This window comes from Rana temporaria, chromosome 1, assembly GCF_905171775.1.
Source record: "Rana temporaria chromosome 1, aRanTem1.1, whole genome shotgun sequence".
Lineage (NCBI taxonomy): Eukaryota > Metazoa > Chordata > Amphibia > Anura > Ranidae > Rana > Rana temporaria.
In genome coordinates, this window is record NC_053489.1 from 496,056,572 (window position 1) to 496,128,660 (window position 72,089).

The following is a 72,089-nucleotide window of genomic DNA, read 5'->3' on the forward strand; positions in this document are numbered from 1 at the left end:
CTTTCTCAGAAGGTAGTGGAGAATCCCAATCACATGTGTCTGCAGTAAGCTCTCTAAGCATAATCTTACCTTGGACGGTCACCGGTGCTGCGAACCCGAGTGGATCATACAGGCTGTTGATGGTGGATAGGACACCTCGCCGAGTGAAGGGTTTTGGCTCTTGGTCGACCTGAAAGGTAAGGGTGTCAGTCTTGAGGTCCCAGTTGAGTCCTAGGCTGCGTTGCATAGGAAGGGAGTCTGTAGCTAAGTCCAGATCTTTGAAGTCACTGGCATAATCTTGAGAAGGGAAGGCCTCCATGACGACCTTGCTGTTTGATGCTATCTTATGCAGTCTAAGATTTGAAGAGGCAAGTGTGCTTTGAGTCCTCTTGAGTAGACTTATTGCAGCTTCAGGTGAAGAAAGTGATTTCAGACCATCATCTACATAAAAGTCTCTTTCAATAAACTGTGTAACGTCTTTCTCACCTTCTTGAGCAGATAGCTTAAGTCCGTAGATGGCAACAGCAGGGGATGGACTGTTACCAAAAACGTGCACTTTCATGCGGTATTCTGTAATGTCTTTAGTAGGGTCATTGTCTTTGAACCATAGGAATCTCAAGAAGTTCCTGTGTTCTTCCTTGACTTGGAAGCTGTGAAACATTTGCTGTATGTCTGCAACTATGGCAACTGCTTCCTTGCGGAACCTGATAAGAACACCAAGAAGTGTGTTGTTGAGATCTGGTCCCTTTAGGAGGACATCATTTAGTGAGACCCCTTCGTGCTGAGAGCTGGAGTCAAACACTACCCGGATTTTACCTGGCTTCTTGGGGTGGTAGACACCGAAGATTGGTAGGTACCAGCACTCTTCTTTGTCTTTTAAAGGTGGGGCTATCTCAGCATGGTCATCCTCAAACATCTTACTCATGAATGAGAAGAAATGCCCTTTCATTTCTGGCTTTCTTTGAAGATTGCGTTTAAGGGAAGAAAAGCGCTTTAAAGCTTGTTCTCTGTTGTTAGCAAGGCAGGGTCTCTGTGCTTTGAAAGGCAGGGGTGCAACCCAGCTGTTTTCATTGTTTTTGTGGAATCCCTGTCTCATTATTTCCAAGAAGATATGATCTTCAATTGATGGGGCAAGTTTGTGATCTTCTTTAGTCCCTTGGAAAACTGAGCATCCTAAACGATCTCTGTCTTCATCACAAAGAAGATTAGCGGTGTAAGGGTTGGAATGAATTACACTGGCAGGCTTCTCTCTTACGAGGAATCTGTTGGTGCAAGGCTGAAATAAGGATGGACGCCCACCCTCTAGTGTCTTTGTAAAGAGAGAGTTCACGCTGGTTGGTTTGTGAACACTCCCTAGGCATACGTTGCCTATGATGACCCATCCGAGATCCAGCTTCTGGGCATAGGGGGAGTTGTGGGGACCATTGATTTGTTTTCTTACCTTGTGAACTCTGATGATGTCCCTCCCAAGGAGAAGTGCTATCTCAGCCTGGGGATCCAGTTCAGGGATGAGGTGTGCTATGCCCTTCAGATGTCTGTGATGAAGTGCCACCTCTGGTGTAGGGATCTCCTCTCTTTCAGTTGGGAACTGATTGCACTCGATTAGAGTTGGCAGAGGCAGGGTTGTCTGACCATCAAAGGATTCGATTTGGTAACCGATGGCTCTTCTCCCAGTTTCTTCACTTACCCCTGTACAAGTCTTGAGTAAGTATGAAGAGTTTGCTTCCTTGATTTTAAAGGTGTCAAAGAAGGTTGAGCTGGCGAGTGATCTGTTGCTTTGATCGTCCAGGATCACGTATAGCTTCACTGCTTTTTCTCTGTGGCCTGTGGGGTAAACTGTAACAAGACAAATCTTGGAGCAGGATTTGTTAGACGAACCTTCTCCACATACTTGGGTGCACTGGGGTGTAACTACAGGAGGTACTGTGTCTTGTTGCTCCCCGCCGTGCTCTTCCACCTGGAGTGAGGGGGTAAGAGTCCATGGCGCTGGCCCTGGATGTAGAGCTGTGTTGTGTTCTGTGCTGTTACACTCGGAGCAGTTGATGCTCACCTTACAGTCTTTACCGATGTGAGAAGTTGATGCGCAGCACCTGTAACAAATTCTGTTTTCTTTGAGGAAGGTTCTGCGATCTTGGAGAGTCTTTTCTCTAAAACCTCTGCACTTTGACAATGAATGAGGCTTCTTGTGAAGAGGGCACTCTCTGCTTGGATTCTCAGCTGGAGATACACTTGTTTTGCGTACTGCAACAGGTGTGACTTTGAAGTTGCGGGTTAGAGCAGGCTTACTGGGCCTAGGGAGAGCAGAGTCAGATGATGAGATGTCAAAACTAGGATCATTTTTAACCTTTGCTTGATGGCGAATAAAGTCCACAAAATAAGAGAATGGTGGGAAGGGAACGTTGTGCCTTTGCTTGTAGTTGGAGCCGCGTGTAATCCAGGCTTCTTGAAGGCTGTAAGGTAGCTTCTGCACTATAGGGTTAACACCACGGGCTGTGTCCAGAAAGGCAAGGCCTGGCAAGTCTCCTTCTGATTTGGCTATTTGGAGTTCTGTCACTAGGTCACTCAATTCTCTCAGCTTCTGGTAGCCTTTGTTAGAAATCTTGGGAAAGTCCTCTATTCTTTTAAAAAGAGAGTTTTCTAGAACTTCTGGGGAACCGTAACATTCATCAATCCTCTCCCATATCATGCTCAGCCCTTTGGTTGGGTAATTCATGTTAATGTCTCTGATTCTCCTTGCATGCTCTGATGACTCATTCCCCAGTGATTGGACTAAGAGATCGGCTTCCTCACTTGCTTTAAAACCAAGATCCTTAATTGCATTTCTGAAGGACGAACGCCATGCTCTATAACTTTCAGGGCGATCGTTAAACTTTGCAAGTCCTTTTGCTAACAGTTCACGTCGTGCTAAGAGCTTGAAGAAATCTGACATACCTTGATCGTTGTGTGAGTAGCCAGGGGGCGCTTTGTTGTGCCAGGAACTTGTGGAGTAGATGCGGTCATCAGAGATGCTGTCGCTGGGTCTTTTAACTTGTTGTTCTTCATTTTCGACTTGGTCAACTGTGGCGTAGTGCTTTGATAGCCTGGATGCAGAATGTTCTGAAAACTGACTAAGTGCAGGTTTACTTTCTTGCTTGATATAAGGCGTGTGAATGGCGGGAGTTGATTCCGCTCTTGGCGCTGTAAGTGGGCAGTTGTCTGGTTTGGCGTGTCGCCGCACATATTCTGAGGTACGCTCTGTACTGTCATGAGGAACAGATTCTTCCCCTAGCACGTTGCTGTGCCGCTCACTGGTGGGCTTTGCAAGTTCTTCTAGGATGTCTGCCTCGGCTGCAGCAGCCGCTGACTCCTTTTCTGCAGCTAGTTTCTCTAATTCAGTTTCCATGCGTAACTTCTCTAATTTGATTTGCATCTCTTTTTCAGCAAACCTAGCCTTTACTTCGGCCTCTTTTGCTACAAAGTCAGCTTTCACCTTTGCAGATTCTGCCTTTGCGCGGGCAATGGCGATTGTTTCGCTTTTCACTGACCTCCTTGAGCTCGTGGAGTAAACTTCTGACCTTGTCACGAGGTGCTCTGACTTTGTCTGCGACATGGTGTCTAGCTGTATATGGAAGCTGATAACTTTGATGTCTCTTTGGCGTTCTATGTGGTAGCTGTGCGTAGAAGCCTTGGTTTCTATGGCGTTCTGTATGCTGGCCGTGCTTAGAAACCTTCGTGTTGCTGGAAGTTCTGTATGCTAGCCATGTTTAGAAGCCTACGTTTTACTATGGCGTTCTGTATGCTGGCCGTGCTTAGAAACCTTCGTGTTGCTGGAAGTTCTGTATGCTAGCCATGTTTAGAAGCCTACGTTTTACTGTTATGCCCCTCACTACACGTGACTGATGTGTATTCGGGCACACTGATAACTCTTCTCATACTAATGCATTCCAGTAGGCGCAGAATCCTTATGAACTTTTATTAGCACAAGACAGAGTAAAACTGTAATAGATACAAACAGATTACAATTAATAAACAATAATAAAATTAGAGCCTCCCTATCTATCTATCTAGAGAGACAAAGTTGCACGTACCGTAGATGCATCGATATGGCTGACGTGAGAAAGAACTCAGCAGACATGTGCTTGCTTGGAAGGAAAAATGGAAAAGAAGGCTGTGGAGGTGCTGCAAAGCCTCATGGGATAGAAATACGGAAGCTTGCATGGACCAAATTAATGAACTATTCTAGCTGACTATATTAACATAGAACAGGTGCAATTAAACAGAAAGTCCACTAGATGGCAGCATTGATTTAATTCAAACTAAAGTCAAAACTATGAAGACGATGAGCCTTATGAATGAAGGCATGACAAATACTTTTGGCAATATAGTTTATATTTCATGTACATTTGTAAAGCTCAGTTGAAGTCACAGAAACAGATATGAAGTCAGACATTGTAATGCTAACCTTTATTTTCACAATTTTACCTTCTCTGTCCTGATGCAACAGCTATGCTTGCTGTGTAATTGCATATATCTGTGCAGTCCAATAGGCACCAAAGTTAGACCCATATCATTCAGTAATTAGCACTCAGTACCAGACTTGGTTCTACACGCTCCTGTTTTCCTCTGCAAATCAAGTCTGTATGAGAATGCTTGGGAGGAGAGGTGTGACTGGGGTTGAATGCAAAAAATGTGCTATTGTATTCTGCAGGTGGTCAGTGTTGCTGGCTGTACCCGGCGGCACTGATTGTTCAGGAAAAACCAAACAAGCAGATTGACTTGTGTACAACCAGCTAGCCCATACATGGATCAAAATTTGTCTGGTTCCTGCTGAACTAGAGGACTTTCGTTTCACGTACGGCCAGCTTGAGTTGTAGCCCATGTTGTTATATACACTGCATGTATCATAATTAATTTGTTAATATGGAAAAAATAATTACATTTGTGATATGGCAGAAAAGGGTTACATCCTCTGTTTTTTTTTAACTGCCATCTGTGTCACTTTAGAGGAGATTACCCCTCTGAAGTAATCATATGTAACATAGAATAATGAAGTGTTAGAACTTCTGATAATGTTGTTATTGCTGATTGTTCCTTCCTGTCCTGGTGACAGCCGAACCCCACATTTCTTGTATGGTTGCCGCAGAGAAATTAAGCAAGGGGAAATCTCTCTAATGATACCACAGGTACAAATACAAACTGGACAGATGGTTAACTCTCTCTCACTGTTTCCAAAACAAAATAAATGTCTTTGATTACATAGAAAAAGAAGATACTGTACAGCGCTAGTTTGAAAATCAAACGTTGGTTTGTCAAAGAGAAACTATAAGAAAAGATCAAAATCAAAACCAGTTAGGCTTCATTTCCATGGACGTTTTTACAGCCACTTTTCTGAGCGTTTTTTGCAGCTTAAAAACAGCTCTCCATGTTAGTCTATGGCCTCATGCCCACCATGACGTTTTTGAGCTGTAGATGGCTGAGCCGTTTTTATGTTGCAAAAAAAAAACCAGGACCAGTGCGTTCTGAAGCTCCAGAGTAGAGCTGTAAAAACGCCAGACATGAAAAAATGCTCAAAAACGTGCAAAAACGCTACCGCGGCGTTTTTGAGCTCCAGCTCAAAATAAATAAATAAATAACATGGACAGGCGTTTTTAAGCTGTAAAAAAAGGCTAAAGAAAGTGGCTGTAAAAACGTCCATGGAAATGAAGCCTTATAGTAAACTTTTCATGACTTTAGTACAACAGATGTCCTTACTCCACTTAACTTACCACCTTCCCAAAAAACCTTAGTATCCCCCCAACCTCTGCCCATTAAATTGAGACCACACCATTGCTTGTTGGGGAAAAATAGGCCGTAGCAGCCTGATTTATTAAACATAATAGATTTTAACACAAACTGAGCAAGAACCTCTGCTAACTTGAACTACCTGAAGTTGGTCCCCGCAGGCAAAGCCTCTATCCTTCCGTAAACTATATATATATATATAAACATATATATATATGCCCTTCTTGTTGCACTCCGGTCTTTGGATTCCTCTGCAGGCCTCAAGCCGAACAGGCTCAAAGGCGTCTCACGACCGTAGTGCTCCATACTCCATTCCTCAGCTAACCTCCGTTAACTGGCATCACCCTCATCATCGCCTGTCACCGACAGGTCATAAATTCCACTTTCAAAGTCTATTCCTTACCCGCAGGGACCAACCAACGCTGCCACGACAATCCCATTTCTGAACCTGTATATGAAAAAAAAAACAGAAAAAACACAACCACACAAACCACGTATACTACGACACACCATGATGCTCTAACCAATACCATAAGGGGTGGGTGGGCGGGAACTTTCCTCCGCGCTGTGTTGCCGGGAGGGCGGGAGCCAAACCTTAAGTAAACTCCTCTCTCCGCCCCCCCGGTTGCTAACAGCCAATAATTGTTCTGCTGTCCCCTGTGACGTCAGTCATGCCAGCCCTCCACCGAGTCCACTGCGTTCCCCTGCTCTGGGCTTTTCTTGACTTTAGTACAACAGATGTCCTTACTCCACTTAACTTACCACCTTCCCAAAAAACCTTAGTATCCCCCCAACCTCTGCCCATTAAATTGAGACCACACCATTGCTTGTTGGGGAAAAATAGGCCGTAGCAGCCTGATTTATTAAACATAATAGATTTTAACACAAACTGAGCAAGAACCTCTGCTAACTTGAACTACCTGAAGTTGGTCCCCGCAGGCAAAGCCTCTATCCTTCCGTAAACTATATATATATATATAAACATATATATATATGCCCTTCTTGTTGCACTCCGGTCTTTGGATTCCTCTGCAGGCCTCAAGCCGAACAGGCTCAAAGGCGTCTCACGACCGTAGTGCTCCATACTCCATTCCTCAGCTAACCTCCGTTAACTGGCATCACCCTCATCATCGCCTGTCACCGACAGGTCATAAATTCCACTTTCAAAGTCTATTCCTTACCCGCAGGGACCAACCAACGCCACCAGCACCCAAAGGTAAAACCTTACCCTTGGGTGCCCCTCCACACCCTAATAGCCCTCTGAATCCCATCCTGTAACCCCAACACCCACATGTCAATCCCAACTGGGCTAAGGTGGACCCCGTCTCCTCGCAGATACCTCCAGGTCTCTTCCTCTAATTCCATATGTCGTACCACCAACCCCCCGTTCCTCACTACAAACTTGGCCACGTCCCTGTTGATTTTCCTCCGGGCCCTGTTGATTCCCGCTACAGATCTCGCCATACGCCATGCAGTCCGAGCCACAATGTCGGACCACACCACGATCATATCTGGAAAGGCCATCCGAAGTCTCAAGATATCAAACTTGATATCCCGAGTGATGTCCATCATTGCTCTGACCCCTAGGTCGTTGCCCCCCACGTGCAAGAGTAAGACGTCGGGGGGCCTGTCCAGCCGCGCAAAGCGATGCACTTCCGGGACCACCCTGCCCCAGAGCATTCCCGGAATCCCTAACCAGTGCACGCTTGCCTCTTCCCTCGGGAAACCCAACTGCCGACCGCTATGTCTAAGCTCAGCCCGTTTTGCCCCCCAAAAGACATAAGAATGTCCCATTATCCATACTAGTGCCGGGGTCCCACCTGAAAGAAAAAAGACAATTGCACCGGGTAATCCACCGCATAACCCAGCAACACTCAAACAAATAACACCACACCCCAGACTCCCTTCCCACCCCCACTTGACGTGACCGTCCTATACATCCAATAGGTGGGGACGGACATAACTTTGAAACCTCCTCGATTCCCATCTGCCTATACGCTGTATGGCTTCCGTACCCAATCCCCAACGGGCCGCCTCTGAGGCCGCCCCTATCCTAAAGGAGTGGGAAGAAAAACCCTTGCCATCCAACCCCATGGCCAACACACACTTCCTAAAAACAGCCCCGAATTGATATTTTGACAATGGCAACCCATCCCTATGTACCAGAAACGACCCCGTCGCCTCAGGACGTTCGGCCCCGAAGGCCCGTACCGCCTGAACCGGACATAAAGGAGACCCCGGCATCGAAAAGACATGTATGGACTTGCCCCGTCCCCCCTGGTCCGTCTTCGACTTCCGCAGCCAAATCGATACCCTGTCCTGCCCCCAAACCACATCCTGAAAGCCCAAGCCCCCTTGACATTTGGTAGACGGGCTGACCAGCTCACTGATCCTGAAAGCCCCGAAGAAAGCTAACGTGAAAGCCGCCCTGAACAGCAAAAACTCATATTCCGAAGAACAAATGGCCGGCAATTTTTTCAGCATTCCTTCCAGCAGTGCAAACGACACCGGGCGCCTGGAGTCCCTGGTCGTTCCTGCCTTTCTATAACCTCTCAGCGCCTGCCGCACCCAGAAGTCCTTCGTAAAGTCCTGACAACCCCGCAATTTAAAAAGGAAAGTAAGACCTGCCATCTTCTTGTTCAGCGTGGCCACCGACGTGCCGTCCTCCATGTTCCTAGCCACGAAGTACAACACTAGCCATCGTGTCTCTGACCCGAACGGGTCCACAGCCACCATTCTCGCCAAAGCCTCCCATTCCAACCACACCTTGCTATACGCCCCCCAAGTGGCCTCACTCACCGACCTCCTGAGCCATTTTGATATCACGCCAACGCAACCCTCCACAGCCAATCCGGACAAGGCTCTCCGTGTCGTTCCGCCTCCGGGGCCAACTCTCGGAACCTGTCCCACTGAAATCGAGACAGCGCGTCAGCAATGACATTTTCAACCCCGGGCAGATGAACTGCATGGACAAAAATATTCAACTGTAGGCACCGTAGGACCAGGTGCTGCAACACCCGAACCACCGGCGGTGACGAAGCCGATACCCTGTTTATGACCTGAACCACTCCCAGGTTGTCCCCATGGAACCTGACCTTCCGATCCCTGAACTCCGAACCCCACAACTCAACCGCCAGTACCACTGGGAACAATTCCAGGAGCACCAAATTCTTAGTGAAACCCGCGTTCACCCATTCTTGCGGCCAAGGACCCGCACACCACCTGCCTTGGAAAAATGCCCCAAAGCCTGTGGCGCCCGCAGCGTCCGTGTACAGCTCCAAGTCAAAGTTACTGACCGGGCCCGCCATCCACAGTGCCCGGCCGTTGAATGACTCCAAGAAGGAGTGCCACACCCTCAGATCCTCCCTAAGAACCCTGCCTAGCGTAACAAAGTGGTTAGGGGAACTCACGCCCGCGGTCGCCGCCGACAGCCGTCGGCTAAACACCCGCCCCATGGGCAAAATCCGGCACGCGAAATTAAGCTTACCGAGCAACGACTGTAGCGCTCTCAGTTTCACTTTCCTGACCCCCAGCATGCCCCTGATTTCCGCTTTCATCGCCTCAAGTTTGTCCTCCGGCAGGCGGCATTCCATCGCCATGGAATCCAATGTTATCCCCAGGAAAGTCATCTCCGTGCTTGGGCCTTCCGTCTTTTCGGGTGACAGAGGGACCCCGAAGCGCTCCGCCATGTGTTCCAGCGTTGCCAGCAGAATTGCCGCGATCCGTGACGCCGCCGGTCCAACGCACAGGAAGTCATCCAGATAGTGGATGATGGAACTCACCCCGGACACGTCCCTAACCACCCATTCCAAGAATGAGCTGAACATCTCAAACAGTGCGCAAGAAATGGAACACCCCATGGGCAAGCACTTGTCCACATAAAACTGCCCCTCCCAATGACACCCCAACAGCCGGAAGCTGTCCGGGTGCACTGGCAATAAGCGGAACGCCGCTTCAATGTCCGATTTCGCCATTAAGGACCCCCGCCCATAATGCCGCACCCAATGGACAGCCGCATCGAATGAAGTGTAGCTCACCGTACACGCCTCCTGGTCTATAGCGTCATTAACCGACCCCCCCTTTGGGAAGGAGAGGTGGTGTATCAGCCTAAACTTGTTGTGTTCTTTTTTGGGCACTACCCCCAGCGGCGAAACCACCAGATCCCCCCAGGGTGCCACCGAAAAAGGACCTCCCATGCGCCCCAGAGCTACCTCCTTCCGCAGCTTCTCCGAAACCACTTCTGGATGTAGGAGCGCAGACCGCAAGTTGCGCGGGACCGGGGGTACCACCCCCAGCGCGCACGGTATTTGAAAACCCTCTGAGAACCCCCTTTCCAGCGTCCGAGCTGCCCCCCTGTCCGGATACCTACCGAGAAACGGCCGCATCCTTTCCACCATCACCGGCGTCGTCCCTCTTGTTCGCAAAATCTCCGGAACGACCCTTACCCTGTTTAAAGCACTTGGACAACGGGTGGGAGCCTCCGCAACCAGAGCACTCGTGTTTGTATCTGCAGGTGCCTCCGAATTTGCAAGTGCCGGAGCTAAACTGCCAACACACCCCTTTTGCCCGACCGGCCGGTTGTCCAAGGGAAGATGGACCCCCGGCCCCCCCTTGAAAGGACTGACCCGGAACCCTGGCCGCCGTCATCAAACACAGCCAGAGATTCATGTCCTTTTGATTCCAGCGCAGGTCCTGCCGCACCGCCATCCGCTGCCGAAATTGTTCATCGTATCGCAGCCAAGCGGATCCTCCGTAGATCCTGTGTGCCTCCCCTATCGCATTCTGATATATGAAGAGCCCCGAGCAGCACTCAGGCTTTTTCTCCCCTACCACACACGCTAGTATGCTGAACGCCTGTAGCCAATTGGTAAATGTCCGTGGAATCAAGCGATACCTGCGCCGTTCCTCCTCCTCCTTCTTGGATTCGTCCGGCTTCCCCCTGTCCAGGTTGAACTTCTCTAACGGGAGTAACGCGAAAATCTCCACGTACTCACCCTTCCATATCTTCTCCCGGACCTCTGCCTTCAAATGCGTCCCTAACGACGCCTCATAGCATAGGTACACCTCACACTTAGCCGCGTCCGCGAGGCGGATTATTTCCTGTCGCGCCGCCTCACTTGCTACCGCCCCTTTTTCCCCAGTCGTTGCCGCCGGAGCCGCAGCTGCTCCCGAACCCCCGCTTACCGCGGGGGCGGATGCCACCACCGGCCCAGCCGTCACAACCGCCGGCAGAGTGTTAGGCGTAGCGACCGCCCCTCCCCCCACCGGAACCGCAGGGGGGACCCAAGCCGCAACCGGGCCCGCAATCGCCCCATCTGAGCCTTCAAACCTGCCCACCAACTCTTTTATTCCTGCCAAAAAACCTGCAAAACCACCCCCCACAGGGACACCCCCCCCCTCCCGGTGACACCGTCTGAGATCCCCCTGCCCGAGCCTCCGCCCCCACAGAGCTGACACCCCCCCCCCCGCTGCCCACAGAAGACAACATACCCCTCCCCACAGTAGAATGTAAAGACAAAATTGACTTACCGGGCTGCCTAGGTGATGACCCACCAGCCGATCGTCCTGTCTCCACCGCCGCTGCAACCGTCATGGATGGTTGGTCGTCCTCCGAATCCGTCAGCTCCCCTTCCGACCGTAACGTGGCTGGGTCCTCTTCCTCCGCTGATTGCACCCCAGGGGAAGGATCCCTGGCTGCCGTGGGCCTGGCGTCAGCCTGGTCACTCCTCCGCGCGCCAGACCCGTTCGCCGATTTCTGCGCCGCTTTTCGTGGGCCTGGGGGGGTCTCCCCAGCCCTGCTGCCCCCAACTAGGTCGCCGGTAGTCCCCTCCCCCTCCGTCCGCACCGCGGCAAGGCTGTGGGCCGCGGAAATGGAAGGCCCAGCAGCCGGGCCTCTAGGTCTCCCCCGCTGAGGCGCCGCACCCCCCACGGTGGAGCGGGGGGCGGGGCCCGCCGAATCCTGCTCCGCACGCCGCGCGGGCCCAGGTGCTGCTCCAGGGCTGGCCGAACGGCTGGCTGCCACGCCATGGCCCCGGTTGGGATTCCTCCCGTTCCCCCCCCTTGTGGTCAATGCTGCGCGCTTGGCGGGGGGGCCCGGAGGGGCCCGCGAACGGGGGCTCCCTTGCTTTCTCAGAGCCCTGGGGGATGTGTCCGGGGAAAAACGTTCCGGCGGGCGAGAACGCCGGGCGCGCCCTGTGTCCCTCCCCCCCGCGTCCTCAATAGCTGCCGACCTACCGAATATAGGCCGCAGCTGGTCCCGAAGCCACTCCGGGCCGTGCGCCGCCGCCTCCGCCTGTAATTGGGCCAGCATGAGCTCCACCTCTGACATCCTGGGAACTTTCCTCCGCGCTGTGTTGCCGGGAGGGCGAGAGGGCGGGAGCCAAACCTTAAGTAAACTCCTCTCTCCGCCCCCCCGGTTGCTAACAGCCAATAATTGTTCTGCTGTCCCCTGTGACGTCAGTCATGCCAGCCCTCCACCGAGTCCACTGCGTTCCCCTGCTCTGGGCTTTTCTGGAATTAAGACTTCCATAGATAGGGTTGCCACCTCATCCCTTTAAAAATGAACACATATTAATTACACAGGTTCTGTGGCTGATTAAGGTGGTAATTAAACTCACTTGGTGCCTTATCTGCATTAAATTAGCCCCAGAACCTGTGTAATTCGTATGTGTTTGGGTTTAAAGGGATGAGGTGGCAACCCTATCCATAGACCTATTTGGTGCCCTTGTTCTGCTGTGTGCCAAGACTGATAACTAATCGAATGTCCAATAACTTTCACGCCAAACAGGTATTCTTTACATGAAATAATTTTTCACATGATATCCTTTTGCATATTCTACCTAAACATTTTGAATATACACATATATTGTAATATGAACATTTAATTGTTATGTTCTTTACAAATTGACTTGATTGCACACAAATTAGTAGATTTGTATATTGGATTTGAGTTTCCATGGAAGAAAAGTAAAATTTTACGATGCATGTAATTTTTTGTTGTCAATTCCCTACAAAATGTAAGTATGATAAAAGACTACTAGCTGGTCCAGGTTGTTTAAGCTCACTTTAATAAACAGTAAGCTGTATGGTATCTATATTTAAGGTACATTTCTAATTGTTTTTAAGATGCATGTTTGTGTGACAAATATATTCAAATGTTATATCTTTAGAGATTTCAGACAGCAACTTAAAGCGGAGGTTCACCCTAAAATTAACTTTTTGCCTAACCTATCTCTAGCCTTAATAAAGGCTTGTAGCGTTGTCATTTTTTTTTATGTGTACACTTACCTGTCTTCAGCCGCACTTCCGGGTCTTCTTCCTTGCGGGGAGTGGGCACGTCGCTCCTTTTTCCCGACGGGGAGCTCTGCATAGATGATTGACGTGCGCGTCGGGGACTCGGCTCTTTACGGCGCTATACGGCACCTGCGCCTGCCGTGTACAGCTGACTGCGCAGGCGCAGGCGCGGTAAAGTGCAGAGTCCCACTCAGATATTTTAGGAAGGCGATGACGCACGTCAATCATCTATGCAGAGCTTAGGAACACCTACTCCCGGGGGAGCTAGAACCCGGAAGCCGGGTGAAAACGACGAAAAAAGGTAAGTACAGACCGAAAAAAAAAATCCAGCATACTGTTGATGTCAGCAGTATGCTGGATATAACAGTCTAATTTTTTTTTAGGGTGAACCCCCGCTTTAATACCTTCCTACTCTATTTGCAAACTAATTCTAATATCTACCTTTAATTTTCTACCTCTAATTGGATGATTGTTCTATCTTTAACTTAAAGTGGATGTAAACCCAATGTAGAGAATAAGATTTTCTATCATCTGTGCCCAGTCTTGCCACACAGAGTTAATCCAGCTCTGAGCAATCCTCTTTTTATTGTTCAGGGAAATTAAACAGACTTCCAGATAAAAACCAAAGTCCTTGCTTGAGTGACAGGTTATTTACATATCTTGTGCACTGCTTGCAGACATACACAGCTTCTGTAAAAAGTGCTCAATTCCCCCCCCCCCCCCCCTCCCCTCTTCCCTCTAGCTCTATGTATATTCTGATGGCTGTTGCATTTTCTCATGGCACTGAACTGTGACTCACCCCATATTTTGAAAACATTTAATCAAAACACAGGGGAGGGGATGTGAATTGTTTACTTTTTTTTTAGAAGCAAGGACTTTGGTTTTTATCTGGAAGTCTGTTGTATTTCACTGAACAATAAAAGATGATTGTTCAGAGCTGGATTAACTCTGTGTGGCAAGACTGGGCACAGATGATGGGAAATCTTATACTGTACATTGTGACATCAAAACACAGGGGAGGGGATGTGAATTGTGCACTTTTTTTCAGAAGCAAGGACTTTGGTTTTTATCTGGAAGTCTGTTGTATTTCACTGAACAATAAAAGAGGATGGCTCAGAGCTGGATTAACTCTGTGTGGCAAGACTGGGCACAGATGATAGGAAATCTTATACTGTACATTGTGACATCAAAATTTAATTTATAATTAGAATATTTAGCAACCACCTTTTTACTTGCACAACATTTTGCGCTGAATAAAATATGAAAATGTATTTCACTGATGCTCACTTACTAAACTTACTTACTAAAATACACACAAAAATCGGAAATTCAAATGACCACAGTTCAGGTAGATCCAAGTTGTTGCCCTGTTTTGTAACCACCTTCCAGAGTGATTAATATGGAACTACTCTCATGGGACCCTAGGAAAATGGTTTCCAAACTGTACCATCTGAACGTGAAATAGAGTGACTTACTAGTCAGAACTCCCCGAATTTTCATCCCGTATTACAAAGTAACTGTACAGAGAATGTATTACAATCTTACCTTACGTCCATAGGTCTATTATTTATAGAAGACCACAATATTCCTGTATGATAAAGGACAAAACAATCATAATCTTATTTAAATGAATCATTAATAAAAGGTATCAAGCAAGGTTCAAGAGAGAACAGTGAAATTCACATAAGTGGTAGAACAAGTGGTAATTTTTTGAGGATATAGCTGATGTCAGACATTCTAGATGATGGTAGTCATCAAATTCTAATACAAAGAGAGGAAAATATTGCTTAATTAGCATTATATACCTACACAGCAATGTAGATGCAGTGTACAATACAGTCTAAGCACTTCTGCTATAGATTCATTATTGGACACCAATTTTAAAACAAAACTGAGAACTACTGACAACACATTTACTCTATATCATAATTCAAAATTATCTGGTAAGTACTACTAACCTTGTACATTTGTTTTTTTTTCAGGATGGAATTTGTTTTATAGGTATAGAAGGTACTTCATATTTGAAAGGGTTACTATAAATTGAGTATGGTCCCCTTGTTCGAGTCAAAGTTGTTCATAGAACAAAGAGCATATGGGGCGTTCGCTGCAAATTTGAGCGCCGCAGAGCACCCCATAATGCACTGTGAGATCACAGTGCATTGACAGCTGCTGATTGTCCAAAGCATGCACCTGACCTTCATGCTTTGGCCAATCACAGTGCGATCTGCTGGGAGAGCCATGACTGGCAAAGGGCATGGTGCCTTTGGCCAATCATGGCTCAGGGGGCTAAGTCTATGCCCCACACTATATAAGGCTGCTTACACGACAGGTTAGTTAGTGGCGTGCAGGCAGTTTAGTATAGATATAGATAGACTATAGTATAGATAGACTGAGCAAAATTATAAACCCAACACTTTTGTTTGACCCTATTTATCATTAGCTGAAATTAAAGATCTACAACTTTTTCCACAAAAGGCCTATTTCTCTCAAATATTGTTCACAAATCTGAGCAATCTGTCTAAATAGTCAGCACTTCTCCTTTGCTGAGATAATCCATCCACCTCACAGGTGTGGCATATCATGATGCTGATTAGACAGCATGATTATTGCACAGGTGTGCCTTAGGCCGGGTACACACGGACAAACATGTATGGTGAAAGCGGTCCGTCGGACCGTTTTCACCATACATGTCTGCCAGAGGGCTTCTGTACGATGGTTGTACACACCATCGTACAGAAGTCCGCGCGTAAACAATACGCGGGGCGTGTCCGCGGTGTCGCCGCGTCGATGACGCGGTGTCGCCGCGACAATGACGCGGCGACGTGCGCGGCCCGCCTTTAAAATGCTTCCACGCATGCGTCGAAGTCATTCGACGCATGCGAGGGACGGCGGGCGCCTGGACATGTACGGTAGGTCTGTACTGACGACCGTACATGTCCGAGCGGGCTGAATTCCAGCGGGCTGTTTTAAAACAAGTCCAGGAATATTTGTCTGCTGGGAAAAGGCCCGGCGGGCAAATGTTTGCTGGAATTCGGCCCGCTCGCGCCCACACACGACCAAACATGTCTGCTGAAACTGGCCTGCGGGCCAGTTTCAGCAGACATGTTTGCTCGTGAGTATGGGGCCTTAGGCTGGCCACAATAAAAGGCCACTCTAAGGCTCCATCCACACTGAAGCTAAAAATAGCTATAACAAAAACGCCAGTTGCTTTGCAGGGAGCCTTTCAACGATTCTTAGCATTTTTGCAATAGCTTTAATCAGCGTTTTTCAGTGTAGCTTTTTTTTTAATAGATAAAGCGTTTTTTCCTGCCGAAAAACGGCACTTTGAACGCAAATTTCGGGCTTTCAGAAAAAAGCCAATAAACTCCAAAGCTCATTAACACTAAAAAACGCCCAGGTGTGCATGGGCACATAGGCTAACATAAAGCCAAAACGCCAATAAACTACAGTTTATCAGCTTCAGTGTGCATGGAGCCTAAATGTGCAGTTTTATCACACAGCACAATGCCACAGATATTGCAAGTTTTGAGGGAGCGTGCAATAAGCATGCTGAGTGCAGAAATGTCCCCCAGAGCTGTTCCCCCTGAATTGAATGTTCATTTCTCTGCCATAAGCTGTCTCCAATAGGGATGAGCCGAACACCCCCCCCGTTCGGTTCGCACCAGAACCTTCGAACGGACCGACCGTTCACGCGAACATTTAGAACCCCATTGACGTCTATGGGACTCGAACGTTCGAATTCAAAAGTGCTAATTTTAAAGCCTAATATGCAAGTTATTGCCGTAAAAAAACATCTTTGAGAACCCGGGTCTTGCCCCAGGGAACATGTATCAATGGAAAAAAAGTTTTAAAAACGGTCGTTTTTTCTGGAGCAGTGATTTTATAGATGCTTAAAGTGAAAAAAAAAAAAAAATTCCTTTAAATATCATACCTGCTGGGTGTCTATAGTATGTCTGTGAAGTGGCACATGTTTAGAACTGTCCCTGCACAAAATGAGATTACTATAAGAAAAAAGTAATTTAAAACTGCTTGCGGCTTTAATGTAATGTCTGGTTCCTGCAATATGGATGAAAATCATTGAGAAAAATAGCACAGACAGTACACACACCACGTAGCTTTAGGTGCACACTGCAGAGGACACAGGCAGTACACACCACGTAGCTTTAGGTGCACACTGCAGAGGACACAGGCAGTACACACCACGTAGCTTTAGGTGCACACTGCAGAGGACACGGGCAGTACACACACCATGTAACTTTAGGTGCACACTGCAGAGGACACAGGCAGTACACACCACATAGCTTTAGGTGCACACTGCAGAGGACACAGGCAGTACACACCATGTAGCTTTAGGTGCACACTGCAGAGGACACGGGCAGTACACACCATGTAGCTTTAGGTGCACACTGCAAAGGACACAGGCAGTACACATCACGTAGCTTTAGGTGCACACTGCAGAGGACACAGGCAGTACACACCACGTAGCTTTAGGTGCACACTGCAGAGGACACAGGCAGTACACCACGTGAGAATACTGCAGCTAGCACAATCACCTGCCTGCCAGTAAATTAGGAAGTGCAGATCTAGCTAAACTATACAGTGTATAAATATATATATACAACACCTGCGATGCATATATATCCTCTACACACTGTAACTTTAACTGACTAGCCTGCCTGCCTGCCTGCTCTACCTACCTACTAAAAATGACACTCTCTCTCTCTCTCTCTCTCTGTCTTCTCTCTTTTAACCACCGCAACACACTACACAAGGCCGACCTGCAGGCGGCCTTTTATAGTGTGGGGCGTGTACTAAACACCCTGAGCCATAATTGGCCAAATCCACCCTGGCTTTGGCCAATTATGGCTCTACATTTTTTGCAAGCTGTAATTGGCCAAGCATGCGTGTCATAGTTCATGCTTGGCCAATCATCAGCCAGCAATGCACTGCGATGCCGCAGTGAATTATGGGTCGTGAAGCGCAACTCGAATTCGGTGCGAACGGCCCAAAACCTTCGGAATTCGACGAACGATCGAACATACGATGTTCGAGTCGTACATGAGTTTGACTCGAATACGAAGCTCATCCCTAGTATCCAATGGCGTTTCAGAGAATTTGGCAGTACATCAAACTGGCCTCACAACCGCAGACCATGTGTAACCACACCAGCCCAGGACCTCCACATCCAGCATCCTTACCTCCAAGATCACCCGAGACCAGCCACCCAGACAACTGCTGCAACAATCGGTTTGCACAAACTGTCAGAAACTGTCTCAGGGAAGCTCATCTGCATGCTCGTTGTCCTCATCGGGGTCTCAATCTGACTGCAGTCTGTCATTGTAACCGACTCGAAGGGGCAAATGCTCACATTCAATGGCGTCTGGCACTTTGGAGAGGTGTTCCCTTCACAGATGAATCTCGGTTTTTACTGTACAGGGCGGATGGCAGACAGCGTGTGTGGCGTCGCAAGGGAGAGCAGTTTGCTGATGTCATTGTTGTGGATCAAGTGGCCCATGGTGGCAATGGGGTTATGGTATGGACAGGCGTATGCTATGTACAAAAAACACAGGTGCATTTTATTGATGGAATTTTGAATGCATAGAGATGCCGTGACGAGATCCTGAGTCCTATTGTTTTGCCATTCATCCACGACCATCACCACATGTTGCAGCATGGTAATGCACGGCCCCCTGTTGCATGGATCTATAAACAATTCATGGAAGCTGAAAACATCCCAGTTCTTGCATGGCCAGCATACTCGCCAGACATGTCACCCATTAAGTATGTTTGGGATGCTCTGGATCAGGGTAAGGATAAGGGTATGGTATGGATTTTGGGGGGGACCCCATGGCAATTTTTTTTTATTTTGGTGTGGTGTTCCACTAAAAATTAATGCCAGACCCAAAGGGCCTGGCATGGATTTTGGGGGGACCCCACACGTTTTTTTTATTTTGGCGTGGAGTTACTCTTAAAATCCATAACAGTATGGCAGGGAGGGGCACTGAAAGGCTACATTTAAGGCCCGTACACACGACCGAACATGTCTGCTGAAACTGGTCCGCGGACCAGTTTCAGCAGACATGTTCGGTCGTGTGTAGGCCCGAGCGGACAGGATTCCAGCGTACATTTGCCCGCCGGGCCTTTTTCCAGCGGGCAAATATTTCTGAACATGTTTTAAAACATGCCCGCTGGAATCCTGCCCGTCGGACATGTTCGGTCGTCTGTACAGACCTACCGTACATGTCCGAGCAGCCGCCATCCCTCGCATGCGTCGAAATGACTTTGACGCATGCGTGGAAGCATTAAACTGGCAGGGCCACGCACATCGCGGCGACGGCGCGGCCTCGTCGCCGCGTATCGAGTATGCGCGGATTTCTGTATGATGGTGTGTACAGCCATCATACAGAAATCCCCAGGCAGACATGTACGCTGAAAACGGTCCGGCGGACCGTTTTCATCGTACATGTTTGCCTATCTGTACAAGGCCTAAGAGATACCTGGAGTTCAGAAGTTGGGATTCCCTCAAATAAAAAATGCGGTCTCTCCGCCCACTGCCGTAAAGATGCTCTACGTCACGGTGCCATGATTGGCTTGTTGTTTCGTCCCTTGAGGCACAGGTCTGTTCTATGATTGCCTGGCAACCCTGAGGCTTGAAGCGCAAGCCAGATTCGCGTTCCCAAAAGTGGAACAGCGTTCAATTATTCAATTACTGCCCATGTATTATTTAAGCGCAGGGGCCACAGGTTAGAACACACCCCAGTTGAAGTCGATTAGGATGAAATGCATAGGGTGTTTCATACTTGTTGCCCACACTGCGCCTACTACCATTTTGTGATCACTACTTTTGTACTCATTGCTAGATGTTTGTACTTTTAATACAATAAATGTATTTGGTCATCGCTGATCTACCCCATGCGGAGGCCTCTTTTTTCTTTCCCGTTTCTTCCTACCTTGTGCATCCATCTGTAACCCATTCCCCTGGAGGGGAGCTGCTGCTCTGTGCTGCCGCCATCAAGCCTTCTGTGACTTGGAAGTGTGCATTACCTGCCCAGTCATCAATGGGAGAAAGAGTGGACACCATTAGCCCTGGTTCACACTGGGCTGCGGGAGTGAAGCCGTGCGAGTTCAGCTGAACTCGCACGATTTCACTCCCGCCGGCAGTCCCGATTTCGGCCGCGATTTAAGAGACATCTGTGCAGGTTTCTGCACAGATGTCTATGTAAATCGCGGCCCGAAATCGCAAAAAGTAGTACAAGAACTACTTTTTGAAATCCGTCGCACCGATTAGGACGGCGCCATTGCCGACAATTGGAGGCATTTGAGATGCGATTTCACATGTGAAATCGCATCTCAAATCGAATGAAATCGCACCCAGTGTGAACCTGGGCTGACAAGATGTTTATTTGAGGAATCTATAACATCGATACTCTTGCTGATGCTGTTTTGACTCACCAACTACCAGTGTGTGGGTCCACACCTTACGGTAAGAGTACCAACCCCTATTCCATGGTGGCGGGATCACAGCCCTCTCATCCGGTGTTTTTGTCTTCGTGCTACTAGGACTGTTATTCACCTACCTTGCGCTTGCACTATTGCACTTTGGAATATTACATTATAATGTTCTGAGATTTTTCTCACTTTTCAGTCATCTTGCATGGGACTTGTGTTTACAAACTTTTTGTTTGCACAGTGGATAACGTATTCAATGTTTATGCATTGTTTCTTTATTTGATGCGATTTCATTATCCTTGATTGGTTATGAGACTAACATCATTTCAGTTTCATTTATGATATTCACATGAACACTACTCACATTTTAATTGATGTTCACATTATTGTTTAAATATATTTATTAATTCATTTACTTAGCGCTGCACATTTTATCCATCCATTAATAAATCATATACTGTAAATATATCCCATAGTTTGTAGATGCCATAAGTTTTGCGCAAACCAATCAATGTTCGCCTATTGCATTTTTTTTTAACCAAAAATACGTAGAAGAATATATATCGGCCTAAACTGATAAATAAACTGATAACTGATAAATAAAAAAGATAAAAAAAATCTTTCTTTCAAACTTGTCACTTTTTGTTTGTTTCAAGCACAAAAAATGAAAAAAAAAAAAAAAAAAACTTAGAGGTAATGAAATACCACCAAAAGAAAGCTCTATTTGTGGGAAAAAAAAGGACATCAATTTTGTTTGGGTACAGCGCAGCACGACCGCGCAGTTGTCAGTTAAAGTGACGCAGTGGCGTGTCGCAATAAAAATGGCCTGTTCATTTAGGGGGGCTAAATCCTTCTGGTTGTAAAGGCTAAAGGTGGTTTATCTCATGCATTCTATGCAAGAAAGTAAAAAACCTTCAGTGTACAGCTCCCCCTCAGCCCCCCTAATACTTACCTAAGCCCAATCTTGGTCCAGCAATGTGCACGAGACCCGAGGCTCTCCCAGGTCTCTCCCTCCTGCTTGCCTGAGATGCAATGGCTCCTGCTTCTGTCAATTACAGCCGGTGAGACGTGAGAGGGGGGGAGAGGCTGAGCCGTGCTCTCTGTGTCTTATGGATGCAGAGAGCTAGCTCGGGAGTGAGAACACACGAGTTCCTCCCACAGCAAGTGACTTGCTATGGGGCCACTTGGCAAGGGGGAGTGCCCCAGAGCGTCAGTGGGGGGGGGACCTAAGAAGAGGAGGCTTGGGGCTGCTTTGTGCAAAGCCACTGCACAGAGAAGGTAAGTATGACATATAAGTCTGTTTTTTAAATAACAAATGTTCATTTACAAGTATAGGCACTCTTTTCTTGTGAGAATATATTTTTCCGCACCAAATTGTCATTGGCCCATAGGGGCTACAGCACTTTGTTACCTTATGGTTGATCTTTTTTTAATAATTGTAATGTCCCAAAGGTATGATAGGAAATGCTGTAGAATGAAATCATAATTTAGATTGTGTCAACAGAGTGAAACATACTGTAACAGAGCTGTAATAATAACATAATGTATACACATTTAACATGAAACACTAGAAAAAATACACCCACATGGTTTTATAAAGTACCTTCATACATATACCACAAAAGAAACAGTTCTCCCATACTAAGTAATAGATATCCTATTTATAAAAATCATATGATCAAAACAGAAAGTCATTCACATGCAAGTAAATGAAAAGGCCTGTGCAAGGGTGTCACTCACTAAATGGAACATGTAATCTCTGCATTGTGCTCCCTACCACAGGTTGTGCTGACAGGACTTTGTGAGAGAATAGGACCATGACCTGATCAAACACTTGTGCTGCTGAATGCACAGCCAGAGAATTAAAATGAAGAATAACAGTGCAAGCAGCTGGAAAAGAGGTGGGGATTTCAGGGGTGAGAAAGGATGTAAAGGGAGTGCTCACTGCTGCTCAGAAACAATACGAATAAGTACTACAAGTTCAAAAAGATAACCAAACCCTACGGCCCCGTACACACGACCAGTTTCCTCGGCAGAATTCAGCTTCCGACCGAGTTTCTGGCTGAATTCTGCCGAGAAACCCGGCCGTGTGTACACTTTCGGCCGAGGAAGCCGACGAGGACCTCGGCGAGGAAATAGAGAACATGTTCTCTATTTCCTCGTTGTTCTATGGGAGCTCTCGTCCCGCCGAGCTCCTCGGCGGCTTCAGGGCTGAACTGGCCGAGGAACTCGATGTGTTTGGCACGTCGAGTTCCTCGGCCGTGTGTACGAGGCCTGACCCTGGAAACAATAAATTGCTATGGCAAATATTGTGCGTGCTTGTTTCAGTTTGGAAACTTAATATGCACCATGTCCAGTATCATTTAATGAATGTTAATTTGAAATGTACTGTACCATGATAAGAAAAGTGACATGTGACCACCAAGGCAGTTTTGGATGTGTGACAGGTTTTTTTTTTTTTTTTTAATAGAGAAAATTTTTATATGGTGGACCAGAGAGTGTGCAAGAATTGCAATTAGCCAATCTAGTACTGTGATTTTTTATTTTTATTTTACTTTCAGAACTTTGAGATCAAAGATGAGGCAATGGTATGGCACAGTAAACAGTTGAAATAAAAACAAAGAAAATTATTCTGCACAGTAACTGAGGCAATGACACCTTGTTCCTGAGGATCCAAAAGGGCTTGATAAAGATCTGGTAATATACTGTATGCAGTGGCATGAGATGTTTAGAAGTGAGATATTGAGAAAGGGGAATGGAGTTCCAATGTTTAGCCCTGGGATACCTCTCCTGCATCAAAGCATCAGAGATGTAAGTTATCAAAATGTCCTCAAAGGTTAACAAAGGTTCTTCAGCTCTGGAAAGTGTTGGTTGGTTCATGCCGAAGAAGGCTTGTCTAAGAACGGGTTCATGCATGTGCGGTGCGATTTTCAGGTCCGTTTCCAGTGCAAATTTCCAAAGTAGCTGTTTATTGGTTCAGCTGCGATTGTTGATGGGGACAAAGGCCTCTTCCCCAAAACGTATGGAAATCTTGAAGCCCTCTTTCACAAGGGGTCCACAGATCCCAGCCTCCCCCCATGTGAATGAGTATGAGGTACATTGTACCCATACACATTCACCAAAAAGTGTCAAAAAGAAATAAAAATAGAGACAGTTTTTGACAAGTCCTTTATTGAAAACAAAACAAAACAAAAACCGTATTCCCTGAAGTAAAAGCAAAGTCAATCACAATGAACACCGCCACCCTGAAAAAAAAGAGATATGTACCTGATGCTGGCTCCCGCTTTCTGACAGCTCTGGTGCCTCACAGCATGCCCTGGTCGATGGTGTCACAAGGGACGGGGCCACGCGGTGATGTCCCTTAGTTTATTTAGTGGCGAGAGATGGTGGAACTGTCAGATGGCGCGAGCCAGCATCAGGTTCTGAGCTGTGTTTTTGTTTTTTGGGTCGGCAGCGGCGTTCATCATGATTGAAGCTGAATTTACTTTGGGGCACATAGTTTTTTTTGTGTTTTTAATAAAGCACTCTGTTTTTATTTATTTGTGATGCTTTTTTTTGTCAAAGAGTAGCGATATAATGCATCCCATACTAATTGAGGCGGCATCCGGGAGACCCCTTGTTAAAGGGGGCTTCCAGATTCCGCTAAGCACCCCCCCGCCTGCAGACCCCCACAACCACCGGACAGTGTTGTGGGGAAGAGGCCCTTGCCCCCATCAGCATGGGACAAGATGTTTTGGGTGCTATGGATTTGAGGGGGGCCCCACTCCATTTATTTTGTTAAATTTGTCGTGGGGTTCCCCCTAAAATCCATACCAAACCTGAAGGGTCTCAATAGTCTCAATTTTAATTGCAGGCAATTGTTTTGTTTACATTCAGCTGTGTTTAAAACGGATGACATGTGCGATTCAGAAGCGTTCCCATACAAGTCAATGAGCTTCAAACTCGCACCTGAACTGCAACACAGTGCTCAGAAAAAGGACTTTGGCAGGCTTTGAATGCTGGAACTTAAGAATGCACTGTAAAAGACTTTAGACTTCAGCTGAGGAAGATTGGTGCTTTTGCCGCATGTAGCATCTTAGAGAAATGGTATCTAGAGAAATGGTATCTAATATAGATCAGAAGAGATGTTGGTCATAAGGACAAATCGAGAGTGAATATTCCCAGCGAGGTCAAAGACAGTGATAAAAAGCTGACAGGTGTTCGACCCCTGCCCCTCCAGTCCACACTAAAACAAACGTTTTAATATTAGGCACACTGAGTTGCTTGGATATTATTAATGATACATTTTTTATGATAGGTCTGGTTTCAGAATATCCTTTAAATTTGACTCTTTAAACCATAACATGCTTAAAAAAATCTAAATTAGGGAAATATATTAACGTGGAAAAGTTAGAGCCTGTTTTCAGTTTAAGCTTAAGTGATGTTAGCCGGAAAATGTTTTTCCAGAAATAAGTTTAAATGCCATGTTCAATTGGCACCTAATAGCCTTGGTAAGGTTTTTGGAGCCCCCACACATGCTTCTGTGTTCAGCACCACTATAACACCTACTCAACAGTATGCACAATAATCATTTGGTATTAAATGTTGGCAGTGGCGGCAGGAGGTTTCAGTCAGGCATCCTCTCACTCTTGCCAAGGACATCAAATTAATTCCGTTAATAGCTTGCCAACGCATCTACCTAGTGCACTAGCCCATCGTAGACATGAAACCTAGACATTTGTATTTAAAAATATTGCTCCTAACTCAGTGTGATTCCTGATGTTTATCCAAGGGAGACGGGCTACTGTCATCATTGAATGTCTCCAATGAGAAGACACTACATAGCAGTAGACGTCAGTGTCTGCAGTGCCAATTCAAATTCTTTTTACAGATGTCTGAAATCAGTGTAATTTTACTGCTGCAACTCAGTGCAGGTCATCTGTATTCTTTCAAAACAGACGTATTCAGATGGTAATCAAGAGAAGTGGGTCAGATGTCTACAGCTCCTCTCAAACCATCCACCGCAAGCTCTAATTGAAGTTTGTGAAATACTTTTCATCCCTAAACACTCACAGGAAGCAATCTGCTGCAAATATTTCCTGTCAGGAAGTTCAGGAAAATTAGGCTTGATTAAATTTCAGCATTCACAGTACTCCCTTAGTCATATTGTTTCTCCTTCCAATGAAGTGGAACCTGTCATAACTTTAGACAGAATACAAAATATGAAAAAACTGAACATCCTAAAAATATATCATGATTCATGAAGTGTAAATTCAAATAAACAGGCTGTAGTAATAATACTTGGTTGCTTTACTTTACCCTGTTATGTATGTTTTGTATATGTAACTCATAGTGGCAAAAATAAAGTGGATATTTGCATGTTAAATCAATATTTATCGTATGACGTACAACTAAAGTGTATATCTACCATCTAAAGTATTTTAATCTAAGAAGGAGAAATTGCTGGTTTAAAATTTAGGGCCTATTATATACAGCAATTATACTATGACATACAGAAAGCTTTTATTTATTATTTTTTTGCATTAAATTGGTCAAAGTAAATATTTTATTGGTCATTGTTTTTAAAAACATAATGTAAGTAAAGAGTATTCTGTCTTTTATTTTTAATTGGTAGAAAAATGTGTTGCCCTTTTATGAAATTCAAAAAAGCTCAGCTCTGGAAACACATTTGGCTCCACCCACTCTGACAATATGACTCCTCTCCTCATAATTGATGGACCTATTTCATGTTTGTTCCTTTTTCTATATTTTAAAAGGCATTCTTAATGGTGCCAATTAAGAAAAAGTGTAAACCGACACAACCTTATATGATAATAATGGCAGGCCTCCATCCCTAATATAAATGCAGAGAAAAAGAGACCCTGGGGCAGGCATCTCATCTGAGTGCCCCCTAATCTCCCATGGAGGAGCAGGTTTGTAAGTAATTGACATGTTGCTATTCCCTCTTTCTGAGGGCATTACATAGTAATTGACATTTATTTATTTATTCCATAGTAACATCTTGCAATAGACTCCTGATGAGTGGCTGAAATGCCACAAAACGCATTGAGTTTCAACAATAGGGGCCAAAACATACCTGGCCTCAATCCTGCATATCTTTATATATCATGTGTACTATCTGATGTATGAGTAATTCATGAATTATTTTTATTAACCATGTTTATATTTTATCAATTATGTCTATATGTAGATTTGCAATATTTAATTTGTTTGTATCCTATATGCCAATCTTGTTCATTGCCTATGAGCACCCCATATTTTATACGTAAGTCTTTTTTACTATAAATATATTGTTATTTTTAATATGGATTAGTATAAAAGTTTTTTCATGATTTGGTATGTTCAATTAGGATTCTGACAATAAAATTATAATATTCCCATAAAAAAAAACTAGTACCCCCATTTATAATGACAGGCTTTTAGTGGCAGAGGGTAAAAGTCAAACTGCGACATCAGTTCCCTTATTTTTTTGGAAATAATTAATACTCTTGACATCTGTCTATCATGGTGTACAATTCTTTGCTTATAAATCTACTGCATTGTTTAGCACCCCCTGTGTACAAGGGGTAGTCATAGGAGCAAGGGTTAATTTGTTGTTATTAGTTAGGTTGGCAGTGCCCCAAGGGCTGCACCTCTGCTGCCTCCCCATGGCTTATAGAGATTAAGAAAGTAACTTAGAGGGCGGAGGGGCAGAGATAAGGCCTTAATATTTATTTATATGTATCCAATCCTTGGGTGAGGACGGCCCAGAAGGTGGAGAGATAGCCCTTAAGTATTCTGGAGCCTAGCCATGTGGGTGCAGAGTCAAGGGTCCAGTGGCCTGGGAGGGGACCCCTCTGCTCCAGGCAGAAGGTTCAAGAGAGGAATAGTGCTGAGAGAGAGAACAGTGGAGGAAGCCTCACCCCCTTCAGTCTCAGCTAGGCTAAGCTGAGTCACCCTGGGAGCCATTGGGACCTGTCCAGCAGAAGGTCTGTTCAGAAGTTACCACATGTCCTACAGGATCTTTACAAGTGACTGAGTGAGTAACCTCAAATTTTTTATAAATTATTATAAAAAACAATGCACTGCACCGCCACACAGTGCATTGGAAGCCCTGATTGGCTGAAGCAATAAAAGCTTTGCCCAATCAGGGCACATAGCACTGGCAGAGCCATGATTGGACACTGTGATGAGGACTCTATCCAATAATGGCTCATTGCTCTTAGTCCCACCCCACACTATTAAAATATTTTTCCATTGCGCCCATTTGCAGTGTGATATCAGTGAGGAGAGAGATAGAACAGGGTTTTGTTCATTGCTACTAGCAGATTAATGTGCTATAGTGTACTATTGTGATTCTATTGTGAGTGTAGAGTGTCAGTTTAGTGTAAATCTAGAGTGCAGTGTGAGTGTAGTGGTACCTTTCTTTTTTTTGTGTCACATTAGTGTGAATCTAGTGATAGTACAGTGTGAGAGTAGTGTGACCATTCATTTGTACTTTAATGTCATTTTATTTTGTCAGGGCATGTTTCCTGCAGTATATTTTAGTGCACTACTGCACGTTTACTGCAGTATAGTGCAGTGCGTTATTGCAGGTTTACCGCAGTATATTTCAGTGCGTTACTGATTTTCCGCAGTATATTGCAGTGCGTTATTGTAGTGCATCAGTGCACGTTTAACACAGTATATTCCAGTGTGTTATTGCAGGTTTACCGCAGTATATTTCAGCGCGTTACTGCACATTTGCCGCAGTATATTGCAGTGCGTTATTGTAGTGCGTCAGTGCACGTTTAAAACAGTATATTTCAGTGTGTTATTGCAGGTTTACCTCAGTAGATTGCAGTGTGTTTATGCACGTTTAATGCAGTATATTTCAGTACATTATTGCAGGTTTACCACTTTACTATCAGATAAAATCTTGCAAGCAACTTTACAAAATGCTGATCTATAATAGACTAAGCTGGCAGCATTAAACACACTCCCAATATAAATGTGTAAAGTTCTATATTAAAGTAAGTTATGCTGCGCTGTGTGTTAACATCTAAAAAACATCAATAATCAAAAAAATGTATTAAATATTTTTCAAATGATATATGTAAATTAATCATTACTATATTATTTAGAAAAAGGAGTACGTTTTCATTGTGTAAGTTATCGCACATCCCTAACATCTGGGAGTTAGCTTCTATTATTTTCACGCATATAGATAGATTCGCAGTTGGTTGATTCGTCTTATCAGTCTCAGGTGCGTCGCTGGCCATTGTGAGCAGTAGAACAAGAAAAATGGGGCATGGACGGGTTTGTAAAATTGTTAAGGATATCAACAGTAAATGATCTATCACAGTCCCATCAAGGTAAATCTTTGTGGTCAAAAGAAATTGCTTAGTGATCAATCCAAAAAAGAAATTTAAAGAGTCAAATGTAAACTTAAGAATGTAATATGTATCATAATATATAATACAGAGATCATGCAAACAGAGGCATAATACATGTAGTCATAATAACATTGATATAAAAAATATTCAAAATCCAGGACATGACCATTAAAAGCAATCACAATAAATTGACATATAGATACAGTAGACATGATTATCCAATAATTGGGCAAGCTTAATTTTGGCATCCCTGAGCATGGACTCGACGCGTTTCTTGGCATTTAAAGCCAGTCATCAGGAGTGGAGTGCATAGCAATTAGCTAGAGAGAAAAAGGAGGGGGGGGAGGATAAACATACAGGTAAGTGCAATCTGTGTGATTGAATCATGGTAGCAGCATATTTTGGAACGCAAGGGCTATTCCGCTTTGGGCCCAACATATAGGTAATATACCATACAACCAAACTCGCTTATGCTGCTACCATGATTCAATCACACAGATTGCACTTACCTGTATGTTTATCCTCCCCCCCTCTATTTTCTCTCTAGCTAATTGCTATGCACCCCACTCCAAGATTAAGCTTGCCCAATTATGTGTTTTATCATCATTTTGTTTTCATCTACCAATTTTATTGGATAATCATGTCTACTGTATCTATATGTCAATTTATTGTGATTGCTTTTAATGGTCATGTCCTGGATTTTGAATATTTTTTATATCAATGTTATTATGACTACATGTATTATGCCTCTGTTTGCATGATCTCTGTATTATATATTATGATACATATTACATTATAAAGTTTACATTTGTTTTCTTAAATTTCTTTTTTGGATTGATCCCTAAGCAATTTCTTTTGACCACAAAGATTTCCCTTGATGGGACTGTGATAGATCATTTACTGTTGATATCCTTAACAATTTTACAAACCCGTCCATGCCCCATTTAAAGTCCCACGATCCAATTTTTCTTGTTCTATATGACTACAGGGATGGGGGCACGGTCAAGGTGGTTTTGGTTTCAAAACAGATCACTTCCTTTCTTTTGCCATTGTGAGCAGTAGTTAATATCATCTGTTTATCGCTACACTATGGATTTAAAGTCAAATTGGTGGAGCAGGAGAAGGATATAAGAACACAACATCTTGTCTACCAATAGGAATCCCCCTGAGGAAGTCATGTGACCCTGTGATGCAACATGCAGGGGAGGGGCAGATGGTTTCACAAGATGCTGGGATTTTCTTTCAAGCAGCACGTGTTGCTGCAGTGTCATGGATTCATATATTATATGCTGTGTATAGTTGGTGCACCGGAGCACCCATCAAATGTGAGTGTGATATATGTATTTTAATAAACGTATGGTTTTAAGAATATAGTTACTATGTGGAGCTCCTTTTTTTCATATATTTACCGAGCAACGGCTGATAGACACTGACAGGACGAGAAGGAGGAAAATGCTGTTTTTGACCAAACTTAAATTTGAGGTCACATTTTTTGAGGTGAGCAAACATGGGGGAGCACTGAGGTGAAACACCAAAAGCACATTTGAGGTTCTGTGAAAAAAAAAAGGAAGTTTCAAGTCATTATTTTTGCACTGAAGCACTTGTTCGTTCAATGGATTTGGACTGTTTATAGAGGAACATCAATCAGTTTGGAATTCAATTATGGGCACTTATATAGCACTATATTTGTCCACTTGAGCACTTATGATATAAATACGGCTGTGAGGAGAATTGTAGCATGTTATATATGTTCACTAGAATGTGTTTATTTTGATTATTGATGTTTTTTAGATGTTATAATTTACTTTACTTTAGGGCAGTGTGTCTATGTGAGTACTCAAGTTAAGGTGCACTAAACACCACTTTCTATTGATTAAAGTGCATCCACGTACACATTTCACCATCTTTATTACATTTTGTTAATAAGCCCCCCCCCCCCCCGCTTAATGTCTGGGAGGCCAACAAGAAGAGGCAGACATACCCATGGCACCGCAAGGGGGCTAGCAGCGTTTGTGTCCACAGGCAAAGGTGGATGTGGTCTGTCCTCAGGCAGAGCATCATTTCCTCTGTTTAGTGATGTTGCCTGTGCTATCCAGCCACAGCATGCAGAGGAGGTGGGGTACTGGCTTACTAGACCATCTTAATCCTACTCATTCTCCATCACCCAAGCAGAGACTAGTGTGCAGTCCACCACGACCACCAGAGTGGCTTATTCTGTCTCCTTGTCCACAGCTACTCCTGCCATAATCCCAGCATCAGGCATTGAGGAGTCAGCTGAGTTATTTAAACACAGCGTCAGCCACTTGTTCCTTGATGATGCACAGCCATTACTTGATTCAGATCCTGGTTTTGATGTTGAGGAAGGTAGGAACATGAGCCTACAGAGCATGGTCAGGGATGCTTTATTTCACTTTATTTCGCTCACAGCACACTGGGTCACTCTGCTTACAATTCGTGATATATGTTGTGCTGTCACGTCTCTATATAGCTACTGGTGATGATGTGAGATTTGCCAGCTCCACACCCTTCTCCTCCTCCTCCATGCCCCCCTCTGCTAAATTGTCCTATGAACCACCAGTACTCCCTAAGCGTTCAAGGGGCTATTCCATGAGTCAGGCTAAAAGGTGCCATGCAGTGCTTCAGCTGGTCTGTCTAGGGGCCATTAGCCAAACCGGGGCAGAGATTCAGAGGTGGTTCGCGCCACACCAACTGGAGGCAAAAATGGTGGTGTGCGATAATGGCACAAACCTCCTGTCCGCCCTTAGACAGGGAAAGTTGCCTGGCACATGTCCTCAGTTTGGTGGTGCAGAATTTCTTAAGCAGGTACCCAGGATTGGAAAATCTGTTAAAGCAGGCCAGAAGAGTGTGAAGCCATTTCAGGCAGTCATACACAGCCAGTGCTCGGTTGGCTGAAATTCAGCAGGTATTCCACCTGCCTGTAAACTGCCTGATTTGTGACATGCCCACAAGGTGGAACTCGACTTTGGCAATGCTGCTGCAGCTGCACATGCAGCAGGGGGCCGCCAATGAGTACCTGTGTGAATATGGCAAAACGACAGACTCAGGCCGGCTTGGCTTTTTTTCCCTAGGCCAATGGCTGCTGATAAAGGATGCATGCACCATTTGGGGAGGCGACAAGGACGGTAAGCTGTGACAATGCATGCATCAGTGACACAATCCCTCTTGTGTTGATATAGAAGCAGACTCTGCATGGCATTATGGACAGGGCACTCAAGGCAGGGCAGCAGGAGGAAGAGGAGGAATTCCTTTCCTCTCAAGGCTTACTTTATGCAGAAACCATTCTTGCAATGCCACAGAACTCACAAGAGGAGAGGGAGGAGGATTATGGCAGGTTTTGAGGAATTGAAACAGATGAAAACATACATCAAACCTTAAGATATGGTTTCCAGTCCCCAGAAAATTGTCCTCAGCACCCAGGGCTGTCAGCTTCCACATCCCATCGGCAATGTCTGCATCATATGGTGGGAGATTATCTAGGTGTGAAAACAGGCATGAAGAGCTTTCCAGTTGACGATCCACTGGGTTACTGGGTCATGAGAATAGACCACTGGCCAGAACTTGCCCAGTATGCAACTGAGCTGCTGGGCTGACCTGCATCCAGCGTGTGTCAGGTCATCTGCGGTCAGGTGACAGATGCACACCGTTGGGGTCAGGAGTGCACCGCTAAGGTAGTGGACCCTAGGGCTGACTGCTGCGGACAGAACACGGGGTGGCTAAGGAAGGCAGGTGCACTGGGGTGCCAACACGGATCCCACAGGGTGCTAGAACATGAGATTTCCCAGGGTGCAGAGTCTAAGAGCCAGCAGGTGTTCATCAGAGCCTCTAGTGGTGAGGATGGACTTCGCTGCAGCTGACTCCAGGTCGCGGCCCCTAGGGTCTCCCAGCTCACGCTCACGGTAGGCTAAAGGAGAATAAGCTAAAGGTCGGGGCAACTAGCAGACAAGGATAAACAAAGGACATGCCAAAGGTCAAGGTCACAAGCAGACATGGATAGTCGAGAACAAGCCAAGATCGGTAAAACAGAGACAGACGTAGCACACGGCAAGCAGGAACTCAAACACACAATAGCTCAACAAACACTGTTGACCAGCATGGCTGGCTTGCAGTGCACAGGTTAATATAGAGTTCCCTGATATGGCCTGGGGTGGAGCCTTGCTAGAGAAGAGATTATTTAAGCAGCCAGGTGAGAGTGACTGGCCTCTAAGGTGAACACATGGAAGAGGTAAGCTGACAGACAAACATTACTGCATATCCATGACAGCATGCTTTCTGAACAGGCATTCAGTGCTACCGGAGGTTTTGTGACAGATAAGAGAGCACATCTGTCCACAGACTCCATGGACCAACTGACATTTATTAAAATGAATCAGTCCTGTATTAGCAGCAGATATCAAGCCCCTGATGCTGATGTCGCTGATTAAGCGCTTTCTGTATCTGGTATTTCTGAAAAACTATCTAGCCACTTAAGGACCTTGCCTGTTTTTCAGACTTGGTGTTTAGAAGATAAAAACAGTTCTTTTTGCTAGAAAATTACTTAGAACCCCCAAACATTATATATTTTTTTTCTAACACCCTAGAGAATAAAATGGCGGTCATTGCAATACTTTTGTCATACCGTATTTGCGCATCAGTCTTACAAGCGCACTTTTTTGGGAAAAATTCACTTTTTTGAATAAAAAAATAAGACAACAGTAAAGTTAGCCCAATTTTTTTTATATTGTGAAATATATTGTTACGCCGAGTAAAATGATACCCAACATCTCACGCTTCAAAATTGCGCCCGCTCGTGAAATGGCGTCAAAATTTTACCCTTAAAAATCTCCATAGGCGATATTAATAAAATTCTATAGGTTGCATCTTTTGACTTACAGAGGAGGTCCAGGGCTAGAATTATTGCTCTCACTCTAACGATTGCGGCGATACCTCACTTGTGCGGTTTGAACACAGTTTTCATATGTGGGCGCTACTCACATATGCGTTCGCTTCTGCGCACGAGCTCGTCGGGACGGGGCGCTTTAAAAAATAATTTTTTGTTTTCTTTTTTCTTTTAATTTATTTTATAAATTTTTTCACTGTTTTAAAAAAAAAAAAAAAGTCACTTTTATTCCTATTACAAGGAATGTAAACATCCCTTGTAATAGAAAAAAGCATGATGGGTCCTCTTAAATATGAGATCTGGCGTCAAAAAGACCTTAGATCTCATATTTAGACTAAAATGTAATAAAAAAAAAAGTTGTCATTAAAAAAATGACAACAGAAAAATGTCTCTTTAAGAAGCATGGGCGGAAGTGACGTTTTGACGTCGCTTCCGCCCTGCTATGCTATGGAGACAGGTGGGGGCCACACACAGCAGAGTGAAGGATCCGATCGCCACCAGGGGCCCCTCTCCCGCCACCGATAACGGTGATCTCGCGGTGAATCCGCCGTGGAGACCACCGTTATCGTTTACAAGACCGCTCAAAGAAAAGATGGATATCTCGGTTGTGGCAGCAGCTGCTGCCGTTACCGAGATATCCATCTTTAAAGTACCCACGTATATGTACATGAGCAGGTCCTTTTGTGGCTAGGCTGCCTAGCTTTGTGGGTGTTGATTTTATCTGGAAGAAATTTTTTGGTGTAGGTTTCATGGACATAATTAACATCCAAGGGGCAATTTTGTGCATGTCATTCATTTTTTTTTTACAGCAAGGCCAATTCTTGCTTTCATCAAGAATACCTCTATAGGGTTATGGTGTCCGAGTATATTGGCCTCATCATACAGACTGGCTCCCGAGCCATTTTTTACAAAATAAAGAAAGCTTGCAGGGAAAATGTCATTTTTTGGGCTTTATAAATTATTGCTGCAGCAGGTTCTATACACGGTACAGGTGTGTCACTTTACAGACACACTAAGGGGACCCCTTAGGCACTATATTTAAAGAAATTTTTCATTTGTATTGTTATTTTTCAATTTTATGGTTTCACTAAACATCAGTAAATCACTGTTCATATAAAAATTTTGTTTTTTTACAAACTTTGTGTTCATTGATACATGTCCCCAAGGGCAGTTCCCAGAACCCCATACCCTTTGTATGCCCAAATACTTGCATATAAGCCCTAATGGGCACATTTGATTTTTCCAGTTCGTGTCCCATAGACTTTAATGGGATTTGTTATTTGGTCCTAAACTTTTTCAATGTTCAAAAGTTCTGCCACAAACTGAATCGGGGGTCTTTCGGCCCATAACTAATCTTTAAAGTAAAATAAAGGGCTGATTTACTAAAGAAGTTGACAGCCTTCCAAAATATTGTGTAAACATTCCCTTTATAAGCATCTGCAAAGTGGTCCGTAATTTGCTTTTCAAAATTTTTAACAATTTATGTGAATATTCACACAATATTTTGATTTAAAATTTCTTTAGTAAACCAGCCTCATAACATAGTTTCCTAAATAAATTCCAAGGTTTGCTTCTTATCCTATTCCCTCCTAAAATCTGGTTTTCGGTGAGGTACAGTACGTTTGAGAGATTTCCCCCCCCCCCCCCCTCACTTACTTTCCCAGTGACAATGGTTTCACAAGGCAGGTAGTGAGAGAAAATCTGCAAGAGCAACACAGACAGTGTTACATTTTAAATGTTTTCTCATAAAAGCATACCAGTAGGCACATTTTTGTTAATGTTCAAACTCATATACTCAGGGGCGATCCTAGGGTCACAGGCGCCTAGGTGCAAAAAATTTTCTTGGGCCCCCACGTGGTCATGGTCATTTTACTAACTAAACGTTTCTATGGCAATGACTCAACCACAGAGATGCTCCCCCATGAAGTCTTCATTACCCTGGGATCCTTACATGATCTCTTAACAATAAACAAAATACAGGAAGTGAAGCAGAGTACTTTATTGGGACCTGGAGGGGGGCCTCTCTGATGGACACAGAGAGGGCTTCTGTTAGAGAGTCTGTTAGAAAGACCCCCAGACATACTACAGACATGATACAGGAGATGGTCAGAGACTGCAGACATAGTACAGGAGACGGTCAGAGACTGCAGACATTGTACAGGAGACGGTCAGAGACTGCAGACTTAGTACAGGAGACGGTCAGAGACTGCAGAAATAATACAGGAGATGATCAGAGACTGCAAACATAATACAGGAGATGATCAGATACTGCAGACACAGTACAGGAGATGATCAGAGACTGCAGACATAGTACAGGAGATGGTCAGAGATTACAGACATAGTACAGGAGATGATCAGAGACACAGCAGTTCTGGACGGACACACACCTATGCTCAGAACACTAGTTCTGGACAGACACAAACAAGGAGAGAAGAAGGGAGGGGAGAACTCTGCCACTTTGGCGCCCCCACCTCTGCAGGCACCTTGGTATCACGTATACGTATGACGGACTATCCAGGCTTTGAAGAAGGGGGTACGCCCCAGAAACGCGTCAGCCGTTCAGATGTCTGAAGTTCCACTGGCAGGTGCCGCGAGGCCCAGTCCAGTTGTCTGAAAAGCGCATACTTACGATTGTCTTGTGAGTAGGACCATTGCTTTTTATTCTGTTTTAATTGAAAATTTTAAGTGGTAATGCACAAGGTCGGTGCGCCCTCCTTTTCTTTTCTGTTTCGTTTTAGCCATATGAACACCCTTTGTTCTGTGGAGGGCTGCAAGACTTCTGATTTTTGCCGTTAGACTACACTGCTGTACCCGGTTTGGCGAAACACCAGAGCGCAGGAGGTTTTGTGACTTTTATTTTGAGGCCATAGCATGGAATGGTATATTGAGTTAGAGTTTTTTCACTAGTTAACACAGGGAATATAACTAAGATAATACCTACCGTAGTTAAAACAACGAAAATATTTAAAAATGTACTATTGCCTTTAACTGTAAAGAACAATGTTATTCCCAGATTGTAAAATAACAAAGGAATCTTTCCAATTATAATACACCTTGGCTATTTGATTGCAAAATATGTTGTGGATGAGAGGGCTAGCATGGATAACTGGCCTCTTTTATGTGGGCATTCTGATCAGGTCTGCCTGTCAGTTTTTCAGGAGGACCTGATCGGAAGGTCCATTCATCCCTAGAAAAAAGGCAGGTGTAAATGGGCTAGTGTCCATTTACACCTGCCCATGGGCGTCCGCTGAAATTTTTTCAGGGGGGGGCTTCGACAGCGGCGATACAAAGTCGCATTTAACCCTGTCTTTGACCGCTAGCTGGGGTTTAAACCCCCCCCCCCTCTAGCGGCCGAATAGCGCCACTAAAATGATGGTAAAGCGCCGCTAAAACTAGCGGCGCTTTACCAATAACGAGGCCAGCTGGCAGTGTGAAATAGCTCTTGAGAATAATTTTGCTTCACTCCATGCCATATAAATATAGTCTAGGCTAGAGAATGTACATCTTTCTATATTGCAATGTATTGCAATTAGGGTTGTCCCGATACCACTTTATTAAGACAGAGTACAAGTACCGATACTTTTTTTCAAGTACTCGCCGATACCGATTACTGATATTTTTTTTTCAATGTCATGTGACAGTTTGACAGATGGGGACTGATAGGTGGCACTAACAGGTGGCTGGCACTAATGGGCGGCACTTTTGGGCACTGACTGGTGGCTGGCACTGATAGGTGGCACTTGTGGGCACTGATAGATGGCACTGATTGCGATTATAGGTGCAGAGTGCAGATGGGTGCAGGGTGTAGGTGGGTGGTGGGTGCAGGTGTTTGGTGGATGCAGGCGGGTAGTGGGTGTCTAAGTAGTTACAGGGTGGTGGCGGGTGCAGGTGTGTGCAGGTGTGTAGTGGATAAAGGTGGGTGCAGGTGGGTGGTGGGTGCAGAGTGCAGGTGGGTTGTGTGTGCAGGGTGCAGAGTGCAGGTGGGTGGTGAATGCAGGCTGCAGGTGGGTGGTGGGTGCAGGTGTGTGCAGGGTGCAGCCAGAGGCGTTGCTAGGGGGGTGCGGTCCACACCTGGGTGACACCCGCGAGAGGGGTGACACCATCCCGTTTTTTTTTCTTTTAATTTCTTTTTTTTTTTAGCTGACATGCCCAGCAGGTGACACCCGCCAGAGTGGTGACACCGGGGCCGCTGCGACTCTAAACACCGTACTGTATTGATTGGAGCGGTGCGAGCAGGGCAGGCTGCCTGTAACATTCCTCAGTCAGGCTATCCCAGTGTGAGCCGGAGTTGGTGGGCGGAGCTGTGGGTGTGGCTGCCTCCTCTTTTCCTCCCACAGATTCCCTCACTATCGATGATGCTGCAGCTCAAGCAGCTAGAGGTGAGGCGATGCTGCGGGAGTTCGGGCGGGTGTCGGAAATCCGGGGGGACACGTCTAACTACAGAAGCCTGGCTTCCGCCTAAACCTTTCCAGCCTATGACTCTCCTCCGGCCACTCACTACCCGCCAACCAGGTATCGGGTCAGGCATCGGGAGCATTTGCGCGAGTACAAGTACTCGCGCAAATGCTCGGTATCGGTCCCGATACCGATACTAGTATCGGTATCGGGACAACCCTAATTGCAATACATCTGTTGTGGCCATATTTTGATCTTGATGAAAACAGTATATACTGTATATGGCCGCCCACAACACAGATGTATTGCAATACATTGCAATACAAAAAGATGTATATAGTGGTGTTGTGGCACAGGCACTGCTGTTACCTGATTTTCTTCAGCGATAGTGCAGGCACTGGCATGAAACAGGAACGAAGGAAGTAAAAAAGGAAAATGCTCCAATGCTCCTAAGTGCAGGTCATAAAACCAATGATGGTTTGTTACATAAAAAATGCCATACAGAGAATGACAAAAGATTGAATAAAAGTGATCACAAAAGTAAATTATAAAAGCAATGTGGAGGTGCAGCAATGCAAGCCCGATGTGTTTCAACTAAGAAAGTCGTCAAAGTCATGACCTGCACCATTGGGAGCATTTTCCTTTTTTATTTCCTTTATTCCTGTTTCATTTGGAGCCTATACGGATCTATTCCAATATCCATCTGCTAGCGGGAGGAGTGCTGTTTCCTTGTTTCAGCATCGTGGATCACCCTTCACAGGATTGTTCCAGATATCTTTGGCTACCACTAAGATCCTGTGTACCGATCCAGGTCTTTGAGACCCTAAGCTCTTCTGACCCACTGTTGTATAACAGATGAGTCCAACAGTTGCGGTAAGAGTACCCTATATATCTCTTGCATTAAGAATCTGAGATTTCAACAGTCAACCTGTGAAGCCTCGTACACATGATTAGTCCATCCGATGAGAATGGTCTGAAGGACCGTTGTCATCGGTTAACTGATGAAGCTGACTGATGGTCCGTCGCGCCCACACACCATCGGTTAAATAACCGATCGTGTCAGAACGCGGTGATTGTATATTTCTGTTTGACTTTGTTTGTTTAAGTGCTGGCAGCTTTTTCTTTGCATTTTTTTAGGGTTCTAGCACAGTTTTTTTTTCTTATTTCCAGCTCTTTAAACAGTTGGGCGGAGAACACCCCAAATATATTCAGTCTCTTCTTTTCTTTAAATCTTAGGAGCTAAAATTACAATAGCCCAAGCCTGGAAACAGCCTGTGGTCTCCTTAGCGGCAGCTAAGCGGAAAATCTTATGGATTACGACGTCTTACTGTAAAAGGCCAACATTTTTTGGCCTTCGTTCATACCCCCTTCTGATTGCTGAATATATTGCTGTACTACAACCTCCCAATGGTGACTGTCTCCTACCTTTTTCTTTTACTTTCTACCTTCTCTTTCTTCTCCCTCTTTCAGTTCTCTTCAACTTTTTCATGTAAGTTTGGCTTTATTATTTGTCAGATCTGACATGGTCAACACTCTATTTGATGTTACCATAAAGGCAGGCCCGGGAGTGGAGCTTCTGGCCCTCACTTCAGCTCTCCCTGCTTTTGACATGGTCTTGTTAGCCCTACTGTCTCAACAACAAAACCCTGTCTCATCCATGCTTTTTACTTGGTCTCCCCCAGGGACCCGGGTTGTCATTTGACTTTCCGGCTACATAGACTCCATGCTGGTGAAGTTCCCGAGTACTGTATTTTTCACAAACTTTAACCCTGGTGCACAGTCCTTTGCGGATCTGACACCCGAGGATTTAATGGTCTAAGTTGATGGTTAAGGCCCTGGGGGTGACCGCTATATTTAATATATAGTGTTTGTTTCCCGTCCTGCATGTTTGCATGGGTACTGTTCTTTTATGTCTCTGACTTATGTTTTCCAAGTCAGTTTTGATAACTGTTTACTCTGCTCCCTCCACCTAACTTAGGGAATGCACTCACCTGACAAGTATAGTTATCCTGCAACAGATTAGGCAAATCAAGCTCACGTTTAACAAGCAAGCTGGTATACACTGCTTAGTCCACCTTTTTTCCATTATTGCTCCATTGATCTCTCGGGAGGACATGTATACCAAGAAAAACTCCAATAGAGCAATATCATTCAAATAATTGTTATTACTCACACAAGATGGAGGAAAATTTTGGATCACGCACCATGGAACTTTATTATGTTCTCACATTTTAAACACAGACGATCAGGTTTTTCTATCGTTTTTTTATCCATAGGAAAAATTTAAAACATGTTCTATTTTTTAACACCGATGGAAAAAAGTCCATCGGTCTGTTTTCATCGGACAAACTGATCGTGTGTACACGACATTAGAGCCCGGCCAAAAATTTTTTTTTTCAAAAGATCAACCAAGGATTAGAACCTTTGTCTAGTGTTTATTACTAGTTGTGTGCCTATTGGGAAGGTTTCCCCAAATCACTCTACTGGCGACACAGACAAAAACATTTTAAGTGAAGAAGTATTTAAAATGATGTCAGTGGCCCAGATTCAGTAAGCAATTGCGCCTGCCTAACCATAGGTTACGCAGCGCAATTGCTGACTTGCGCCGGCGTAACGAGTTCTCCTGATTCAGAGAACTCGTTATGCCGACTGCAGCCTAAAATCTGCGTGGCATAAGGCTCTTATGCCACGCAGATTTTAGGCTGCATTCTTGCGTTGACCGCTAGGGGGCGCTCCCATTGTGGTCAGCGTATAGTATGCAAATTGCATACTTACGCCGATTCACAATGTTGCGCGGGCCCTGCGTACGCAAGATACGGAGTTTCCGTACGGCATCTTTAGCGTAAGGCTGCCCCTTCTAATAGTAGGGGCAGCCAATGCTAAAGTATAAGAAAAGAAAATATGAATCTGCGCCACAGAATATTTAAAATAATCTGGAGCCCTCGGGTAGACTCTCAGGTAATTAAAGAAAAAATAAATATAAAAGGCTGCCCCTGCAAAAAATCCCCACAAAAGTGGAGAAGAGTATGAAATAAAGTAAAAATAGCAGGTGGTGGCGCCACCCTAAAGTGTAGAGTGTGGACTGGTACCAATGATAATTAATAATAATAACATGTGGGTGATAAATAAAAATATGGTCCAATATAAAGAAACAAAAAGTGCTAGTGATAATCCAAAAAAACACAAACTCGGATGTGTACCAGTGCTAGTGATTTCCAAAACAAAATCCTATTTCCAAAATTGCTTCATGCACAAATTGAATAAATAAATAAATATAAATAAATATATGGTGCTGTGTGCTTTCAGCGGACAGCACTCATACTGTAAAGTGAAGAATCCTTATGCAAAAAATAGTTCCATGCAATAAATGAATAAATAAAGTGCTGCGTGCTTCTTCCGAGTGAAAAAACGTTGATGTGAATCTTCTGTGAAAAAAACCGTGCTCACTCCCTGTGGTCCCGCACTCACCAGATACTTGAACCCCTACAGGGGTAACGGGCGTTCACAGTATAATATACTGACAAGTTCCCTGGATCTTCCCAGAATCTAAAACTCTCAGCCGCTCATAAGAGGAGACAAATAGATTGCCCAATAGCGTGATACCGTTTTTAAAGTGATAAATAACTTTTATTCACATATAACAGGGTACTCACATTTAGTGGAAAGGTTAACAAACATGTAACATAAAACGTGCTGTGGCTTAGAATAGCGTCTGCTCTACCGGTTTCGTCGATCTGGCGTCATCTGGAGCGTGCCTCTAAGCCCCCAGCACTTCCTTATTTATATGGGACGTTATGTCTGAAACGTCCGCCATGTTGTAGTTTTTTAGGGACAGAAGTCCAGCCGCTAGAGGCCCTATATTATAAAACGCATCCGCCATGTTGTAGATTGTGGCAGACAGGAGACCAGCCACTGGAGGTCCTGTAATCTTCTCTTAGCGCTATAACTGAGCATGCTCCAAAAAAACGTCCGCCATATTGTGGCTTTTTGGAGACCGGAGCCCAGACCAAAGATTACTCTATGTATTTAAACAGAGGAGTAAACCGCAGCGAATCTCCCTGCTGTATTAATAGATGTAAATGAATATATTTTGCGGTTGTCAACAGAACGGTATTGTGGCATTAGGAATCATCATATTTGAGACATAAAATCATATATCATTCAGACATAAAGTGCCAAAATAATAATTTCATAATATCATAATCCTATAGATCATTACAATTAGAGCATAAATATACAAATTATTAAAACATATGTAAATGATGATAATGTTAGTACATTAGTTTTTTTTTTTTTTTTAAATATAAAAGATTATATGATACCTATGATTATAAGATAAAACTATAATATGGTGTATATGTATATATATGAAATGGGGAGGCAATAAAAAGGCAGTAAAAATGCAATAAAATGTAATAAAAAATGGCAAGTATTGTAATGTGTCAGCTCACATTTCCAATAAGATAAAAAATGATAATTAAAAGTTGGTAAAAAAACAATTCAGGTCTACATCAATATTCATACCTGCCGGCTGGAGGGTGTCTAATGTATAAATCCATCGGGTTTCATTTTGGGATACTTTTTTGGTTTTGTCCTCCCCCCTCCAGTGCTCTTTTATCTTATCAATCCCATAGAATGTCATACACCCAGGGTCTTTGTTGTGATAATCCCTGAAGTGCCTAGACACACTATGTTTATGGAAACCCTTTTTTATATTGGCAATATGCTCTCTTATTCTAATGTGTAATTCTCTTGTCGTTCTACCCACATATTGCTTGTGGCAGGGGCATTCTAAAACATACGTCACATGTGTACTGCTGCAGGTAATGAGTTCCCTTATTTTATGTGTGGATCCATTTGTTGTTGAGGTGAACTCTGTTAGTTTCTTATTAGTTTTTTTACTAACACGACATGGTAGACATTTTCCACATTTATGGAAACCTTTCAGGTTTTTAAAAATTTGGATTTGTTTGGGAGGGTCTATTGCATTGTGGACTAGTCTATTTCTGAGGTTAGGGGCTCTCCGGTATATAAAACTCGGTCTATTTGGTAACAGATTTTTTAGACTTTTATCTGATTGTAGAATAGGCCAGTGTTGTTTAAAAATTCTTTCAATATCCTTGTGCTGTATATTATAACCAGTTAGGAACGCTATATCCATAAATTTCTTCTTTTTCTTATTGTGCGTCCCTGTTACAATATTATCTCTGTTCATTCTCATGACTTTTGTTTTCAAAATTTCTAGCTCTTTTCTTTTATATCCTTTTTCAACAAATTTATTAATAATTTGTGTCGCCTGTACTTCAAAATCAACACTGTTACTACAATTTCTAAACAGTCTCATAAGTTGTCCCTTAGGAATATTTTGAATCCATTGCTTGTGATGGCAACTGCTTACAGGAATATAACTGTTCCTGTCAGTTTTCTTAAAAAAAGTCCTGGTGTGAATTCTATTATCAACTTTAAATAATTGTAGATCTAAATAATCTATGGATTCTGTGTTCCAGGTTCCCTGAGAAAGTGATACCATAAATGTTGTTATTAATCTCGTCAAAAAACGTCTGTAATTCCATTTCTGTACCTCCCCATACGATCAGAATATCATCTATGTATCTTCTATAAAATTTCAATGGTGGTCTCATTACTCCTTGTATTTGTTCCGCCTCCCAGTGGTTCAAAAAAATATTAGCTACACTGGGGGCGTACTTAGCCCCCATTGCTACCCCTTTTGTTTGGACATAATACTGTCCCTTATTCCAAAAATAATTGTGGCTCATGGCTAGAGTTAGACCCTCCAGAATATAATTTATTTGTTCCTGCTTCAGTTTAGAATCTCTATGTAAAGCCCATTTTACTCCTTCAATACCATCTTCCTGTACTATGTTCGTATATAGAGAGTTGACATCTATAGTAACCAGGAGATCGGTGGATTCTATTTCCATGTCCTTAAGTTCCATTATAAGCTGCCTACTATCTTTGAGGTACGATGGTCCTTCTTTTACTAACGGTTGTAGATATCCATCAACATATGCCCCAAGTCTGGAAAAAAGCGAATCAATGCCGCTTATAATTGGCCTCCCAGGAGGATGAACTTCATCTTTATGTACTTTTGGAACATAATAAATAATAGGTGTTTTTGCTGTTTTTGGAGTTAAATATTTTGCCTCTTTCTTGGTAAGGATGCCCATTTTTTTACCTTTCTCCACGAAAGTGTTCAATTTCTTATTATATTCTTTCTTAGGATTTGTCTTCAGTTTCTTGTAAGTGTTAGGGATGTTTAATAATTTGCTCATTTCCTCTTCATAGTCTTTTTTCTTAAGTATGACCAGTCCTCCCCCTTTGTCCGCAGGTCGAATAATAATATCTTTCTTCTTTTCAAGCTCCTTAATAGTTTTCCATATTTTATTACGTTTTGATTTATTAACTCTTAAATTTCTTATATCTTCTTCAACCATTTTTCTGAAGACTGTCAAACTTTCATTTTGTTGACTCTTGGGGTTAAAAGTTGAATTGTTTCTCAAGTTAGAATGCTGGTATTGTGTTGTATTTTCCATTTGTTTTGCTGTTTTGTTTGCAAAGAATTTTTTTATGTTCAATTTGCGCACAAATTTTTGTAAATCTATATATGCTTCGAACTTATCCAATTCTTTATCCGGTGCATACTTCAATCCTAAATCTAAAACTCTCATCTCTTCTTCAGTAAAAACTTCATTACTTAAATTAAAAATGCCTCCTCCTAATATTCTCTCCTTCTTTTTCTTGTGCCCCCCTCGTTTGCCTCGTTTGCGTATCCTCTGTCCCATCCTTGTGGTCTGTAGGTCTGATCTCTCCTCTCTTCCCACTCGTTTTCTTCTTGATCCCAGTAGTCCCCTCTCGGGTGTCTGTATGCTCTCGGGCCCCATCCTTGTTGTTCTCCGTATGGGGCTCTCCTCGGTGGGTACCTGAAAGGTTGTCTCCATCCTTGTGACCTGAAGGGTCGGTTGTCTTCTCTCATGGCGGGTGGTCGGCCTCTGTATCTTCTGGGAAAAAAAACCCTATTTTGTGGTCCTCTATATGGTGTTTCTTGTGGGTGATTCCTTAATGGGGAGAACCTATTTCTATGTCTTGGAATCCTTGGTGTGTATGGTGCTTGAGGTCTCCTTTCTTCATTTTGTGGTCTCTCTCTATATGTTTGGCGTATGGGACTTATTTCTTCCCTCCTCTGTGGTACTGTCATATTAGTAATACGTGCAGTTCTATTTGGTCTCACTTCCACATTTGTAGTGGGTTGCCAAATGTTAGTTTCCATTTCTGGGGAATTTTCTCTTGATTCTTCTTCTATGGAGTTATTATTATAAATGTCATCTGTTTGCCATTTATATACTTGTTGGTTCTTATAATCCAAAACATCTCTCTTAAATTTCTTTTGTTTCTTTTGTTGAATGTCTTTATCATATTTTTTAATAATTTCTTGCAACAGGTTTTCTTTATCTTTGTATTCTTGTGAATCTGAAAACGGGATCAGTTGGTCCCTCACATGGAGAATTTCTGATTCAATCATTTTTAATTTAATTTGTCTCCTTTCTAAAATCTTGTGTAGTAAGTCATTCTCCCTCTGGTTAAAAAATCTATACCAGTCATCCATCAGTTCTTTATCATTGATGGCATCATTAGGTGAGATATCCCACCTTAGTCTCCTAGGTGTGATCTTTTCTGCTATATATTTCCCCAGGGTGGCTATATCCCACCATACCCTGAGTTGCTTTTCTAGGCTGTGTCTTAGTTGTTTAAAAAGTCCATCAGTGTCCTGTCTGCTTACTACCTGTTCTTGATTGAAAACTTCACCCAAATTAATACTTCTATTGTGTATATATTTAAAAATATCCGTTGCTGCAGTTTCTACTTGCATGTTGGTGCAAGATGAATAAGAAAAGAAAATATGAATCTGCGCCACACAATACACAATACACAATACACAATAGAAGTATTAATTTGGGTGAAGTTTTCAATCAAGAACAGGTAGTAAGCAGACAGGACACTGATGGACTTTTTAAACAACTAAGACACAGCCTAGAAAAGCAACTCAGGGTATGGTGGGATATAGCCACCCTGGGGAAATATATAGCAGAAAAGATCACACCTAGGAGACTAAGGTGGGATATCTCACCTAATGATGCCATCAATGATAAAGAACTGATGGATGACTGGTATAGATTTTTTAACCAGAGGGAGAATGACTTACTACACAAGATTTTAGAAAGGAGACAAATTAAATTAAAAATGATTGAATCAGAAATTCTCCATGTGAGGGACCAACTGATCCCGTTCTCAGATTCACAAGAATACAAAGATAAAGAAAACCTGTTGCAAGAAATTATTAAAAAATATGATAAAGACATTCAACAAAAGAAACAAAAGAAATTTAAGAGAGATGTTTTGGATTATAAGAACCAACAAGTATATAAATGGCAAACAGATGAAATTTATAATAATAACTCCATAGAAGAAGAATCAAGAGAAAATTCCCCAGAAATGGAAACTAACATTTGGCAACCCACTACAAATGTGGAAGTGAGACCAAATAGAACTGCACGTATTACTAATATGACAGTACCACAGAGGAGGGAAGAAATAAGTCCCATACGCCAGACATATAGAGAGAGACCACAAAATGAAGAAAGGAGACCTCAAGCACCATACACACCAAGGATTCCAAGACATAGAAATAGGTTCTCCCCATTAAGGAATCACCCACAAGAAACACCATATAGAGGACCACAAAATAGGGTTTTTTTTTCCAGAAGATACAGAGGCCGACCACCCGCCATGAGAGAAGACAACCGACCCTTCAGGTCACAAGGATGGAGACAACCTTTCAGGTACCCACCGAGGAGAGTTGTTTAAAAAGTCCATCAGTGTCCTGTCTGCTTACTACCTGTTCTTGATTGAAAACTTCACCCAAATTAATACTTCTATTGTGTATATATTTAAAAATATCCGTTGCTGCAGTTTCTACTTGCATGTTGGTGCAAGATGAATAAGAAAAGAAAATATGAATCTGCGCCACACAATACACAATACACAATACACAATAGAAGTATTAATTTGGGTGAAGTTTTCAATCAAGAACAGGTAGTAAGCAGACAGGACACTGATGGACTTTTTAAACAACTAAGACACAGCCTAGAAAAGCAACTCAGGGTATGGTGGGATATAGCCACCCTGGGGAAATATATAGCAGAAAAGATCACACCTAGGAGACTAAGGTGGGATATCTCACCTAATGATGCCATCAATGATAAAGAACTGATGGATGACTGGTATAGATTTTTTAACCAGAGGGAGAATGACTTACTACACAAGATTTTAGAAAGGAGACAAATTAAATTAAAAAATGATTGAATCAGAAATTCTCCATGTGAGGGACCAACTGATCCCGTTCTCAGATTCACAAGAATACAAAGATAAAGAAAACCTGTTGCAAGAAATTATTAAAAAATATGATAAAGACATTCAACAAAAGAAACAAAAGAAATTTAAGAGAGATGTTTTGGATTATAAGAACCAACAAGTATATAAATGGCAAACAGATGAAATTTATAATAATAACTCCATAGAAGAAGAATCAAGAGAAAATTCCCCAGAAATGGAAACTAACATTTGGCAACCCACTACAAATGTGGAAGTGAGACCAAATAGAACTGCACGTATTACTAATATGACAGTACCACAGAGGATGGAAGAAATAAGTCCCATACGCCAAACATATAGAGAGAGACCACAAAATGAAGAAAGGAGACCTCAAGCACCATACACACCAAGGAGTCCAAGACATAGAAATAGGTTCTCCCCATTAAGGAATCACCCACAAGAAACACCATATAGAGGACCACAAAATAGGTTTTTTTTTCCCAGAAGATACAGAGGCCGACCACCCGCCATGAGAGAAGACAACCGACCCTTGAGGTCACAAGGATGGAGACAACCTTTCAGGTACCCACCGAGGAGAGCCCCATACGGAGAACAACAAGGATGGGGCCCGAGAACATACAGACACCCGAGAGGGGACTACTGGGATCAAGAAGAAAACGAGTGGGAAGAGAGGAGAGATCAGACCTACAGACCACAAGGATGGGACAGAGGATACGCAAACGAGGCAAACGAGGGGGGCACAAGAAAAAGAAGGAGAGAATATTAGGAGGAGGCATTTTTAATTTAAGTAATGAAGTTTTTACTGAAGAAGAGATGAGAGTTTTAGATTTAGGATTGAAGTATGCACCGGATAAAGAATTGGATAAGTTCGAAGCATATATAGATTTACAAAAATTTGTGCGCAAATTGAACATAAAAAAATTCTTTGCAAACAAAACAGCAAAACAAATGGAAAATACAACACAATACCAGCATTCTAACTTGAGAAACAATTCAACTTTTAACCCCAAGAGTCAACAAAATGAAAGTTTGACAGTCTTCAGAAAAATGGTTGAAGAAGATATAAGAAATTTAAGAGTTAATAAATCAAAACGTAATAAAATATGGAAAACTATTAAGGAGCTTGAAAAGAAGAAAGATATTATTATTCGACCTGCGGACAAAGGGGGAGGACTGGTCATACTTAAGAAAAAAGACTATGAAGAGGAAATGAGCAAATTATTAAACATCCCTAACACTTACAAGAAACTGAAGACACATCCTAAGAAAGAATATAATAAGAAATTGAACACTTTCGTGGAGAAAGGTAAAAAAATGGGCATCCTTACCAAGAAAGAGGCAAAATATTTAACTCCAAAAACAGCAAAAACACCTATTATTTATTATGTTCCAAAAGTACATAAAGATGAAGTTCATCCTCCTGGGAGGCCAATTATAAGCGGCGTTGATTCGCTTTTTTCCAGACTTGGGGCATATGTTGATGGATATCTACAACCGTTAGTAAAAGAAGGACCATCGTACCTCAAAGATAGTAGGCAGCTTATAATGGAACTTAAGGACATGGAAATAGAATCCACCGATCTCCTGGTTACTATAGATGTCAACTCTCTATATACGAACATAGTACAGGAAGATGGTATTGAAGGAGTAAAATGGGCTTTACATAGAGATTCTAAACTGAAGCAGGAACAAATAAATTATATTCTGGAGGGTCTAACTCTAGCCATGAGCCACAATTATTTTTGGAATAAGGGACAGTATTATGTCCAAACAAAAGGGGTAGCAATGGGGGCTAAGTACGCCCCCAGTGTAGCTAATATTTTTTTGAACCACTGGGAGGCGGAACAAATACAAGGAGTAATGAGACCACCATTGAAATTTTATAGAAGATACATAGATGATATTCTGATCGTATGGGGAGGTACAGAAATGGAATTACAGACGTTTTTTGACGAGATTAATAACAACATTTATGGTATCACTTTCTCGGGAACCTGGAACACAGAATCCATAGATTATTTAGATCTACAATTATTTAAAGTTGATAATAGAATTCACACCAGGACTTTTTTTAAGAAAACTGACAGGAACAGTTATATTCCTGTAAGCAGTTGCCATCACAAGCAATGGATTCAAAATATTCCTAAGGGACAACTTATGAGACTGTTTAGAAATTGTAGTAACAGTGTTGATTTTGAAGTACAGGCGACACAAATTATTAATAAATTTGTTGAAAAAGGATATAAAAGAAAAGAGCTAGAAATTTTGAAAACAAAAGTCATGAGAATGAACAGAGATAATATTGTAACAGGGACGCACAATAAGAAAAAGAAGAAATTTATGGATATAGCGTTCCTAACTGGTTATAATATACAGCACAAGGATATTGAAAGAATTTTTAAACAACACTGGCCTATTCTACAATCAGATAAAAGTCTAAAAAATCTGTTACCAAATAGACCGAGTTTTATATACCGGAGAGCCCCTAACCTCAGAAATAGACTAGTCCACAATGCAATAGACCCTCCCAAACAAATCCAAATTTTTAAAAACCTGAAAGGTTTCCATAAATGTGGAAAATGTCTACCATGTCGTGTTAGTAAAAAAACTAATAAGAAACTAACAGAGTTCACCTCAACAACAAATGGATCCACACATAAAATAAGGGAACTTATTACCTGCAGCAGTACACATGTGACGTATGTTTTAGAATGCCCCTGCCACAAGCAATATGTGGGTAGAACGACAAGAGAATTACACATTAGAATAAGAGAGCATATTGCCAATATAAAAAAGGGTTTCCATAAACATAGTGTGTCTAGGCACTTCAGGGATTATCACAACAAAGACCCTGGGTGTATGACATTCTATGGGATTGATAAGATAAAAGAGCACTGGAGGGGGAGGACAAAACCAAAAAAGTATCCCAAAATGAAACCCGATGGATTTATACATTAGACACCCTCCAGCCGGCAGGTATGAATATTGATGTAGACCTGAATTGTTTTTTTACCAACTTTTAATTATCATTTTTTATCTTATTGGAAATGTGAGCTGACACATTACAATACTTGCCATTTTTTATTACATTTTATTGCATTTTTACTGCCTTTTTATTGCCTCCCCATTTCATATATATACATATACACCATATTATAGTTTTATCTTATAATCATAGGTATCATATAATCTTTTATATTTAAAAAAAAAAAAAAAAACTAATGTACTAACATTATCATCATTTACATATGTTTTAATAATTTGTATATTTATGCTCTAATTGTAATGATCTATAGGATTATGATATTATGAAATTATTATTTTGGCACTTTATGTCTGAATGATATATGATTTTATGTCTCAAATATGATGATTCCTAATGCCACAATACCGTTCTGTTGACAACCGCAAAATATATTCATTTACATCTATTAATACAGCAGGGAGATTCGCTGCGGTTTACTCCTCTGTTTAAATACATAGAGTAATCTTTGGTCTGGGCTCCGGTCTCCAAAAAGCCACAATATGGCGGACGTTTTTTTGGAGCATGCTCAGTTATAGCGCTAAGAGAAGATTACAGGACCTCCAGTGGCTGGTCTCCTGTCTGCCACAATCTACAACATGGCGGATGCGTTTTATAATATAGGGCCTCTAGCGGCTGGACTTCTGTCCCTAAAAAACTACAACATGGCGGACGTTTCAGACATAACGTCCCATATAAATAAGGAAGTGCTGGGGGCTTAGAGGCACGCTCCAGATGACGCCAGATCGACGAAACCAGTAGAGCAGACGCTATTCTAAGCCACAGCACGTTTTATGTTACATGTTTGTTAACCTTTCCACTAAATGTGAGTACCCTGTTATATGTGAATAAAAGTTATTTATCACTTTAAAAACGGTATCACGCTATTGGGCAATCTATTTGTCTCCTCTTATGAGCGGCTGAGAGTTTTAGATTCTGGGAAGATCCAGGGAACTTGTCAGTATATTATACTGTGAACGCCCGTTACCCCTGTAGGGGTTCAAGTATCTGGTGAGTGCGGGACCACAGGGAGTGAGCACGGTTTTTTTCACAGAAGATTCACATCAACGTTTTTTCACTCGGAAGAAGCACGCAGCACTTTATTTATTCATTTATTGCATGGAACTATTTTTTGCATAAGGATTCTTCACTTTACAGTATGAGTGCTGTCCGCTGAAAGCACACAGCACCATATATTTATTTATATTTATTTATTTATTCAATTTGTGCATGAAGCAATTTTGGAAATAGGATTTTGTTTTGGAAATCACTAGCACTGGTACACATCCGAGTTTGTGTTTTTTTGGATTATCACTAGCACTTTTTGTTTCTTTATATTGGACCATATTTTTATTTATCACCCACATGTTATTATTATTAATTATCATTGGTACTAGTCCACACTCTACACTTTAGGGTGGCGCCACCACCTGCTATTTTTACTTTATTTCAATGCTAAAGTATAGCCGCCGTTCCCGCGACGTGAAATTTGAATTTCACGTCGTTTGCGTAAGTTATTCGTGAATGGCGCTGGACGCCATTCACGTTCACTTTGAAGCAAATGACGTCCTTGCGACGTCATTTGCCGCAATGCACGTCGGGACAGTTTCCCGATGGAGCATGCGCTCTACGCTCGGCGCGGGAGCGCGCCTAATTTAAATGATTCCCGCCCCCGGCGGGATCATTTACATTGCGCGCGCTTATGCCGGGCAATTTTGCCGGCGCGCCCTCGCAATTTACGGAGCTACTGCTCCGTGAATCGAGGGCAGCGCAAAATATGTGCGTGGGCGCAGGGCAAAATCGTTGCCCTGCGCCTCCGCAAATATAGCGCAGATCTCTTTGAATCTGGGCCAGTGTTTTTATTGCTACCATGCCTTTCTGCTCTGGTAACATCCCAATCCTCCATTTTGTGTATAGGCATCACAGGAAGCATGGACAATCTCCCCAAACAGTCACAGATAGAAATAAAAGCCACTCTAATTAACATTTTGGCCAGACTTCAACTTTAAACCAAAAAGAGTGAGTAAAAAGTAGAAAAAAAAAAGATTTGGAAAGTCTATGTTATTATTTACTGAATCCGTTTTTTTTTTTTTTTTTGTTCTATGACCTTTTGACCAAAAGAGCATAATCCTTCAGCAGTTATTGATTTGTAGGGGGGATATTGCTGTACTAGATAATAGGCTTTTGAGGTTTTATATTCATTTCTTTCCAGTAAATTGACATCATATTAAAGTGTTCAGTGTACTGTATATTTTATTAGTAATGCATTTAATGAAGTGGTAACCCTGGCAGATTAGAAATGACAGCACTGTATTTGCTTTCTTGAAGAATCATGTTCAAACATAATACGCAGTAAACAATCTTAGCATTGATAAAAAGTGTGGTGTGGTCAAGTCTCTTTGAAAGGGATTAACATGCTGTACAGTTAATCCCCTCTCTACACTTGCCATTAGTTTAAAATACACACAGAATAATTCTGTCTAATATCTATTATTTATCTTTTGTATGCTATGACAGTAAAGAGGTAAGATGAAATATGTAAAGTTGCTGTTCATGTTCAGAAAAATGCTAAATGAATCTTGACCACATATTTAGATCTGCACAACTAGAATTAATCATCTGCGATGCTCAGGTGAACTAAATTTGGTGAAAAAAAAGCCATTCAATGTTCATACTTACAGTGCCTTGAAAAAGTATTCATACCCCTTGAAATGTTCCACATTTTGTCATGTTACCACCAAATGGTAAATGTATTTTATTGGGACTTTATGTGATAGACCAACACAAAGTGACACGTAATTCTTAGGTGGAAGTAATGATAAATGGTTTTCAATTTTTTTTTTTTACAAATAAATATGTGAAAAGTGTGGCATGCATTTGTATTCCGCCCCCCCGAGTCAATACTTTGTAGAAGCGCCTTTCCCTAAAATTACAGCTGCAAGTCTTTTTGGGGATGTCTCTACCAGCTTTGCACATCTAGAGAGTGACATTGCCCATTCTTCTTTGCAAAATAGCTCAAGCTCTGTCAGATTGGATGGAGAGCATCTGTGAACAGCAACTTTCAAGTCTTGCCACAGATTCTCCATTGGATTTAGGTCTGGACTTTGACTGGGCCATTCTAATGCCGCGCACACACGATCGGTTAAACCGATGAGAATGGTCTGATGGACCGTTTTTATCGGTCAAAACCGATCGTGTGTGGGCGCCATCGGTTAGTTAACCATTGGTTAAAAAAAAGCCAACTTGTTTTAAATTTAACCGATGGATTCCTAACCAATAGGACAAAACCGATCGTTAGTAGGCACGACCATCGGTTAAAAATTGACGCATGCTCAGAATCAAGTCGACGCATGCTTGGAAGCATTGAACTTAGTTTTTTTCAGCACGTCGTTTTTTACGTCACCGCGTTCTGACACGTTAGTTTTTTTAACCGATGATGTGTAGGCGCGACGGACCATCAGTCAGCTTCATCGGTTGACCGATGAAAACGGTCCATCGGTCTGTTCTCATCGGATTGACTGATCATGTGTACGCGGCATAACACATGAATATGCTTTCATCTAATGCATTTTGTAGCTCTGGCTATATGTTTAGGATCTCTGTCCAGCTGGAAGGCGAACCTTTACCCCAATCTGAAGCCTTTTGCAGACTCTAACAGGTTGAACAAAACGTTAAATTTTGGTCTCATCTGTCCAGAGCAACTTCTTCCACATGTTTGCTGTCTCCCCCACATGACTTCTCGCAGACTGCAAACGTGACTTTTTATGGCTTTCTTTCAACAAAGGCTTTCTTCTTGCCACTCTTCCATAAAGGCCAGATTTGTAGAACGCACGACTAATAGTTGTCGTGTGTACAGATTCTCCCACCGGAGCTGTGCAGCTCCTCCAGAGTTACCATGGGCCTCTTGGCTGCTTCTTTGATGAATGCTCTCCTTGTCCGGCCTGTCAATTTAGGTGGAGGGTCATGTCTGGGTAGGTTTGTAGTTGTGCCATACTCTTTCCTTTTTTGGATGATGGATTGAACAGTTCTCTCTGAGATGTTTAAAGCTTGGCTTACTTGTTTATAACTTAACTCTGCTCTAAACTTCTCCACAACTTTATCCCTGACCTGTCTGGTGTGTTCCTTGGCCTTCATGATGCTGTTTGTTCACAAATGTTCTCTAACAAACCTATGAGGGCTTCACAGAACAGCTGCATTTATGCTGGGATTAAATTACACACAGGTGGACTATATTTACTAATTAAATGACTTCTGAAGGCAATTGGTTCCACTAGATTTTAGTTAGGAGTATCAGAGTAAAGGGGCTGAATACAAATGCACACCACACTTTTCACATATTTATTTGTAAAAAAAATTGAAAACCATTTAACATTTTCCTTCCACTTCACAATTATGCGCCATTTTGTGTTGGTCTATCAGATAAAATCCCAATAAAATACATTTAGGTTTTTGGTTGTAACATGACAAAATGTGGAAGATTTCAAAGGGGTATGAGTACTTTTTCAAGGCACTGTATATGCTTACAGCAGTAAATATCCTCAAAAAGTGGGATTTTAACGGACCAGAAACAGTAATGTCATAAAAGTACAAAATGTATTAAGACAGGTAAATACAATAAATGATCGAAGAAAGATTGATCAATAAAAACAGATTTTGGATCTCTTCTGTCTTATCCTTGACAGTTGATTTTTAGGTTATTCTATTGGTTTGACTCCATGCTGTCAATTATACCATGTGTTTGTTTTTATTGATCAATCTTTCTTGGATCATTTATTGTATTTACCTGTCTTAATACATTTTGTACTTTTATGACGTTACTGTTTCGAGTCTGTTAAAATCACCACTTTTTGAGGAAATTTCTATTCACTGTATGTATCAAGGATGTGGACCTAAAACAATTATCCAGACAGTTGGCAAAAATCCTTTCCACAGCAGTAAATATAAGCATATATTTTACACGTGCAGGTCTTTAAAATCAGGCTGTTCTATTTACATAATAAAAGTTTATATATGGCCAAAATTTCAAATGATTTATTAATTTCCATATTGCATATTGCATTTCAGTTACTACTCCTGGTAATCTGAATGATCTTAAAGTTTGAAAACTTATGTTTTGAAGAATCCAACACATTTCTTTCTTTGAATTCATATGAAATGCTGTGTCACACATTTAACGCTGCTTACTTTCTAAACTAGAGAGGTGCAGAGAGGTGACGAGTTGTAGGCCAATTAAAATATGTTTGTACTAGACATGTGTATTCGTTTTTGTCCAAGTGCATTTTCGTCCGAATTTCAGGTATTTTAACAAACGAAAACGAACACACAGAATCCAAAAACCAAAAGATTTGACATAAACAAATGCTTTATTTTAGTTTTCGTTGGTCGAATGTGCCTAACCTTAACTCTATTAGTCCAAGATTGTTCTACATAGAGAGAAAAGATTCGACATTATAGAGAGAAAAGATTCGACATTATAGAGAGAAAAGATTCAACATTATAGAGATAAAAGCTTCGACGTTATAGAGAGAAAAGATCGCTGCTGGAATTGGGTGGGGGAAGTAAAATAAAAATAATGATGATGATTAATGTTATTGGCTGATTGTAACTAGGGTTGTCCCGATACCACTTTTTTAGGACCGAGTACAAGTACCGATACTTTTTTTCAAGTAGTCGCCGATACCGAATACCGATACTTTTTTTTAAATGTGTCCCCAAATGCAGCCATGTCCCCCACATATTCCAGCCATGTCCCCCACATATTCCAGCCATGTCCCCCACATATTCCAGCCATGTCCCCCACATATTCCAGCCATGTCCCCCACATATTCCAGCCATGTCCCCCACATATTCCAGCCATGTCCCCCACATATTCCAGCCATGTCCCCCACATATGCAGCAATGTCCCTCGATGCGGCGGCACGATGCGGCAGGAGCGGCGGGGGGGGAAGGGGGGGAAGTATTCTATTTAGGTATCGGGGGTATTTGCGCGAGTACGAGTACTCCCGCAAATACTCGGTATCGGTCCCGATACCGATACTGGTATCGGTATCTGGACAACCCTAATTGTAACCAAAGAGGAGTAGCAGTAAAATAGCTAGAACTAACTTGACAATTTAACATGAACGATGAAGATTCGACAAAGCATCGAAAAACATACAAACGTTGAATCTGTGATTGAAGGCTTATGGTGTCTGTTGATAGTTCTAAGAAGATAGAGCAGCTAAACTGTACGACGCTGCAATCGTACATTTCCGGTCGAATGCTCGGCCCATAGGCTATAGAAAATTTCTAATGTTGGTTGACTAGTAATAATAATTAATAAATATAATTGTTACTAGTCATACAACATTAGATTTCTACTATAGCTTGTAGGCGGAACATTCGACTGGAAAAGTATGATTGCAGAGTCGTACAGTTTCGCTGCTCCGTCGAATCTTCTTAGAAAATTTGACAGACACCATAAGCCTTCAATGACAGATTCAACCTTAATTTGTTCAGGTTTTCAGACGAATGCAATTTCCAACAAAAAACGAAATAAATAAAAACAAATTTCGGGAGTAACTAAATACATTTATTTTTCAGATGAAAACGAAATTCCGAAATGAAATATTTCAGTGTGCACATATCTAGTTTGTACTAGCGAGTTAGTGGCTGGCCCAGACTGGGGGAAAGGAGTAACTGTTACAAGCTCAGTTCCTGGACTTTTTGGTCCTAGCCAGCCCACCTGTGCTATATTAATGGAAGACTGAGGCCTTCTTTTTAGCAGAATCAGTTGATTCTGTTCTGCTTATGATATCGGGACTGCTGCACTTTTCAGTTTGCTGAAGAAACCAGGAAATTCAGAGACATCTAAGCCATGGAGAATGCCAAGATGGGCACTCACCTCACAGAGGTATGCCTGGACAGCCACACTACAGTACTTAGTTTAGGGAGAAGGACATTGTTCATATTGAACTGTATGCTGCAACTTGTTCAGTAAAAGTTACATTACTCATTATAAGCCTGGCCTGAAGTTATTCAAAGGGGTGCATGGTGATATATGGCATAGCAAATGAACTAGGGTGAGTAAAGTACATATGGTATGCAAAGCAAAGACACTGCAAGAGGTCTACTCAGCATGGAGAACAGGAGGAGTAATGCAGTTGCTTTGGGTAGCAAAGACCTAACGCAAGTTACATACAGTCAGTTGCAAAGTGTGGTACTTGGTGTAGGTGATATTTGCTCTGGCAGTGAGGGGGTCGGTGACCTGGCTCCCTTCCCATCAGTCGGTCTCCCCTAGGGACTGAACTTTCATTACAGAGGCCCTCAACCTGGCAACACAGTACATGAGTGAAGGAGTTAACAGCAGTGTCCCTTTTAATTGCAACATGCACAAAGTTACAGTGTTTAGTGACACAGGACAGCACTTTCTAGAGAAACTCTGCACTTTAATTTACTGCACACAGTGAAGGTTCAAATTCTAAGTCAGAGAACTGCCTTAATGATGCCCAGGACCAGGTGGAGACTGCAGTGTGAACAAATAAAACAAAATACTGTAGCTGCTGAGTTTTATTGTATGGACACTTACCTGTCCAGGGCTCCCGCAATGTCGACACCCCAAACCGATTTTTCCATCAGCTCCGGGTGCAGGCATCCACATCTTCACTACTGCACGTGCACAAGTCGTGCTGCGCTTTCTGAATGGTCCCACTGTCTTCTGGAACCTGTGTGTCTCCCATAAGGCAGTGAAGAGGGGGAAGGAGGAAGGGCCGAAAATTTTGTGGATCGCAGCATGATTGTGGCGATCTTACCTGGAAGTGGGGGGGGGTACCTAGTTTTGATAGGTATCTGCTCCCCCCTTCCCCGAAAGGTTCCAAATGTGGCAGCGAAGGGGGGGGAGAAAACATGCAGAGCTTCCCCCTTTGGATGGAGCTCCGCTTTAAGACATTCACTGTGCAGTAAAAATGTATTTTTCTGTCAAAGTATTGTTCCACATAACTTGTATGTTGCATTAGGGAGAACATGCTGAGTCTTCGCCCACTCCACCAGTCCAGCGTACCTCACACCATGCACCTAGCATGGACCTCATGCATACACTTATTAACTCTTTCATTTCCTGCACCTCGTGATCAGGCCATAGATCTTTGTAATGTACCTCTGTGAGGCGAGAGTCCATCTTGGAATCCTCCATGGCTTGGATATCTCTGAAAGTCCCAATGTCTTCAGCGGAAGACAAGGTGCAGCAGTCCTCATACCAGGAGCAGAACAAATCCACCTACAACTGTAAGGCTATGCTATATTAAGAAAAACTGTGTGGGGTTGCCTTAATATTCTAACTAGACTCTTATGCAGGCATGCAGTCTGGGTGGCTAGGAATGGGACATGGAGGGTTCAGCCTCCTTCCAATAAAGACATTTTGATTGGTACTTACTGTCATTTTTGTTTTCTCACCTTAACCTTGGATGTCCAGGAATAGAATTTAGTTAAAAAATAACAACAGGACAGGGGTCCTTAGCCCTCCTTCTGGCCTGCTGAACATTCCATTTTTGATAACACTCCCCATTTAACCAAATTCTTACTCTGGGCTTAGATACCAGGACTGCTCAAACAACATATTTAGGGATGGTAGCGATCTCCAGTGACTGCATGCCAAGTTTATATTTTAGTTCACTACAGGGTTCTCTTGATGTTTATTTCATGAAAATGTTTTATTTAATTTCTTTCTTACACTAATAATATATTTCACCAGAGGGGTTCAGAGATCCCTTAGTGATACATAATGTCCCTGCTATGGGGACTTCTGAGATCAGAAAGATGAGCAGCATTTGCTTGCTCCAGCAACCACCTCTGCTGTGCCTGCCCCCCCCCCCCCCCCCCCCAAAGCACCTTGTCCCCATGTTGATGTGGACAATGGCATCTTCTCCGCAAACTCTGGCCCATTGGTTGTGGGGGTGCGGGGGATAATTGATCGGTATCTGGAATCCCAGCTTCCCTATATGAATAGTACTCATACTCATTCACCCAAAAAAGTGTAAACAGTAAAAAAAAACAGAGACAGTTTTTAACAATTCATTTATTAAAAAACAAACAAAACAAACAAACATTTTTTTTTCCATTGAAGTAGAACCAACGTCTGCCCCCCTGCCCCAAAGCACCCCCCCATGTTGAGGGCTTGTGGCCTGGTATGGTTCGGGAAGGGGGGCACTCTTCCCTCCCATTCCTGGCTTGCCGGGCTGCATGCTCGGATAAGGGTCTGATATGGATTTTTTTTTCTACTTAAAATCCATACCAGACCCAAAGGGCTTGGTATGGATTGGGAGGACCCCCACACTGTTTTTATTTTTTTAAACCGGCATTTGTTTTGTTTACATTCTGCTGTCAGTGAGGAATCCCAATGACAGCAGATGAGTTATAGATGTTAAGAACACCAGCGCCCCCCCCTCTCCTTAACCACCAGCTATTCTGATTTATGAATATACAAAATGAATGCCGAAGATACAAAACTAAATTTCGAAAATGAATTGGTCCAATATTACATCAATGGACCAATTAATTTTCAGAATTTTGGAATTAGTTTGTATTTGTAGCATTGTTTTTTCAGAATGGCATTAAACATTTGTTTTTAAAAAACAGCATGGGGTCCTCCCAATCCATACCAGGCCCTTCAAATCTTCAGATCGTGTGGATTTTTAGGGGAACCCACGCCAAATTAAATAAAAATTCTTGGGGGGTCCACACAATTTATTTTCTGCATTTTTCTGTTTGCATTCATATGTCAGCGGGGAAGCTTATGAGTCATTGATTGTTAAGGTGGTGGTCTGCTCCTCATGAACCAGCTATTATTCACACAGAATTCAAATTGGTCGATCATATTTCAAATGATCTGAATTCGAATCATTACGAAAACTTGGAATATACGAAACTAAATTCAAATATAAATTAGAAATTACATGAGATGTGACTGATAACTGATAATTGATATTGCAGGATATCTTGAGATATTCAAGTGATTTCATGCTGACCCACAACCGGTCAATAGTGACTCATTCCTTTGTGTAGCATAGGCTGTTGATATGCTAATTGAGTCTGGACTCAGATGAGGTGGATTTGAGCTTGGTAGACAGCCTGGCTTCTGGATCTCTCATTATGTATGCTAAATACTGTTTTGTGTGTGGAATGTGACTTGTCAAGCTGTGGTAATTACCTCCTCTAATGCAGAGACAGGCTGTCTGGAATGTTTAGTAATTAGCCCATCTGAAGGTGTATTGAAGCCCCCCCAGTGTGTGATGTGTGGGTGGAGAGTTTGATTGTTCCTGTGATATTGTAAACTGTATATAAACCTAAAGGCTAACCATTAAAAGTGTTCATACATTTTGACTCAGAGAACGGAGCTTGTCTCGTTATTTCTGGAGAAATGGGATGTCTGATGTCTGCTAGATTGTGGAGTGTCAGATAAGCTGTCCTGACTGATGAATGGGAATATCGTAAACGGTGGTGACCGTTACACATGTTTTCAGAATTTAAAATGTATGTCAAGTCAAGTCTAGTTATGATTAAAGCCATGTAGGCTGATACGTGTCAACTGACTGCATTTGCATACTGTACTCTGTGGTTTCCTGAATAAAAAACAGGGTCGAGAAATAAAACGAAAAAAAAAACTAAAATAATGTGGTTGCATAAGTATGCACATCCTTTTATTACTAGGTATGTAGCTGTGTTCAGAATTAAGCAATCACATTCAAACTCATGTTAAATAGGAGTCAGTACACACCTGCCATCATTTAAAGTGCCTCTGATTAACCCAAAATAAAGTTCAGCTGTTCTAGTAGGTCTTTCCTGACATTTTTTAGTCACATACTACAGCAAAAACCATGGTCTGCAGAAAGCTTTCAAAGCATCAGAGGGATCTCATTGTTAAAAGGTATCAGTCAGAAAAAGGGTACAAAAGAATTTCCAAGGCTTTATATATACTATGGAACACAGTGAAGACAGTCATCATAATATGGCACAACAGTAACATTACCAAGAACTGGAAGTCCCTCCAAAATTGATGAATAGACGAGAAGAAAACTGACTGCCAAGAGGCCTACAGTAACATTAAAGGATCTGCAGGAATATCTGGCTGTGTGAAACATGTGACAACAATCTCCCGTATTATTCATATGTGTGGGTTATGGGGTAGAGTGGAAAGACGGAAGCCTTTTTTTACCAAGAAAAACATGCAAGCCCTGCTTAATTTTGCAAAAACACATCTAAAGTCTCCCAAAAGCATGTGGGAAAATGTGTTATCGTCTGAAGAAACCATAATTCCATAAGATAGATTTGGCGCAAAAACAACTCTGCACATCGCTAAAAGAACACCATACCCACCGTGAAGAATGGTGGTGGCAGTGTCATGCTTTAGGGCTGTTTTTCTTCTGCTGGAACAGGTTCCTTAGTACAGGTAGAGGGAATTATGAACAATTCCAAAAAACAGTTGATATTGGCACAAAACCGTCAGGCTTCTACTAGAAAGCTGAACACGAAAAGGAACTTCAACTTTCAGCATGGCAACGACCCGAAGCATACATCCAAATCAACAAATGAATGGCTTTACCATAAGAAGATTAAAGTGGTTGTAAACCCTTACAGACCACTTTTTTTTCAACTTTTTTATTGAGAAATATAAAAACAGTACAAATCAATAAAACATTAATTACATTAACATTTTTACAGAGTAATTAAGATAAAGAACACGTAATCAAAGGTTATTGGATACCTAGCTACGAATTACAGCAGGGCAGTATCTATCGTCAATAAGGAAGCAACTGGATGGATCTTATTTATAAGTAGTGTTGAGCGGAATACACCATATTCGATTTCGCGATATATCACGAATATATAGGCGAATATTCGTGAAATATTCGCAAAAATCGAATATTCGTGATATTTTATCAAAAAAAAAATTTTTGCGAAATTTCGCTAATGCGAATGCAAAATTGATTGCGAAATTCTGAAACATTCAATTTCACCTGCCCTTTGGAAAAAGTGTGGTTTTACGTAATGGACCCTGCAACTAACAACAAGGTATTAATAAAATAAATACATTATTATATAGATTTGAGGGTTTACTTTGACCAATTTGTATATTGATTAGTTTAATAAATATTGAATAACCATAGATTTGGAAAATACAGATCTCTCCTCTAGACTGACTTGTATTGAGTTAGGTAAAGATCAACCTGTTGAGTAAAAAAAAAGCCAAGTAAACTGTTTACGTTGACATCTCTTAAATGTCTTTATGTTAAACAGTTATTATTCTCATTAAAGAGGTGAAATGCAAATTATGACAACTGTGGTAGGAGAACTCTGATTGGCTCTGATGCAAAAGAAGGGCGGAGAAAGTATTCGCGAATATTCATAATACGAATATTCGCGATAGCAAATATTCGTCAACATAAAAGGATCGCCTCAGCTTAGCTACTCGGCCCAGGGTCTCTAATCATACCAGCAATGCTTTTAGACGTCGATGGAGATCACTAGGATGTGATCTGTTTTAAAAATAAATTTGAAAAAATACGAATATTCGGAATAGCGAATTTTGGCCGCGAAATTCGAGTTATTCGCGATTATTCGAATATGCCATATTCGTAACGAGTATTCGCAATGCGAATATTCGTGAGCAACACTATTTATAAGTTCTCCTAGGATTACAAGATGAAACAACAGGAAGTATAAAAAACAAACAAACGGAGAGAGGTTAATGGGAGTAAAGGAGGAGGAAGGGGGGGAGGAGAGGGCACCATTGTTGGAGAGTCATTGTGATCGATTTGTTCTCTTCACAGTGTTAGTAGAGAAGGTTTTGGGATGAATTGTAAGGACAGTGGGAAGAGGCTTGTGGGGTAAGTTGAATATAGATGACCGTTAGAATCCCCTGGTAGTATATTGTCCGTCAGAGGAGACTGCCTCCTCTGGGCTCGATAGGGGAGAAGACCCAAAATATGAGAACGAAAATTGGTCAAAGTTGGAAATATCCTCTGGAGAGAGAGCTAAGAGCATGAAGGGTTGCCACCTGGAGAAAAAACTTGATTTAGATCATTCATGGTCGGTGTTGAAATGATCTTTAAATAGTAGGATTTCCCGTTTGATTTGGGTGATTTGGGTGATATTAGGGCTACAGACCACTTTAACCTACATTTAAGCCTACCATAAGGCTTACCTGTAGGTCCAAGAAATATCTCCTTAACCCACGCGGTTAAGGAGATATTTTCCAAATAAGGGGCACCGATGTCTGCGGTAGAGATCAGAGATGGCATTCTGGGCAAAACAATGGCAGGTGGGTACCTGCCACTGTGGTGTAGCACAGGACATAAACTTGTGGAAGGGGACTGAAACCACACGTTTGGAATTAGAGAAGCTTCAAAGCCAACGTTTCTTGTTACCTGGGCCTTAGATGCTGGGGATGTGGGTGATTTGGGGCCCCTTTTTTGTGCTCCAGTAGCTTCATAAGAGACACCTGTTTTGGTAAGAATGATGCTGGAGAATTAGGGTGGGTGTCTTGCTTGTTTTACAAGGCATATCCTGAGTCTCTGAACCCAGGTTCCTGTCACAGATGTTGCCACAGACGCAGCAGAGAGAATCTTGTACAGGGGGTTGAGATATGGAAAGTGTAAGGAGGAGTGCTGGTCTTTTACTGGCTACTGGTTCTATATTTCGGAGGTTTGTATGGTTGGTTTCCAGCACAGACACTACTGCACCAGTCCTTAATGGTTAAAATATAAGAGCGAAGAACAAACTGAATAGGTAATAAAACCGTATCAGTAATCTAGGACTTTTAATGGTGTGTCGTGTCATAAATAGGTGAGCAATGAAACAAGGTACAAAAGGATATATAGAAAAATATCAAAATTTATTATAAATACATGAAAACAAAATATATAAAAAATACAATGATTAAAATCATTGATTGCCCTGTGATAGATAAGATGCGACAAGAATTAGATGAATGGAACAGCTGATCGCCGACATGTTTCGCACATAGCCCAGAAGACGCTATGTGCGAAACATGTCGGCGATCAGCTGTTCCATTCATCTAATTCTTGTCGCATCTTATCTATCACAGGGCAATCAATGATTTTAATCATTGTATTTTTTATATATTTTGTTTTCATGTATTTATAATAAATTTTGATATTTTTCTATATATCCTTTTGTACCTTGTTTCATTGCTCACCTATTTATGACACGACACACCATTAAAAGTCCTAGATTACTGATACGGTTTTATTACCTATTCAGTTTGTTCTTCGCTCTTATATGGCTACTGGTTCTATTGAGGTATGTATTTCCTTAAGCATTTTGTACAGAAATGGCTGACACTTTTACTACAGCTAATATGCTGAAGGCAAAGACTGCAGACCATAATGGGGTGTTCAGAAACAGATACAATACAAAGAGTCACATTGCAGGGCTCTGTGGACTGGCCTTGGTATTAGCAATGGCCTATACCCATGGGTCCACCAAATAGATTTGGATGGTTGCCCCATTCAGGCCTTTGAAAACTGCCCCTGCATCTGGACATAAACCTTCCTAGCTGCTGTTCTGCCTCTCCCTCATAGCTTTTCAACTCTCCAAATCGTGGCACCCATAGACAGTCTGCTACCTCATCATCCACCCCTTGGAAGTAGGCCCCCACTGCTGGAACACCGCTGCCTCATGCTGCTCCCTGCCCGATGTCCTCTCTGTGGTCTTGGTGTTATCTTTCCCGTCCTCTTTATTTTAGATGAGGAATACTTTCACATGACCAAAATAATCCACCTGAAGCAAGTCATTGATCATATGATTAAGTAATTCTACTAAAGCCTTATTACCAGTTTGGGGGTCTATGGTGGGATTAGCAGAAAAGGAGGGGAGGAAGAAGAAGGTAAATTAGCAGCAGGTACAGACAACTGGCTGCCCTGCGCATGTGAAGAGAAGGATTTTGTCAGCCACTCAACTACCCCCTGTATGTGGTGAGGCTTTATTGCATGTCTAATGTAATATAGAAAACATAGACATGCCCTACCTCTATCTGGTGTGGCCAAACAATGGCATTGTCCTGTACAACCTTCTCAGCCCATATTACCTCCATGTGCAGAACCTCTGCCTTTAGACCTGCCTGAATCTCATCCCTAAACCCCAAATATCATGTGAGTAGAGAGAACCTAACAAGAAATGGAGCAATTTTTTTTTAAGAAAAGTGGGACAAATTGTCAGTGGAGACGTCTTGTTTACAGTGAAAGAAAGTACTTAAAGTTGTAGTAAACTCAGTCTTACCACTTTTATCTACAAGTAAGCCTACAATAAGGCTTACCTGTGGGTACTGCAAATATCTCCTAAACTTGCATGGTTCAGGAGGTATTCAGAGTGCATGCAGCCAAAGTCACAAGCGCTCTGAAGGTCCGGTATACCGTGTTAGACCTTCAGAGCCCATGCTGTAAATGGTGGCAGGAGTGACGTCATCATGTTCCGACCACTTATGTAGCCGGAGGCCGCGAACCTGGAAGGAAGTCCGAGTGAAGATGGAAGCCCTCTCAGCGGTTACAGCTCGGCACTTAGTTTTAAGGTAAGTCTTGCATAATGTGCTAGTATGCAAGGCATACTAGCACATCATGACATTGATTTGCAGGGGAATTCATTTTTTTTCTTTAACTGTGGTTTTCTACCACTTTAATGCAGTTATTGCCTCAAAAGGGTGTGTGAGGAAATATACATTTGGGATACCAATAATTATGTCCATGCAATTTTACTCTTTTGAGAGGATAAGTTGTTAAGTCATAAAGCAAATCTAAGGTGCCTGCTCTGTGGCAAAACAAAACAAAAAAAAACAATGGCCCAGATTCAAGAAGCAATTGCTCCGGTGTAACGAGTGCTCCTGATTCAGGAACCTCGTTACACCGACTGCAGCCTAAAATCTGCGTGGCATAAGGCTCTTATGCCACGCAGATTTTAGGCTGCATTCTTGCGTGGGCTGCTAGGGGGCGCTCCCATTGTGATCAGCGTGTAGTATGCAAATTGCATACTACCACTGATTCACAAACTTGCACGGGCCCTGCGCAAGCCAGGTACGGAGTTTCCGTACGGCAACTTTAGCGCAAGGCTGCCCCTTCTAATAGTAGGGGCAGCCTACTAGTAGGGGGCGCAGGGAAAAATCGTTGCCCTGCTCCCCCGCAAATGTACCTGAATCTGGGCCAATGATGATATTCGCTTATGTTAATTTCAACTTTAATTAAAAAATGGAAATCTTTTGGTAAACGTAAAGGAGGATCACGAATGTACATACGGGAGACCTTGGGCCAGGTTTTTTTCCCTGATAAATAGTTTTTGCATAATTCTATCTAGCTCTTCAATTGTAATTTATCTATTTAAAGAAGTTACATAGGGGATGAATATAATGCGAGAAAGATCCAATTTTATCTAGTTTTAAGAATGAATTTCAAATTGAAGATGCTTTTTTAGGTATTTTTTTAGGCAAGAGCTAATCAGTACTTGAAGATGAACAATAAAAAGATGCAGGAACATTGCTTAGTTTTTTGATATTTGAAGTCTTTAAAGAAAGGAATGTTGGAACTTTTATAAATAATTCTCTTATCATACTTCCTGCTGCCAATTGTGTATTTTATGAGTGCACTGAGTCATAGATAAAAACATTATGTTCTTGTCAAGAATCCAAATATGATCTTGGTCTCCTTTTAAAAATATCATAAATAACTTTGTTCTTTTTGCTTAGAAATCCATTTTTGGCTAAATAGATTCATTTCATTTATTGCCAATTAAGAAAAAATAACTTGGCACTAACAATTTTTTTTTTTTTTTTTTGCTGAAAACCTGAACAATAGTACTAAAATACCTTTCAAACGTGAATTCTGTTTTCTGTGTTTTCTTAGGCACATGATAGGCATGTGTACAGGATGGGATTTTTAACTGTGATGTGGGAACTATTGTTATTCTGACGTGGTATGTGTCTGTCATGGTGCAAGTAGATAATCGTATATCAATCAGTGCCCTTTGGGGGTAGCCTTAAAGGGTCACTAAAGGAATTTTTTTTTTTTAGCTAAATAGCTTCCTTTACCTTACTGCAGTCCTGGTTTCATGTCCTCATTGTTCGTTTTTGCTCTGATGTTGCTGCAATCCTTCTCTGTTCTGAACAGTCTGTTTCTTGTTGAAAAAAGTCATGGGAGCTTTCTCTCTGTAGTCACTAATCAAGGAGGTGTGATTACTGTGTGTCTAAAACCCCTCAACACCAATCAGTTTCGTTTTCCAAACCATCACTGCCCTGTATTGGCTCTTTGTCTCTGTTCATCACAGAAGCATGAAACAGCATGCAACAACGCAACTGAAACTGTAGGTACATTATATGATTGATTTTTATCTATTTTTAATCATTTTTAAAAGGAATCAGTTAACTATTATGTCTCCATACCCTGTAAACAGTCATTTCAGCAAAAAATTAAACTGACTAATAAATATGTCTTTGCACACAATGAGCATTAACTGAGCACAGTTTGAACACCAAGAATGTATATTGCAATAATATATGTATTGTTATGTTGTGAACAATTTAAATCTCGCATGAGAGAGCAATAGGAACAGGCATTGTAGACCTCCTTCTGTGTTGCAAAGCTGTTGCAGATATAACTTTTATAAATCAAGATGTTGCTAAATGCATGGCTCAGCGCATTTTGTTTTAAAGCAGGGGTTCCACTGTTTTTTTTTTTAAGTCAGTAGCTACAAATACAGCAGCTGCTGACTTTTAAAAAATGGACACTTACCTGTCCAGCGCGCCCGCAATGTCAGCATCCAAGGCTGAGCAATCGCTCGGTCCTCGGCTGCTTCTGCTGCCATCCTCAGTAAGGGAATCAGAAAGTGATGAATGACGGCTTCACTGCCCGATTCCCTACTGCGCATGTGCGAGGATCGCGGCGCGCCGTCACTGGTCCGCGCTTTCTCTTGGGAACAGTGTTTCCCAGAAGACAGCGGGGGGAGTGACGTCACAGGCTGGATTCCCCGCGGGGATCAGACCCGGAAGTGGTGCAAATACCTGTCTCAGACAGGTATCTGCACCCCCCTTCCCCCTGAAAGGTGCCAAATGTGTCACCAGAGGGGGGGAGGGATCCAAAAAGCGGAGGTTCACTTTTTGTGTGAACCTCCGCTTTAATGGAGAACAACTGAAACATAGAGACAGGACATGACATCATAACTGTGTAATTCCACATAAGAACAAGAGAAGAACACTACTAATCACAGTATAATATATGAGACTGGTTGTTGCACCTACTTTATGTCTTTATAAACAGAATGCTAGTACCTCCCACTCCACAACTACTTCTCCTATAAGTCTCATCTTCCTCCTAAGGTCTTCAAATTTTAACTTTGGTGGCATTTTGTCATAGCATCCATTACCATCTTACATGTTTTGCAGTATTTGGGCACATGTTGTTCCACAATGTCTTGGGTGTAATGAAACCTGACATCAAAATGCTTGGTTCTGGAATTAATCACACAAGGTTTAGAACTTTGATTTTGTAGGAAGCTTCCATATTCCTCATAGTAAACTGTGTTTACTAAGCTTCAGTTTGAGAATGAACAGGAAGCCTCTGTACATTGCAGTGCAGTTGATGCTGCAGAGAAAGGAAAGCCCCAACAGCATTGTAAGAAAAATTGTACAAATAATATAAGAAATTGTAAAAAGGAATTTCAAATTTTGAAAAAATCATAAATTGTTTGAAAAATTATTTAAAACAATTAAGGGCTCATTCAAACAGATACCTTGGCCCATACAGTGTGAATGAGTGCATTGTTTGTGCAGCTGGAGCCGCTTGTTACTCTATAGGGCTGTAGGAATATAGCTCCAGGTCCTAATTTAACACAAGTGGAGGTATGGGTGAGTGGCCCTGACAAACCCTAAGTAGAAATGGTCCTCTGCAGATGTCTTGGTTAGGCAAGATTTCTGCAGTGAAAATTACAATGAAAAGTCTCTATCTTTTCGGAATCCTGTCTATAGCAGTCCCCTCTTGCTTTTTTCGCCTCTTGGGTTTCTCATTTTATATGGGGTATAGTTCAACCATGCCTCCCTAGATCCACACTACTATTCCTCAGTCTGGAGGGGGACTAGGTATTCTGCACTTATCTAAATATTATCTATCAATAACATTCTTTGGCTTCAACCATGAGACCAGGGTACACTAAGAATCCTATTACCCAACGCTCCCTAGCTTTTTTGCATGGAATAAAATGCACATTGGAACTCCACATTCCCTGAAGCTCTCTTGCCTTCACAACTGGACATTTTATCCAATGTTTGTTTGCCCAGCCACTTTTCATTACTGATCTCGCTTACATCGGGTCACTTCTACTGGTTTTAAGCCCCCTCTCCTTATTGCAAGAACAGAATAAACTTCTGAGATCCAAAGTACCTTCAGATTAGGCACTTTTATGGCACAAAAATCTAATCACAATAGGACCTTGACTGTATACTCATGTTTGAACACTTACTGTTCATACAGCTGACCTGAATATGAAAGGACTGATCTCCAGGCTTTATAAGACTCTGTTAACTAGCTCTAAAGCTCCTCCCCCAACTATGTCATACAGCGGATGGCAGATTTTAATTTAACACTTGAGGCTGAAGATTAGATGGACATTTAGCTTGCCACCCATACATCGCCACAGAAAATGTTGGCATTAGAAACAGCCTACAAGGTATTATCTAGAATAGATGATACCTTTTACTAAAGAAAATAGCTAAATGGGTTCCAGGCTACCCTTCCACTTGTTTTCATGATTGTGGAGAACCAGGTTCATGCCTTCATATTTGGTGGACCTGGCAACTGATCAAATCCTCTCCCAATTACTTAGCACTGACCTCTGATCAGACCCTCAGATAGCTCTGTTAAACAGTAGCCCCTTGGAGCTGCCTAATTTAATCTCCTGCTCCATAAAGTACTTAGTTGCTAAGCAGATGATTGCCAGATCTTGGAAAAGGCCTGCACTTGGCACGCTTGCTACCGACCCTTACACAAATGATGATATATGCTAAGATTTAAGCCATATTACAGGACAGAATCTACAAGTACACAAAAATTTGGCAGCATTTAATTGACAAGTTTTTGCTCCAGATTTCGACAAATCCCTCTTGGACCCCTAAAGCCTGATGATACAGTCTTTATCTTTCATTCTGGTCGATGCTGCTTTTCAAACGCTTTCCTTTCTGTCCCTTCCTTTCGGACTTCCACAGCTTTTATACCTGGGATTTATTTAGCTTAGAATTTACCCCAAGCTATGGCTGGGGAGTACACTTAGCTACCATTTCAATACCTTTAAATTTAATTTTGTATTTTATGTGTACATATTGGTTAGACTCTCTTCTTCTGTCAAACTCAGGGAACATTATTCTTTGTATTAACATAACCAATTGTTTACTTATGACCAATTTGACTTTTTATTTGTCATTCACTGCCCCTCCCTGCGTGGAGGCTGCTGTTTCATACTGTCATTGCATACTCTCTGATGACTTTAAAGCCCTGTACACACGATTAGTTTGTCTGATGAAAACAGACCGATGGACCATTTTCATCGGACAAACCGATCGTGTGTGGGCCCCATCGGTTTGTTTTCCATTGGTGAAAAAAAATAGAACATGTTTTAAAATTTTCCTATGGATAAAAAAACGCTAGAAAAAAACGATTGTCTGTGTGGAAGTCAATCGGTCAAAAATCAATGCATGCTCAGAATCAATTTGACGCATGCTCGGAAGCATTGAACTTCATTTTCTTAGCACGTCGTAGTGTTTTATGTCGGATTTTTGACTGATAGTGTGTAGGAAAGACTGATAAAAGTCAGTTACATCGGATATCCAATGAGAAAATCCATCGGATTAGATTCCATCAGATATCCGATCGTATGTACAGGGCTTTAGGGTAACGCTTCAATAAAAAAATTTGAACAAGAAAAAAACAGTTTTTCTCATTTACAGATCTTTCAACAACCCTCTCCCACCCACTAACAAAAAAAACTCTCTGCACATATACTCTCCTCCTCCTCTTCTCCGCATTCCCTACCGCCAGGATTAATTTATGTCCAACAAGGATTTCCATATTTTCTCATATTTCCTTATACATCGCCGCCTAATATATGTAAACTTTTCTTTTCATACCATTTACAGGTTACCAGCTTGGATTTACAGAGGAGATCTAGTGCGAGAATTGTTGCTGGCACTCTAACGCACGTGGTGATACCTCACATATGTGGTTTAAACTGCGTTTACATATGTGGGTGGGACTTACATGTGCGTTTGCTTCTGCGCGCAAGCTACTGGGGACAGGGGCAATAAGACCCCGCATCTCTCCTCCAGGCTGGAAATCATGAGATTGTGAAAAAAATTTCACTGATCTCATGCTTGGTATTGCTTACTAGCCGCAATTGCGGCTTTGTTTACTTACGGGTACCCGGGCGTGACATCATCACATCGCGCCCGGGCCTCCGACGGTCATAGAGATGACTGGTGACCATTTGGAGTAGCACCGGATGAGGC